General features: G+C 41.3%; 3 protein-coding genes across 5 annotated transcripts in view; 1 reads left to right on the plus strand and 2 right to left on the minus strand.

Annotated features, from left to right (window-relative positions):
• Positions 1–1,197: 1,197 nt before the first annotated feature.
• Positions 1,198–17,005, minus strand: LOC139911273 (uncharacterized). The gene is made up of 13 exons (XM_078287888.1): positions 16,976–17,005; positions 16,442–16,639; positions 14,112–14,360; positions 12,568–12,720; positions 11,705–11,795; positions 9,632–9,714; positions 9,226–9,337; positions 7,593–8,309; positions 5,721–5,907; positions 4,599–5,044; positions 4,188–4,273; positions 3,391–3,436; positions 1,198–2,491 (listed from the first exon to the last, which is right to left on the minus strand). Exons 1-12 carry the CDS (start codon positions 17,003–17,005, stop codon positions 3,401–3,403), a joined length of 2,388 nt encoding a protein of 795 aa, XP_078144014.1. The 3' UTR covers positions 1,198–2,491; positions 3,391–3,400.
• Positions 17,006–25,156: 8,151 nt separating this feature from the next.
• Positions 25,157–37,735, plus strand: LOC139915875 (arylsulfatase I-like). Its single transcript, XM_078287824.1, has 11 exons — positions 25,157–25,311; positions 26,702–26,873; positions 27,709–27,848; positions 29,552–29,701; positions 30,323–30,397; positions 30,526–30,700; positions 31,867–32,103; positions 33,087–33,233; positions 34,641–34,812; positions 35,776–36,365; positions 37,279–37,735. The coding sequence occupies exons 2-11, from the start codon at positions 26,718–26,720 to the stop codon at positions 37,699–37,701; spliced, it is 2,265 nt and encodes a 754-aa protein (XP_078143950.1). The 5' UTR covers positions 25,157–25,311; positions 26,702–26,717; the 3' UTR covers positions 37,702–37,735.
• Positions 37,736–55,138: 17,403 nt separating this feature from the next.
• The window catches only part of LOC139915882 (enhancer of polycomb homolog 1-like), a 36,357-nt gene continuing 19,406 nt past the window's right edge, over positions 55,139–72,089 (minus strand). For 2 of the 3 annotated variants that reach the window (XM_078287539.1, XM_071904656.2), the window contains 12 exons: positions 71,345–71,490; positions 69,398–69,604; positions 67,933–68,081; positions 67,415–67,562; positions 66,715–66,879; positions 65,698–65,787; positions 64,871–65,019; positions 63,806–64,236; positions 60,377–60,498; positions 59,972–60,113; positions 58,461–58,848; positions 55,139–56,900 (listed from right to left, as the gene is read on the minus strand). In XM_078287539.1, coding sequence (XP_078143665.1) covers positions 56,828–56,900; positions 58,461–58,848; positions 59,972–60,113; positions 60,377–60,498; positions 63,806–64,236; positions 64,871–65,019; positions 65,698–65,787; positions 66,715–66,879; positions 67,415–67,562; positions 67,933–68,081; positions 69,398–69,604; positions 71,345–71,490 — 2,210 coding nt within the window. In that variant the 3' untranslated portion in view covers positions 55,139–56,827. The remainder of the gene's footprint in view (positions 56,901–58,460; positions 58,849–59,971; positions 60,114–60,376; positions 60,499–63,805; positions 64,237–64,870; positions 65,020–65,697; positions 65,788–66,714; positions 66,880–67,414; positions 67,563–67,932; positions 68,082–69,397; positions 69,605–71,344; positions 71,491–72,089) is intronic. The other variant, XM_071904659.2, reaches the window with a different exon arrangement.

Consider the following 72,089-nt stretch of genomic DNA (forward strand, 5'->3'; position numbering starts at 1 on the left):
AGATGTGCTTTCAATCAATAAAAAAAGAGAATGGAAAAAAGTATTGCTTTGGAACCATAAAAAAATTCAATATCAAGTTCTAGGAACTAGTCTCTATTACACTGGTGTGGATTTGTGTTTCTATACTGTTTTTTTACGGTGAAATTCATGTGTTTTCATCATCTTATTTGTGCCGTTTCTGTGTATTTTAAATCCATGTAAATTCTGCTACTTTTTTCAGTGTAAACTGCCAGCATGAATTATTAGTCAGTGATGAAAATGTGCTTCATGTTACAACCAGTGAATTAATTTGACAGTGTGCTCACTCAAAACTAATTCCTCATTTTAAGGCTTGAAAAAACTGGTGCTGGAACCAAAAAAAACAACCTCAAAACGTATTTCATAAACCGAACTACTCAACCATCCAGTGCAACTTATTTCATCAAGATGGAGATTTCATTAGTGACATCAGAGCAAAACATCTAGCTCTATCACCAGTTACGCAACTTGATGGAATAAATTAAGCTTCATGTTTGATTTGCAGTGAGAGCGGCCCGGTGTTTGAAATAAGTTCCAAGTAAAGTTCGGTTCCTTGCACCTCCCTCCCCAACTCTTTCCTACAGTCGTGTGCATAGTTCATAACTGAGAATATCTGTGACATGCATAGTTCTTAGGTCAGTGATAAGTCGGATGCATAGTTCAGTTGTGGGACGAAGAAGTGAAATGTGCTCCGTCTTTATCATCACGTCCCGTTCTGAATGTTGAACTAAAGGGAAACACCAGTCACTGCTGAAGAAGAGCATGTGATGTGTGTTCAGCGAAACACTTTCCCTAAAAAGAAAGAAATGTATTCTCTAGCCCAGTGATTCTCAACCTTTTTCATATCAAGGACCCCTGATTTAGTCCACATTACAGCCACAGACCCCCATTTTGATGAGATTTTGTCTCTCTGACCCAAATCTGAGAATATTCTTTTTTTTGTCAGATATGATTTTGTCCAGAATTCCAGGACTATCTGTATTGTAGATAGAGAGATAACAGTGAAACTATGATAAAAATAGTCATTCTTCTACATTCTTGGAGACCCCCTGGAACCCCCTCCAAGGACCCCCGGTGGTCCCCGGACCCCACGTTGAGAACCACTGCTCTAGCCTAGTGTCACTACATCATGTTGGTCCTTGGGAACAGGGAGACAAATATCCAAGTAGTGAAACTCAGTGAAATTCCCCTCTGACCTCAGCAATAGGATTTTATTAGGTGCATAGTTAAAAGTTTGTGGGATGAGTAGGAAAAATACTGTCAACAACAAAAAAAAAAAACACTGTAAACATCACCGTTTCCCCAACAACAACAAAAAAAAAGAAACTTCACAGCTTTAAGACTCTGACAAGTAAAACTTAAAACACCTCATCACATGCAACATGAGCCTATGTTACTCACTAGGAAACTGAACAATCTAGTTTTATACCTTAAAGCTTAAGCACATTATAAAACCTAAACTATCAAGATCGATTTAGCCACGATTTACTGAGAGCCAGCTGTTCAAAATCCTGGATTATTGCTCATATGTGATTAATTTTGTATTTTTGTAGATTCTCACAGCTTGTTGTTCCCTTAAAGTGAACAGCAAAAATGAAAGTGGCATCAATCTTAAAAATGGTTGGATGCTTGACTGACTGATTGTCAAAGCAATTTCTATTAGTTTTACTCTATGGTTAAAGTTGCTCTTTGCTGTTTTGGGAAGGAAAGAAGATGAAGTCAAATATATTCGGTGTTAAATGAATTAAATGTCCAAAAAAAAAGAAACAGATTTTGAATTCGTTAAAGCTTCCCTTCATAGTTTCTTTAACCTTTGATTAGGTGCAGATTGGAGTTTTAGTTCTACAAGCGTTTCTCTGAAGCAGAAATAATCTGATTGGTTGAGTTAAACCTCAGTGGGCGGAGCCAAAGAACCGGAGTTTTTCTGACTAAGTAACATTAGACTGAAACCCAGTGGAAAAAAAACAAGAGGTAAGAGTCATTGCCATTTATATTTTGTCCAGAGCTCCTTCTTTCAGGTTTTTCAGGTTTTCCAGTTAGCTAACTTTCACTCTGGAAAAACTTGTAGTAGTTCTTTGGCTCCGCCCACTAAGGTTTAACTCGACCAATTAGATTAGTTCTGCATCTGAGAAACGTTTGTATAACTGAAAGTCCAATCTGCTGATGGGATTTGAGAGTTTGAACATTTACAAATTGCAGCTGTATGTGTGAGTCATTTTCTTTCCTTCCCAAACTGCACAGCACAGCTTTAGAGCAAAAAGACAAGAGGCGAAACAAAACTGAAACACTGGAGTTCCCACAGAAACGTCCGTCTGTTTGTGAGCGGACAGCAGGAGAAATAAAACCTTCATCCCAGCTGACAGAGCAGGAGAAAAGGCACTAACACTGTGGAGATGGTCCTGTTACTTTATGGCTTTCAGGTCCGAGAGACGATGTTCCTCTACCGACGTCCGCCACGAGATGAGAGAAGTCACTGGGGGAAAAAAATCCTCATTTAATTAAATTTCATAGGAAATGATGTAGCAGCTTATTCCTGAACGAGAACTTTGTATTTTGCACTGATGAGTAACTTTTTACTGCTCACTACAGGGCGATATGGTGTATGTTGTGGAGATTTGTTATGTGTTTTATTGTGCTTTTATTATGTTTTTACAGCAAATTTCCCTTAGGGGACAATAGAGTTTGAGTTGAATTGGATTGAAAAGATGCCCATCTCAGCAAGCGTTTTTTAACCATAGCTTAGATGATCTGTGAACAGCACTTCTCATGTGCTGGTAAAGCAGGAATAATAGTCCAAACGATGGAAACACTCCACCGCACACCGAAAAGCTTCAGATCCTTTTCATATTTTCATCTTTAATGCATCTAAACAGCAACAGCAAAACAGCCTCGAGCGATCGCATTTCATTACCAGGCTTCATGGAGTTTGTTGCTGCCGTTTAGATACATTAAAATATTTTTTAATCTTTTATTCAGACTTTAAAACTAGGGATGCACCGATGCCACTTTTTCAATACCGATACCGAGTATGAAAGTTTAAGTATCGGCCGACGCTGAGTACCGATCCGATCCGTTACTTTTACTGAACAGTGCAGACTTACTTCCTTAGTTTGGGGTCAATGGACAAAATTATTGAGATAAAATCCTTGTTTTTCCCACTGTTTGAGAAATACAGGCTTCTATGTGCCACAAATGCATAAAATCAAGACAGTTTGCTTTTATTTCTTACATGTTACTCATGGCTTTCGGTATCAGATTTTAGTCTTGGGTAAAATCTCCGATACCGATATTCCATTTTAGCCTGGTATCAGCTGCATCCCTATTTAAAACCTTGTTTTCCATATTGCAGAAAAGTAATGATTAAATACTTACCCGGATTTAATCATGAGAGGATTTTCTTTCTGGGGGACTTCTTTTTCTGGAAACATAAGAAAATTAATATGTTTTGTAGAAATTTACAGTAATGTCACCATAAGTAAAAAACATTCCACATGCAAATTTGTTTTGTGGCAAAGTTGCGGTTAAGTTTCGTGGCCAGCTGTTAAAATTAGCAAATTAGCACCATGTTTGACACAAAGAGATACGATGTGAGAAGAAGAAATGTAAGAAGGCCTTTACATTTCAACTTAAATAGCTGTGAGGAAACAAATGGAAATGAAACTTCCTATATTAGATGTTCCTAATGCAAGTAGGGGAATCTATAATGCAGCATGTGTTTGTCTGACTAGCTGTGTGTATGTGTGTGTTTTCTTTATGGGGACGAAATACTCCAGGACAGCACTCCAATTAATTAATTAATATTTATTGCTGCACAGACGTTTCGGGCAAGACGCCATTCTTCAGTGCGCTTTTTAGGCAAACAAACTGAATCGGTCACTCGCAGGTGACTCTTATTAATAATCAGGCTGACGCAGCAGCTTCCAAAAAAAATCACAAATTAGTTATATCATTTTTAGATGTACTAACAACAACACTCAGAGGACATAAGGTCCTCTGAGTGTTATATAATACTTATGGGGACCAAATGTCCTCACAAGGATCAAAAGATGAGGACATTTTTCCGCTCCTCACCTCTTCAGGGGGATAATTTAGGGTGAGGAACTTGAGTGTGTCCACTGTCTTAGGAGCAGCTGGTGGAGTTTGTGTATTTGTGTGTGTGTGTGTTGTACCTTAGCAGCAGCTGGTGGAGTGTGTGTGTCTGGAACAGATTCTACCGGTATCGTCTCTTCCAGCTTCTCCTTTAGTCTGTTCTTCTCTGCAAACGCCAAGCAGCATCACACATGAATATCAGCACATCACGAGGTGAAAACCCAAGAGATCATTAAAGCGTCATCTTGAAACAAGTGTAATAGCTTAGCTTGGAAAAAACTGAAAAGTTAAAATTACACTCAACAGGATCTGGTTCATTTCACCGCCAAACATGTTTGTTTAATTTTACCAGAAAATATGGGCAAAATTCGGAACGCAAGATCTAAAGCAACTTACTTTTTTCCTCTAATGAATGAGAAGCAAAAGTCAAATTAAGCTCAAAAGTAAAATAAAAATCACAAAATTGCTGCAATCCAAAAACAGTCTCTTACTCTTTTTCTTAGCAGGCGTCTCTTGGACTGCAGCAACGACAGCGGGAGTTGAGATTTCGATCTCCGCCTCGCCATCTTGTTCGATCGTCTCCTCGCCTTTACCAGCCTTCCCCTTCCCCTTCTTCTTTTTCTTCTTCTTCCCTTCGCTCGGAGGCGGAGACGGGACGGCCTCAGGAGGCTCGGGGCTCTGGTCGATCACCGCACCGTCTTCATCCCCCTCTCCCACCGCCAATCCCTTCTTCTTCTTCTTCCCTTTCCCTTTCTTCGTCTTGGGAGGCTGGTTTTCTTTCGCGGAGTTCTCTTCTTGTTCGGCGTTTATTTTCGCCTTCTTCTTCTTCTTCTTTGGTGCGTCGTCCTGCTGGACGGGCTCGGGCTCGGGGATGGCTCTCTTGGCCCGTTTGGCTCGAGGCGTCTCCTCCTCCTCCGCTTCCCGGATCTGCTTCTTCCTGGAAAATCAAAAGGCGATGTTTGTCTTTGGTAAAATGTTCTCACTTTTCACAGATCGGCTTCACCTCTGGCTTTCATGTACATTTTGTATATCAGTGTAAATCTTCTATATTTAAATTGATATATTTATGGCCTTCTGTAGACTTGTTAATACTTGTGAATTCATGTCTTCATGTATATTTGCTGTAAATTCACATGTTGTTTCTTCATATTCCCATATCTTTCTCACTGTTATATACTGCATATACATATTTTTAGACTGCTAACAAATATTGTATACTGCATACATGTCAGATTTTTTTGGTATATTTTCATATTGTGTATAGCATATACTTATATTTATTTTCATATCTCACATATTCAGCATTTAATAATGCTGTAATCCGTATTTTTTTCTACTAAACATGTTCACGTGTTGAAATTGTTGGTTTATGTTAATGTTTATATAACCCCCATTTGCTATATTCTATTTTTCTGTTTGTATTCTATTTTTCTTTGCTGTATCCTATTACTATTTGCTGCTGCTGCGACCCAATTTCCCCACGGCCATCATCAAAGTTTCATCTCATCTTCAATAAAATAGGCTACTAATAACTAATAATATAGTAATAACAGCATATATAAAGTATAGTTCTAAACATGAGGAATATCAATGAAATAAGCGACTCCACTGACTTCTTGCTCCCTCTCAGCTCCTTGGTATCTGCTGGAGTCTCCGTCTGGTTTGGAGAAACGCTGCCGCTGCTCTTCCTCTTCTCTCGCTTCAGCATCCTGAATCTCTTCTTGCGGCTCAGTTTCCTCCTCAGTCGGTGTTTCTTCACGGCCGAGGAGAGCTCGCCGCCGCTGGACTCCATGTTGCTGTCTGGAGGAGCCGAGACAGAAACAAACAAACAGGTGATTATCAACGTCAAGAATGAGTTGATATGAAGTTGTCTTGGAGAGAACGAACTTATCAAGAATGCAAAAACAGAGAACGCATCTTTAGGGCTTTCAGGTGACGTAACACACCCTCTGGCGGCCATATTGGAGGTCCCAAGCTCTGGAGCAGCAATAACTGCTCGTCTTTCTAAACTTACAACTTGGTCGTCTCAACAGAACTGAATATTCATGGATAATTTCTGTGTTCTTCACTGGGAACTGATAATTTCACCATTGATACGTCTGATTTAGCGTTTAGATAATGTCAGCTTGTTAACCATAGTATCTGTTCAGCTAACCATCAATGTCTTCTTGTTAACACGTCTGATTTGCACACTAGCTAGAAACAAATCCACCTCATCAGACTGTTCACTTTTACTTATAACATCACTACCAAGATGATCTTTTTCAGGTATCTGTCTTTTTCCAGCTCATTTGTTTTATATTTTGCCGTTATCTGTGAACAGCCTGTAGCTCTAACCCTCCATGACGGCACCAGAGAGGCTGCTAGGAGATTTGAGACGCAACTGAAAAGCCTCTATTGACTACAGCAGTGTTTGGACATGATGTGTCTAGCAGTGAATCGGGGGGTTTCCCATTCGATCTCGCCGGCCAAGTCGCCATCCGCTGCATCCTCAGCTGGCGAGTAAACTTCCGCCGTGTTTATCCATCCGCCATCTGCGTTTGTTTGTTCTGGGTTTGTACTTTGGACTTCAGATACCGCGGCAGACAGGAACACAAGAACGCAGACTGAGAAAGAGTCAGACAGGAGATTTGACTCTCTCTTCTCCCTTTTTCTCCCTCTCATCCCTCTCTACCTTCATACCTCTTACTCCTCCTTCTCTTCCCATCTTCCCCCTCCCTCTTTTGTTCTCCCTTCTGGCTACATCAGCTATATTCAGTTAATGATTTTTTTTTTATTATTTAATATTATACAGGCCATATAATAAAAATCATTAACTTTTCATTACTAAATGGTCAGTCTTGTTACTTTGGACAATGCTAGTGACCTACTATCACTCAACATAGTGTAGCATGGAGCCAGTGATCTACCGGGGACACATGGATTATTTTTTGTTGTCATCGCTTAACGGGTAAGCCGACCAACGAGCAAATTCCTCCCCCCCCCAAAAAAAACCCAACTCAAGTGTATTCCTTTAAATTCACCAATATTACAAGCAGGGTTGGGGTCAATTCATGAATGAACTCATCAATTTAAATTCAACTGAGGAATTGTGATTGGAATTTGGGAAAAAACTTCCAAGAAACAGAATTGGAATTGAATTGGAATTTCAGGAATTTGAATTTAATTGAATGAAATTCTGTGAAATTCCATATTTGTTTTTTCTTACCACATAAACTAAATTATTATTATTATTATTAATTAATGGATTAAACGTAGTGTTATATATTATCAATACTGAATATCATAAAATGCTAAAAGGTTCCGTTCAGGTGGTATTTGATGCAGAACATGTAATTGTAATCCATACATTATGACTGAATGTATTTGATCTGTTGAATTGTCTTTTATTTGATCCATAATGTTTGATTAGGAAATAAGAGTTGAAGAGAAGACGAAAGATTTTTCCCCTCCCTCCATCCATCCCTCCCCCTCTCTCTCTCTACCTGTGGCCTCCAGTTTCTCTTCTGTGTCTTCGTCGCCCTCTGCTGCTCCTCCATCAGACTGCACCTCCTCTTTCCCCTGTCCTCCCTCCTTCTTCTTCTTCGTCTTTTTCTTCTTCTCCTTTGTCGCTGGAGTCACAGGAGGCTCCGGCTCTTTCTCCTCCTCCTCCTCCTCCTCCTCCTCCTCCACCTCCTCTTTCTCCTCCTCTATATCTCGGCCCTTCTTCTTCCTCTTCTTGGTTTTCTTTTCCGAAAGAGTGACAGGAGTCTCCTCTTCTTTCTCCTCCGCTTCATCTCTCTCTCTTTTCCTCTTCTTGGCCTTCTTCTTCTCTGGAGTGACCTGAGGCACCTCCTCCTCCTCTTTCTCCTCCTCCTCTGCCGCCTCCTTCTCTGCCGCCGCCTCCTTCTGCTCCTCCTCCTCTGCCGCCTCCTCCTTCTGTCTCTTCTTGTCTCTCTTCTTCTTCTTGGCACTCCTGGTGGTAAGAGGAGTATCGGAGGGTGTATCTATGTTGGGTGTATCTATCGTGGGTGTATCTACAGTGGGTGTATCTGTAATGGGCGTCTCCACATCCATTTTTCTCTTCTTCTTCTTCTTCCCCTTGGGGGTTTTGGGGGCTTTGCAGGTCTCAGGAGCCTCTCCGGCGTCTTCGACTTCGATGTTGAGGATGATGGAGTCGTCCGGGTCGGGTCCGTCCTCTGCAGCCGCCGCCGTCTCCTCTGCTACAACAGAATAGAATAAAACAGAATAACATAACTCTTTCTTTTCTTTTATTTGACACATTTAAAAACACATAACATGAATCATGATACAGCCTGGCATCACATGTCACATCCTCGAGTGGCTTATTTGCTTTCATAAAAAACTGTGTTTTAGAACAAAAAAGAACAATATTGTTCAATTCACTCTTATTTGTAATCCGCAATAATTAAATAATCATTGAAAGTTATTTGCCTGACAAACAATATAGTTTCAGCACGATTCGAGTGGTGATTTCTGGTTATACATTCATATTTTTGTGGCAAACATTTGCACATCCAGTAGGTTTCAGCACAGGTGTGTAGGATTAGGATGAAGTCAATTAGAAGATGAGTCCTGCATACTGTTCCTGCTCAATCACAGTTTATTACAAAACTAATGTTTACTAAAGTTTCGGTTCAAACAAACCAAAATGTTAGTTTTGTAATAAGCTGTGGTTGAGCAAGAACAGTGTGTGGGACTCCTCTACACATTAATATTTAAATTAACACTTATGAACTGAGTAACCAAATCCACTTCATGAGACACATGGACCCTCAGAACTTTTGACTCAGAAGTCTACATAAATTAAGGATGGTTACATAAGTGTTGCATAAGTGAAGAATGTCACAAAATGTTTTCAGCTGGACAATAAGTCTTGGAGGCTTTTAACTTATTTTTCATATTTTTGTAATTTTTACCAGCCCTAAAAACTGGCTTCTCATAATAATCATGTGATGCTTGCGAAATGTTCTTTTCTCTTGCCTCCTCTCCACAGGGCGGTCAGAGGTCAGATAGAGAGACACGGGGGATTGAACCAGTTTTAAGGGCAGACTCCCTACTCACTAAGCCACCATGCTGCCTAATAAATCACTAGCTAACCCAAAACTCCTGTGTTACCGGTCTCAGTGGCGGGAGGGTCGGCAGCACCCCCCCGGTCCTCTGGGGTTGTTGACGTCACCATCTGGTCCTCAGGTTTCAGCGGGGGGGCGACGTCTCCGCTCTCTGTCCCCTGGAGACAGAATTTATAGACACAGGCTGATTTATTACCATTTTTATGTAAATTCCTTTGTTTATATTCCCAAGCATTACTCACAGCCCGCAAAATCAGTTTGGGTCCAAAAACTTCTTTTGAAAAAGTGAGTTCCCAAAGAAAACATACTTATGTGTTTTATATGTGTATTGTATTTCCTTATGTATTTATTGGCACTATTTTTGTCTTTTAATGTGAAGCACATTGAGCTTGCCTGTGTATGAAATGTGCTATACAAATAAAATTGACATGACTTATTTAGATGAAAGCTACCTGAGATTTCTCCTCCTCCTCTTCTTCCACCTCCTCCTTCTCTTCCTCCTTTGGACTTTCAGAGGCAGAGGCACCTTCAGGCTCTGAGACAAAAACAAAAAGTTATAATTAAACATTATAAATTTGATATCTCTTATTATAGCTGCCACACAAATAACTATTCACCCAACTTGACTTTTTACACATTTAGAGATATACTCTAAATGAGAAAGAAATTTGATTATGCTACAGAATTATTTCAGTGATTGAGTTTTTTGTCTACAAAATAGCCAATCTTCTTTACAAAAGTATTTATCCTCCTCCTCGTTTCATTTGGCCTCACTTAACCAAAATTGCTTTGGCTGGAGTATTGTGCAGAAAAATCCCATACTTACGCATTTAGAAATCTGTGCTACAAGTTCTAAGTTCATGAAATCAAAGTGGATTAATACCTTTTCTGGGACTGAATACAATCTCTGTCACAGTGAAACAGTCAGACGGCGTAGTTCAGACCTCCAGCTGACTTAAAGTTATCAGAAGCTCTGTTTGTATGAAGAAAGTTGGTTTCTTCCAGCATGTGAGTGAGAGCAGGGCAAGTTGTGCGTCAGCAAAATATGTCCTACCGGAAACACTTTGTAGTTTCTGTTCCCCCTTCCTCAAAGGCACTATCAACGGCTCTTTGATGGGAAAACAAACTATAACAAAGTTTATTTGTTCATTTATAGCACTTTAAATAATCTAAGTGTTATTTCTTATCATTATAGGCTATTATATTGTTTCAGTTATTTTCTGTGGTGTCATTTTAGATTGAGTATCCTGATACCTGAGCTGGTATCAGTATCTTAAAACTCAGATTTCAGTCAATAGGTACTGTGAAACTCTGAGTTGTCTCTGCACCAATGTCACAAAAGAATTTCCTGTGCCTTTATTGTACTTGTTGGATAAGGTGATTGTGTTCTGGATGATTGTAGTTCTCAGACTAGTCGCTGCTCCAGTTTGCTAAACAAGCTTTGACAGGCTTCACACACTCTTTAAAGGGGGTTATACAAGCGACTGCCAAACTGGAGAACGCCTCTCCACAGAGCTGCCAGAGCTTCACCGGCCTTGGCAGGGATCCTTCAAACGTCTTTACAGGTTTTGGCACTGAGTCCAACCGCCTCCAGGTAAAATGTTCAACCTCATGCCTTACTTTCTTTTCTGTATCCTTGTTGTTTAGAGAAAAAGTTTTAAAATGTCCAGTGTAAAGGGGGCAATCACCAGAGGACTTGTAACACGCTATTATTATGTTGATAATAGTCAACACTTAAAAGTACTGAATTTCAAATTTTGTTCCCTTTTCCTTGAATGCAGTAACGGCTAATTAAATACAAATATAATTAAATAAAAAAAATCTATAACAAACTCTACAGCAATAATATTTTTTCAGTGAGAGCAGCTCACACATGGAACAGTCTGCCAACACTTATCAGAGACTGTGACACATATCGTTCATTTAAAATTAATTTAAAATCATGGTTAAAAGACAATCAAGTGTGTGACCATACTCTGTAACTTATTCAAATAACCTGAAGCGTGCTTTGTTTTATGTATTGTTGTCCTTGTTTTAAAGTATTTTATGTGTTCTTATGAAGTGTGCTCTGCTATATGTACAGTATTGCTGTTCCTGATTTAATGTATTTTATGTGTCTTTTGTAGCCAAGATAGCTAAACTGGCACATTTACAGAAATGTCTATTAATGTGCACTGTCCCTGTAACTTTAAACTGTATAAATAAATAAATAAAAATATAACAGTAACAATTTTTAAGTTCTAATTGTGTGTGAAAAGACCTTTCTGACTGTCAAGCACTCTCTCATGGATCATTTAATTTTCATATGATTGGATAAGACATAATCATGTGGTTTATATTTATTATTTAATAGCTTTGAAATGTGAAAACACAAACTGTATTGATTTTCCCTCCCTCAGTAGAAGCCTCTGTTTCTTCACAACGCCTTGTGAGTCTCGTCAGTATAGTGTGAAAGAGACAGACAAGATGCCATACATAATATTTAAAGGACGACCTGGTATCGCACGTCGATTGGCTGTTCGTACCTTCGGGGGGCGGGTCTTCGCTCGCCGCTGGCTGGTCATTGGTCTCCTGAGCTGCCACTTCCGAGGTGGTGGGCGGGGCCTGGCTGGGTTTCTGTAGGGGGGAAGGAGGAGTCAACAGGTTAACAACAAGAGTCTCCAGCACCTACCAGGCTGAAGGATCTGTCCTCCAGGAGGTGGATGGGTGACTGGGATACTGTGGCTGCGTTCACACTGCAGCTGAAAGTGTCCCAGTTTGTTTTTTCCCCCTCACATACGACACAGATCTGATGTTTTCTAATCAGTGTTAAAGCTGCAATAAGTCCATTTTTTTTCAGTTCTGATCTGGACCTCATGGATATGTGGTAACACTGAATCATAATCCCAAGCCATGCGACCTACTCTGTATGTAATTCATATTTGACAGTAAGTAAATCCTCCATTATTGACTTGAGACAGTTGTCATGGAAGGGACCAAACACTGGAAGGAAAACCAGACGGCCGACTTAATGGTATTTGGGGAGACGCCTCAGTTCAGTCAAAACTTGAAGGCACATATGGAAACCAAAATGTGTTAGAAACAAAAACCCATGTGACGTCTTTTGTTGTTGTTACTCTGCACATGTATTTTTTTTGACATCACTGTCAGTTCATATTGGCATCAGATGTGGGTTACATCCTAGAATAGATATGAACACAGTCATCCAAAAAAAAAATAGACATGAGAAGCAATTTGGAACTGAGCATGAAGGCCTGCAGTGTGAACGCTACGCTACCTGTATGTACTTTCTTTTGCTTAAAAGTTAATAGAAACATTTACAAATTTCCCAATACGCTGTGCCTTAGACAAAAGTCCCAGCCAGGAGTGCTGAACAAAAATACTGCACCTCTGCTGGACTGTCCTCCTCATTTTCTGAGGAATCTCCTTTACTGGCCTCCTGACTGCAGGGAGGCGTGGCCTCTGTTTGATTGACAGCTGTCTGCTCTGATGCAGAGGTTTCAGCTGTGACCTCAGAAGCCTCCATGGCAGCTTCTGGCTCCTAGGGAAGGAAAGGGGGGGAACTGAAACTAATTAAGGCTGGACGGTATTGGAAACCAAACAATAAAAAAATAGATTCTCTTTTTTTTTTTTGCTCAGTTTTGTGATTATAATAGGAATTAAAATACATGCGGAAAGTGTTACTTAAGTGTTACGTAATTTCTGTTTCGACACAACTTTTTATTAATTCTGCAGCCCTATGACCAATTGAAGACGATGGCAACTTGCACAAAAAGGTTACAAATCTTGTCTAAAAAAATCAGAATACACAGTGGTTGGAATTAGTTTGATGTTTCTGTTCTTTACGTTTTGTTGGAGAGTCAACCAACTTTAACCAAAGATAACATCAGGTAGCTAGTGTTAGCTACTGGGAGACACATTTGATATTTTAGGGATTTAGTTCATATCAGAGCAGCTAGCAGGGCTTCACAGTCTTGGTCAAGGACACTTTGAGAGGACAAGTGGCTTGTTGCTAACGCTATTTAGCAGCTATATCAAACTGTTTTCCTGCCAACAACAGACATAGTGGCGTTTTTTTAAATCACAGAAATTTCACATATCAGAATGCTGTTACACACCATGAGGCAGCAAAGTGAAAAGGCTTGCAGTGCTGCTTGCTGGGAGCTGCAGAGCACAAACAACGCACCTCTGCCAGTCACAATCCTCGACAAAATAAGTTTCAGATGTGCAGAGGGGGGAGCTGAGGGTGGGGATGTTTCAGTTGCTACTCCTGTTTTAGGAGCAGCGGTTGAAATTGATTCCCACCGCTCGTTACTTCACCCCACAGTGGAAGAAGACGACGGAGCGGCAGGCAAACCGGTTATCAGAGCTGTGTGAGGTTTGTTGGAATAAGTGCTGCTCAGTGGATCGAATGCATGCCAAATTTACCAGTGGACACCGACAATTCAGAAAAGGTGTTGAATTTATGCTCAATGGGGAATGTGCGCTTGCCGATAAGCACAGCAACATCCAACTGTCAAGTTTCAGCATGGAGCTTAACATGATATTCTCAAAACGTTGTCTGTTAAATTCCCTGGACAGGTAAGTTTGCGGATGGAGTGAAAATTGTAAACTGCAAAATTTGTATAGTACATTTCATCAGCAAAGTTAACAAAGATATTCACAAACAATCAGCAGTGAGAAACAGAGGATGAACGGAGGTGGTGGGGTAGCCTAATGGTTAGAAAGACCGTCCCATCACTGGAGGGTCTCAGGTTCAATCCCAGTGGCAGCCATGTGTCCTGTCAAAGCGTCCTCGAGCAAGACACTGCTCATCTTCTTGGCGATGGTCTTGTTTGTTGGTGGTACGTCTGAAATTTTTCAAATTGGTGGCGAGTTCACCGAAAGAATTTAAATAACCGCATACTTCAGTCTAAGCCTTGGGTCACTAACCTGCTCCGGCTCGTCGTTGTCCTCTTTTTCCTCCTTGGTGCCCTCATTATCTGAGCTGGAGGCCTCAGCTGGACCAGGGGCCTGGAGTTGGGCCTCGGCCTGATCAGGGGTGGCCTGGCTGGGGTCGACCAGGCTGGAGGCCTCCTGGGCGGGATTCACGGCTGGAGCCTCTTCCTCTGAGTCGGAGGAGTCGGAGCTGGAGCTTTCAGCCTCGTTAGACGCCTCGGCAGGGGCATCGGCAGGAGCTGACTGTAAACATGTAGAAGTCTGCATTTAGTACAGCTAACAAGGCTAACTATTGGTATTTAGGGAATCCACAGGTTTCAGAAAGCCAAATTCAAGACTTCTTAACACCTTTTTACTGCTACCTGGATTTGGATTTAAGACCAATTTAACAACCAGAATAAAGAAACAAAAAGTTGGCAAAAACAGACTATTCCCAACTGAACACAAAAAAAGAACACCAGGAAATTAAATGTTTAGGGACATGATGTCCAATCCAATATGTTTGGCATATTGTATTGCTATTGTATTAATCTATGCATGTGAGCCAAAAAGAAAATAAAACCAACACTAATTGGTCCCATTCTTTTGGTGACACAACACAAGTAAGTAAGTCAGAGTGAGAGAAAGAGAAAGAGAGAGAAAGAGTGTAATGGTAATTTGTGTAAAAACTGCAACTCTTTAGCCATCAGATATAGTCACAGCACACTGAGGGTTTCGGATTTCAAATGGTTGTAGACTGAACCACAAAGAACCATTAACACATCGCCAGAAAGCTACACACACACACACACACACACACACACACACACACACACACACACACAGTTTGGCTCAGGAGATTAAGATTCTGCCAACACCCCTCTGTCACACAAACAGGTTCTGTCCAAACAGCATTAGAGCCGACTATCACTATCCATCGGATCACTGGGCCAGCATAAAAGAATAGAGACAAGACTCGGATACACACACACACACACACACACACACACACACACACATATACACGTCTTCCATACAATGACAACAGAACAGACTAACAGATACAGGGCAGACAGGCAGACATGCAATGTGTAGCGTGTCTGTGTGTGTTTCAGAAGTAGGCTATATAATAACACTGATGGTTCTGTCTATCTACCCACACATTATTACAGTGACTGGGCAACAGTTATGTGTGTGTGTATATGTGTGTGTGTGTGTGTGTGTGTGTGTGTTGGGGGGGATTCTATTACAGCATTCACCCTGAATCAAGCTCAGACTGAGGGGGCAAAACAGCTTGTAGCTCAAAGATTTTACTGCACAGTCTCAAGCTGTACGTGTCAGTCAAGTTTTAGAGGTCACAGCACAGAAACTGCCTCAGTTAAAGTTGCTAATTAATTATTTTAGATCTTAGCTCAAAGCATTTGACACTATTGATCATGCAATTTCACTTGAATGCCTTGAAAATTGGGCTGGCATCACTGATATTGCCCTTAAATGGCGGTAGGGAATGCTTCGTCTTTTTCTGCGGTGTCCCCCAGGGATCAATCCTGGGCCCCTTGCCGTTTTCACTCCTTGGTCATATTATTCACAAACATAACATTTCTTTCCATTGCTACGCAGATGATACCCAAAACTTCATTCTGATAAAAACCGAGTGACTCCGACAGCTTAACCTGCCTTAAGGTTTGCCTCTCAGATATTAAATGAAAACAATTCTGAGATGGTTTTGGTTGGCCCAAGTAATTTCATCACGATGCTTCATGGTTATCTCTGTAATCTGTCCACCCATGTAAAGCCTGCTGCTGGAAATCTGGGCATATTATTTGACTCCAACCTCTCTTTTGATGACCAAGTTAAGAGGGTGGTTCAGTCTTTCTTTCTCCAATTGAAAAATATTTCTAAAAATGAGGCCTTTTTTATCTTTTGCTGACATGAGAGGGTTATCCATGCATCTCTTCTCGTTTAGATTACTGTAACTCTCTCTAATCCGGGCAAAATTTCCTCTACCATCTGCAATTAGTGCAAAATTTAGCCGCTAGACTTTTAACGAAATCCAAGAGTCGGGATCATATTACACCCATTTTAGCCTCGCTGAAATTGATTTAAAGATATTTCTGACATTTTGAGCTTTAATACCTCTTAATACCTCTATCAGAACAATTAGTATATTTTTTTAAATGCCAGAACACAGTGCCAAAATGCATCTTCCCTCCAAGTTTCATCAAAATCAGACCAGTGGTACCTGAGATATCACTTGAGATATTTGACGGACAAAACAGCCTGAACCCCCCACCCCGATTTCATCACAAGGGGGGATGATTATGTATTCCTCCTTCTCTCCTCACCTCTATCTTTGCTTCTGTCTCCTCCTCCTCTTTCTCTTCTTTCTCTTCTTCACTGGCAGAGGAGTCTGAGCTCTCGCTGTCCGAGCCTGCTGCCTTGGTTTTGGTTTCGGCTCCAGGATCCAGGGTTTGGTCAGGGAGGCTCTCGGCATCTTTCCCCAGGGAGGGAAGCTCTGCGCTGGACGACTCGGCTCCGTCCGTCTGGGGCTCCGGAGCTGGAGGGAGAGAATCTGGATAAAGCAAAATAAAGACTTAATGGTTTAGTTGGAAATCACAGTCATCGGTGCCAAGGTTGTTATAGTAAACTAAAACTAAGACGGAAACTAGGTGTTCAGAAACATTGTCATAAACTGAAATAAAATTAAAAACGAGACTTTGTGAAAAAACTTGTCTACTTGTAAAACTAACTAAATAAGAATATACATCAAATGTGTTTAGCTTTCATCTTTTTGTTTATGTGCAGGGTAAAGAGTAAAATTTTGGGCTATTTTTACTGACAGGCAGACACAGATATTTAGAAAAACAGTGAAGACGTACCGACTGGAGGCTTGGCATCCACCTCTTCATCTTCGATCTTGGAGAGCTTGGAGTCCGTGCCCTCTTCTTCGCTGGTGCCAGGGTCTGGCTTGATGCTCTTCTTCTTCAGAGTGGTGGAATCCACTTCTGTTTCCTGCTTGGCATGCTGGGCAAGAGAGCATAGCCTAGGATACACACACAAACGCACATATTTAATTTTTACAGCAGTTGGAAATATATGATACTGTCTGATATTGTGGTGTATTTTTAGAGAAAATTGTGTAGAACCATTTAGAATCAGCAATAAAACTGCCATACTGTGGGAATTCAAATATAGAGTATTTTCCTATAAGCCAAGGTATTTGTTCAAGGCTGTTTAAGACTGGAAAAAAAATATTTTGTCTAAGTGGCTAGGTTCAGTTTAATTTTCATTTATTTTAGTTTAGTTACACAGTGATAAAACATAGAAGTCAGGTGATTTAAAAAAACACACAGTCATTCATTCTTTCATTTATTCCCTCTATCCGCTTAATCCTTTTCCGGGTGGCAGGGGGCTGAAGCCTATCCCAGCATGCATTGGGCAGAAGGCAGGGAAACACCCTGCTCAGGCTGCCAGTCTATCACAGAGCTAACAGACAGACGGATCTGTGTAGGTGAGATAAAAACCCTGATGGGCTTATAAAAATAGTTCCAGCTACAAGGTTCACATTCTGCATTTGGCCTCAGCCTGGTTTAAACCACCAAGCCTCCGCTCACCAACACCAAACAAAGCATGAACATTAATTGATCCGCCATTGCTTCACAGAATCTGTATCTTAATGAGTCCAATGGTCCAAACACTTTCCCCACAGGATCCCCACTCTACGCACTAATCAAAGGATCTGTGATCAAAAGGACAGTTTGGTCTGGTCTCAGCTCTGTGCTCCCCAGGGTGCCAGAGACCTGTCTGACCGCAGGGTGGCCTGATGTGAATGAGCAGGAGAACAAAGGAATATCTCCCGCTCTGTGCAAAACTCTCAAAATACACCACGTAACTGACTTAATTGAGCTTTCTGTCCGGCAGTCAATGGGGAAATGCATCAAGCGGAAACATACACGTGTTTGATGGTTATGTTCAATATCATCTACTAGGAACTAGTCTCTATTACGCTGGTGTGTATTTGTGTTTCTACACTGTTTATTACTGTGAAACTCATGTGTGTTTTCTTATGAAGCATGTCATTTGTGCCATTTTTGTGTATTCTATAAAAATCAATCTACTTTTTCCAGTGTAAACTGACAGAATTAATTATTAGTTAGTGATGTAAATGTGCCACATGTTATAACTGGTGAATTCAGTTGATGATGTGCTCACTCAAAACTAACTAAAAACTGCTGCCCCCAAAAACAAAAAAAAACTCCAAGCTTCCTTCATAAACCAAACCAAAGACTCTTGTTGAGACTTCTTGTTCTGCACAGTGTCATCTCACTTACTTGATCCAGCCGGTGTAGATATCATGTAGGTTGGAGCTCTCTTCTGGTGTCTCCACCTACACACACACACACACACACACACACATGAACATAAACACAGTAAAGCTACTACATGTGGTAGTCTGCAATATAGACCGGTGCATTTAAACTTTCCTCATCATACCTACATTTACCAAATTTGTCTCTAAACTTTAAACTCCAACATTCTGAAACTATTATTTAAACTTTTATCTAAACTTTCAACTCCAAAACTAATATTTTACCAATTTTAACTGATTCCCTCAACATTACATTTGACATTTTTTGGATTTATCTGAAGCTCTTATCCAGAGTGAGTCACACTGAGTGCAACAGTAGCAGAAGCTCAAATTCCTGACAATATTCCTGAGATCCAAGAATAATCACACAGGTAGGAAAAAAAACGACATATGAGGAAATATCAAATTTCCTACGGTTCAAGAATGCTACCGCTTTACTGGCATACGGTCCTGAAAATGAATTCATCCAACCTAGGAAATTGAAAATAATGAGAACATGTGACTTGGGATTTAAAGTTCAGATGGGAAATGATGTTCTTTTCCCTGTGCTCACAACTTTAGAAGAACATGTGCCTCGGTGGAGGAAATATCCCCCTTGGAGAGATAGGTTTGGATTTGGAGAGCATTTGCTGGAGGATATTGAAACGTCTTCAGGACATTTTAAAAGGCCATTTGTGTCCCTTGAAGAATTCCTACAACGCATTCCAGGGTGTTATTTTTAGGTTACAGCCTAAAACCTGGCAAAATAACTTCACTGTGCTGAACAAGCACATGCTTCTCCACGGCTGAAACCCCACAGCTACACATGCAAGAGCAAAACAGTAAGTAGGAAGAACTTGTATAGAGGCTTCATAGGAAATAATAGTTTATAGCTGAAAAGTAAGAGTGAGCATGATGAGCAGCAACTCACCATTTGATCATCTCACCATGCTGAGCAATTTAGAATTTTAATTGAGTTTTGATGAAGATAATAATGTGGAGGGCATGTATGTCAAATAGACCGAAAGCTTGGTTAAATAAAGAAACTGGCACGGATCTAAGTGTGAGGAAGTTTTGTTCCTCCACTTTTTGATTTATTTTGGTCTCCAGCACCTTAGCAAAGATAGTAGTTGAGTGTGCTGTGATGTTTCTACAGGTTAAGATAATAACATATAAACAAAACTTAATAAAATACAAAGGAAGAAATGAGGAAAGACTCACATTGAGCAACATGTGGTGAGTTTTACAGCCTCTCAGTGTGTGGTTACATCATGACCATGTGTACATCCCAGAAGTTACTACTTACATTTACTCAAGTTACTGTAATTGAGTAGCTTTTTTTGTGTACTTGTACTTTGATTATTTTTCAAAGTCACTCATTTTACTTTTACTTAAGTTGTTGTAGCCTATTTCACTACATTTTAAATCACATCCATTATAGAGGACAGATTTTGGGACATAAAAAAAAATACAAATTGTGAAGCCATTTGCAGTGAACAGTCAGTCAGAAAAGAACAGAAGAGTAATCTCGCTTTACTTTGTTTCTGCACTTTATTGTGTCATTTCCAAATTTTCCAATTAAAAGAATCTAGTTTGAACTCTGTCCTAAAGATCACATGTAACAACCCTCTTTTTTCTAAAAAGTAACTCAGTGAATTGTAATACATTTTCATTTAGCTACTATTTACTTTAAGTAGATTTTTACACCAGTACTTTTACTTCTACTTAAGTAAAATATCAGCAAAGTAACAGTACTTCTGCTTTAGTGGGGCATTCTAGTACTCTTTCTACCACTGTACACGTCCATACACAGATAAAATAAATACCTAATTAATCTGTGGGGGATTCATCTGTACTGTAATGCCACTTTGAGAGTGTAATGTGATTTTAAATGGTGTTTCCAGTGTACTGGTGTGTGTGTTCAGGCCTGCAGCACTGCTGTTTACGGCCATGCAGCCTCTGTAACACAATGTTCTTTTCCTCATGCACGCCTGCAGAACGAGCCATGTGCTTTAAACACACTTAAAAAACACACTTAAAAACACTGCCATTCATACAGGAGCAAAAAACACCTCTCACACCCCATAATTCAGCTTTATATTTAATTCATGTGTTTATATAACGAGGCATAGCACGCATGTCCGTGCAAGAACAATAAAATCACGTATAATGCCATTTTGAACGGTTTCTAGACGAGGTGGCGTGTTGTCAGGCCGGTTTAACGCTAAATCAGAGTGTAAATGTTGATAAAGTGAGGCAACTCTTACCTGAGCAACGTGTTTTTTCAGCACATTTGCAGCTTTTTGGTAGCCGCTCACCTTCAGATGCTGGTAGATTAGAAACAGCAGAGCGTCGTCTTCCGCCGAGGCCATGCTGGCTCAACACACCGAGCGACACGATGGAGGAACAAATTGGAAAAAATTGTGATTATTATTGACGAGTTATTTACAGTTCAGTTCATCCTCGCTATTCCACTTGCGCTCATGAGCACAGCGCTGACTGCTACGCCCCCCTCGAAATGCACCATGGGAAGTGGAGTTCTGTTTTTAGGGGCGGAGGGAGGAAGACGAGCGACTACAAAAGCATCTTCTGTTGTGGAAAGAAATCTGTTGAGTAAAACTTCGAAAAAATAATCTAATCCCTTATGAAAAACAACTGCAGTCGTCCTATAGTAACTTTTAGAAGGATACTATACAAATATTACAACAAAACTATATCAAATATATTATATGTAATATGCTATAGGAATATTATAGAAATATTATAGTGATATTATAGCCATTTTCAGGTATTTTTATGTATTGGTACATTCACTATTGAGTAAAACAGACACACTAAGTCCCTATAGGAATATTGGGTGTAAAACTCGGTATACATTTTTATATACATATATTATTATTAATACTATATTATTACATATTTTTCCTCTTTCCAGGAACACCTATTATTTACAGACCATTGAATGATTAATTATTTTTGGGTTAGGGTTAAAATTACTAAATAAAATAAAAAATTCTACAGCTGTGTTTTTCATTATTATTTATATTGGAAATTGTATTCCTATTTTTGAAACATCTGGCATAATAGGAACATTAGGCTATAGGAATATTTTAGTGATACTGTTGGAGATTAAAAAAAAATACCACAAAGCACATGGTATAAGATGTAAGATCACTATAAACTCACTATTGAGTATCACAGACACATTTTAAGTCCCTATAATAATAATAACACAGGAATATTATAGTGTTACTATTGGAGATAAAAAGTTAAATAAGAAAATATTGCGGTATTCAATATTATAGAATATCGGCCCAAGCCTACTACTGTGAACCCATACACATTATAAGTCTCAATAGGAATATTATAGTTTATTATTAGTGGGTCTTCATATATTACAATGTACTTTGTTATTTTCCAGGTAAATAATTAACAGGCCTTATTTTCTGCTTGCAAAAAACCTTTGTGAATTCAGTGAATATCTTAGTTACAATAAGACATATGTAACACAGCTGCCAATAAGCAGTTTGGTTAACTAAAACTTGAATCTTTATTTATTTATTTATTTGGCAAATGGTTATAGAGCAGGATAATAAGGCATTAGACTCAGCAAAAAAACCCAACTCAAAACCCAACAAAAATTCACTAGGCTATAATATTCCTATAATATTTCTATAGTGTATCAATGGTGATCACTGGTGAGTTTACAGTGACTTTATCATACTTTATGGTATTTTTATATCCTATAATAATCTTATAAGGATTTAAAATGTCTGTGGAAACCAAGAGTGAGTTTATGGTATGTTTTTTTTAATTTTTTATTCCTATGGTATCTCTATAATATTCCTCTAATATAGGATTTACAGTGTGTCTATGGTCAATAGTGAGTTATAGTGGCCTTATGGTATTTTAACCTAGAATATTCATAGGGACTTATAGTTTCCCTGTGATATTTGTATCTGTCTATAATTTATTATAGGAATACAATAGATCTTTTTCGTAAGGGAACCATTATAATCCCTGGCAAAATGATTCCATCTTCTGCCCCAGGCTCTGCTCATAAATCACGCCTCAATAAAGCACACACACCCACTGTTTCACTGTCTTGGTTGGTTGGAAACTTGGAGCGGGACACGCCGCCGGGGCGGCTCTCCAACAGGGACTGCGGGTATTTGGGCTATTGAAGCAGAGAAGATGTGGGGTGAGACAAATCTGAAGAAGACCTTTTGACTTCAGCAGGAACTGTAGGAGTTATAACACTAACACGCAGTGGCAGGAACGAGTTTTCCTTCATTCCGGTGTGCTTTTATATTTTCTGCCTAATTTGACTGCAGGTATTTTAAATAACCGCTGTCCATCCATGCGTCCATCCATCCGTCCATCCATCCGTCCATCCATCCATCCATCCATGCATCCATCCATCCATCCATCCGTCCATCCATCCGTCCATCCATCCATCCAAACTAGCCAGAATTAAAGACAAAAGGACTTCTGGTCATCGCTTTCAAAATAAAAGCCTTAAATGACGAAAGTGTTGCAACATTTCTTCTTGAGTTATACAAAATAGCCTACCAAAGTGAAAATAAAACACTTATTTAAGCAGGTATCTCTATGATAATATAGGATTTTTTTCCGTTTTTCACAACATACATTTATAGCCATGTAGGCCAATGCAGGATAGCACGGGGCTGCCAGAAATACACAGAGGAACTATAACAAAACTTATACCAGACCACTGAAGGATGTCTACTAGCTTGTAAAATCAGCAGGGAATATCAGGTATCATCAGCTAATCTATATAGCATCTATTTTACAGCTAGAGTTTTAATAAAAATGACCCCACCTGTTTTTGAGTCAATTTGTGTTGTTCTGTACACCCAATATCTAAATGTATAAATTGAATATATTTGATTGGATGAATAATTTCTTGCGTGTCTGTATGCCTAGACATGTTGGTCCTCTGTAGACCAGTCAATGTGAATACAACGCACATTTTGCACGTTGTAATTTCATATGTTTCTTAGAATTTTTCACCTTGCATATATTACAGATTTTGCGATATCCTAGGCTACATATTTTTCATTCGTCTTTTCTTTGACTCAGCAAGTTCCACTTCTGCTCACCCTCATAATGTTGTAATCCATACTTTTCCCCAGACTTTTCATTCATACATTTCAATTCAACATGTTCTAGTACTGAAATTATTGGTTGTGTATGATTAGCCTATACAACCCCTAGTTGCTCTAATTTATTCATATTCTATTTTTCTTTACTGTATCCTGTTACTATTTGCTGCTGCATTCATCCCGTCTCCCCGAAGGGATCATTACAGCCTCATCTTATCTTATCTGAATTATTCTTTTATTTTCCAAAAGTGACGAATTTTAGGCTTTTATTTTTAAGACAAACCCACCTGTTTCCGGTCTTATCCAGGTTATCTCTGGCTAACTTGACGCAGCTTTGTATCTCTACGTTGCGTAAAGACAGAAATTCCTGGTTTGCGCTGGAGAATGAGTGCCAGCTGGCTGCTGCTCATGAACAGTAACTCTGACTGTATTAATAACGGTTGGCTCATGTTATGTTCGCGGTCATATATTTTACCACCAGGAGCAGGAAAGTTTGTAATAATGCCAATGAGGAGAAAATGCAAGGACATATGAAAATAACGTATAGTCGCTAAACAAATGGTGTTATGGGGCTGGGGGCTTGGTAAAGTTGTTTTTGCTGCGTTAAGCTACCCAGAGATAACCACACTAGCGGAAGTTATGCGTTTTTGCCTTCAAAATAAAAGTAAAACTGTGAATGGGGGTGGGGGGTGGGGGGGATAATTAGCGTGTAGAAAACAACACAAAGCTTATTTAGATTAAATATGGAGGAAAACAGGGCCATTTCAGTGATTGCTTATTCTGGCTGAAGTGAAGTTAGACTGAAGCCCAGTGAAAAAGTCATGAGGTATGAGAGGAAGAAGCTAATATTATGAAACCTAGCGCTCTGCTAACTAATGCTATCTAGCCACACTAAGCTAGTTAGCTAGCTAGCTGCTGACAACATCACAAATGTCATGGTTGTAAATGAATGAAATAAAAGTGTGGGGCAGATTAATTTTTATTTCTTATTTAAAAACAGCCCGTTTCCAAATGTTTTTATTTAGCCTACATTATTAATACTTACTGTGTTTTCCTGTGTCCAGGTTACACTTTAGCTCACGGCTGGAAATTTGTTGATTGAGCAGAGGAAAAATATTGAAATTACTAAAACTGTAGGCCTACAGTTTGTTTTTCATTATTATCATTGTTATTAAAATTGTATAGGCCTGCCTACTTTTTTAAACACTTCGTATTTTTAGGTTGTTGGTTGTTTTTTTTTTTTGCCAGTTTGCTAACTTAAAATTGTGGTTATTTGGCTCCGCCCATCTGCATGGGCAAATATGGCTATGAATTGCTGTAAAAATGACATTTTGACAGCTGTAGTTTCATTTACAACAGATTAGCCTACACCTTAAATATATTCTGCATCTTCACTTTGGTACTTTGTGCTATACTCAAAAAAGTTGCAACACACGTTCGTTAATGAGGCTTTTATTTTGACAGGTACGACCGGTAGTCCCCTTGTGTTATTCTGTCCAGCTTGACTGCAGTATATAATATTTCTCGGGGAGTGTGGACACTCAGGCTGAAGGAGGAAGGATTTCTGGAAACTTGAGGACATGCGGCGTCTCCTGCAAACTTCCAGCAAACTAAACTTTCTCCAAGGTGAAGGAAGATCCCGAGAGTGAAGAATGAACTGAGGAACACCAGAGAGAAAGAGGAGAGGAGAGGGGAGGAGAGGAGGAGAGGACCCGTTCACTCCTATTGATCTTTTATCGAGGTATTGATTTAGGCCTGGAATGTGAAATAATACAGCTGTTATGAGGGATGTATTCACCTAGAAATGTATTGAATGTAAATATAATATGGAACTGCTGAGATGTCCGTAATCAACTATGCGGTGGTTTTGTTGTCAGAGTTAAAAACCAAACTATTGATACCATAGATATGTAGTGACAACTAATATATAAATCTATGATTGATACTAACAGCCGTTCCCAGTGGCGCTCAGTCAGATTGAACTTGATGTAATGAAGGCTTAATCAAACCAGATTCATTCAGGACCAGTCAGTACTTGTCAGTTTAATCTAACAAACTCTTGGCTATCACAGATATAGGCCTGCTATAGGCTAGAAAGTATGAAAAAATTATTGTGTGTGGTGTGTGCTTTAGGTGTGTGTGTGTGTGTGTGTGTGTGTGTGTGTGTGTATTAAGGCGTTCTTAAAGTTATTGTCATAAGTACATCGCATCAAGTATCTTATCTACATAACTATTCCTGTTATCATAGTTAACACAGTAGATCCCCTCCAGCCTCATATCTGTGTGTGTGTGTGTGTGTGTGTGTGTGTGTGTGTGTGTGTCATGATTTTAGTTCCTTCCAGAAGATAGCTGTATCTCAAATTGCAGCTGTCTCTAAGAAAATAGATTATTTCCTTTAAATAGACGTCTGAAGGAAAAAAGGTGTTTTGTTGACAGAGATTTTACATCATTGTATACATTTGACATAACTGGTTGTTTATGATGGTGACTCTATTCAATTATTACAGGGTGAAACAGCAATAAATGTGTAATTTAACATCATTTTGGATTTATTTTTGAGGCAAACTAGGCCAAATCCAAAAGCAACTGCAGGTAATAAGTAGATTAATAACAATCTGTCATGGGTAACTGTCTCAAAGTATCAACTCTGCACATTGTGTTTTAAGCACAGTAAACCTGTTCAGTGCCTCGTCATTTTATGATACAAAAGTCACCACAAACTCAACAAAAAGTGGTTTTAGTGGAAATGATGACAGAAAAATCAGAAACCTCATCATCCTGTGCAGCATCCTGTGAGTTCAAACTGAGATATTTGATATCTGCCATCTCTCAGGGATAAAATCAATATTTTTGTAATACTTAGTTGTGATGACTGTAAATGTGTCACAGGTCATACCATGGTTAAAAAAAACAAACTCCCCCTTCCTCCTGCTTCTAGTTTCTTCCACAAGACACCAGATAGCTGTATTTCAAACAGCAGCTGCTGCCAAGTTGGCAAGTCCGTCTCATCTGTGGTTTTATGATCTGACTTCTCCACTGGCTGCATGTTTGTGTGATTTTGTGCTGACTCTTAACGTTTGTGTGTGCTACAGCTCAGTTATTAGTAATCCTCGCTGTGTGTGTGTTTGTAGGGATCCCACACTGAAGATGCAGGCTGCTGTGAGTGTGTGTGTGCTGAGCGCTCTGCTCAGCCTGAGCTGCCTGTCTGCACACCGCTCCGCTCCCAACCAGATACAAGACCAGCAGCATGGAAACAAGGAGAAGAGTCAGCCACACATCATATTTATCCTCATAGACGACCAGGTGTGTGTGTGTGTGAGAGGGAGGGAGAGAGAGAGAGAGAGGGAGAGAGAGAGAGAGAGAGAAGATCAGAAGTTTGGATGATCTGCTGTTGTTCACTTGTTTGGCTGCAGGCATCTGTGAGTCATCTGACTACAGATATTGATAACTATTCAGTGTATATTATCAATAACCACGAGTTCTTGAGATATATAGTAATCAGATTACACATACTTAATAATAGAATATTTCCTTCAAATTGTTGACCGTGATTTTACATCATTTTATACATTTTAAAAAAGGGTTATTAGTTGTTGATAATGACACTATTCAAATGACAGGGTGCAAACAGGAATACGTTTGAAATTTAACTTATTTATTTATTTTTGGAGGCCAAATCCACATTAACTGAAGGTAATAAGTAGCAACTTATTAATAATCCGTCATGGATGAAATTCTGAGAGCAACTTTTTTTTTTGATGCAAAAGGCACCACAAAGGCAAAAAAGTAGTTTCGGTGGAAATAAACACACAGAAGAATAAAAAAACATTCTGTAAGGTTTGAGGTATAATAGTTTATTTAAGAGGAAAAAATAGATGCTAATAGATTGGGATAATTCTATTTGTTTCCATTCCTCTTCACTTAATTCAAGAGTCTGAGATAAAGTGAATAACCTTGTTTCATGATACTGAGACAATTGTAGAAACAGGTTACATGGCAATGAAGCAATTAAAACTCTTCTACGCAAACAGCAGAGTCCTTTCACTTGTATCAGGGAAGAAAATGTAAGAACTGATTGACTGATTGATTGATCAGGTAATAACAGCACTCCTTCATGCCCCCCCCCCCCCCCCCCCAGGGCTACAACGACATCGGCTACCACAACCCGTCCATCAAGACTCCCACGCTGGACAAGCTGGCGGCGGAGGGTGTGAAGCTGGAGAACTACTACGTCCAGCCCATCTGCACGCCGTCCCGCAGCCAGCTCATCACCGGCAGGTACCACACCTGTCCCGCCAGGACTTCATTATCTTCATCTTCGTTATCTATTCTTGGTACAGAAGTGGACGATACGTATTGTTTAGCAGAACCTGTGGGTCTAATGTTTGTTTCCAAAGTGGCACAGAAATAATCAAATCAGAAGGATTGGAAGCATCTTACATGTGCAACAAATATATGTTCACCTGCTCATTATGCGCTGCTGTTTACTGATGCGCTTCTGAAGCTTTAAAGGTCCCATATGGTGTAAAGCAGGACTCCCCTTGCCTCTGTGATGATAAAGGAGTTGGATGGTCTATCTAAACATGGTGAAAGCATCAAAACGCACGGTCGCCAACTAAATCCACACAATCCATATTAGAAAAGCGAGCCTCTAAACGAGCCGTTTGGACTTCCGTAACTTTGTGGCGTCACAAAGATTCGCTCATTATCATTTTTGTAAGAAATAATAGACTAACAAAGTGTTTTTTTCAAAGCGGTTGAGCAGTTGTCATTGTCTATTTACCGGAGAGTTTTCCCTACCTGTAGCTGCCGGGCCGCGGCGTCTCACGTTTCACTCTTGACACGGTTAGCCAATCAGAACAGAGGGGTCGTTAATATTAACGAGCCTTAAAGACACAGCGACAGAAACAGCCTGTTCTTGGTAAGGCTCAGAGAGATGCTGGAAAATGAACGTGTAAAAATGGATTGAGAGTGTTTTTGGTTCATGACACCACACACACAGCTTTGAATGGACCTCAAGAGAGAAAATAAAACACTGGAGAGTGGAGAATATGGGACCTTTAATAAATCGTTGATGTTGCACATGTAAGATGTTTCCAATCCTTCTATTCTGATTAGAGTCATGAGTCACTGAGTCATGACGTTTGATCTTTGATCAGCTGGAGTCTTCTGTTCTAAAAATTGAGTTGGCTGGTTAAATAGTGAAAGGGTCTGGTGAATTTCAGGATGTACCTGCCACTTTGGTTAGTGAACAGACAAGTCAGTTTCCTGTCCTGCCTGCACAACATCAAGACACATGAAGGAAATCTGTGTAAAACCCTCAACATTAAAGCATCCTTCACTGTTGCAAATACACTTATCTGCTCATTGATTAGCAGTCAAATGTTTTTCTCTACTTGAGCAACAGAATCATTGGTTTATTTGGAAACTCCCTGGCCATATTTTGGCACAAGGCTGAACAACAATGGGGTTCATGCTGCCTGAGGTCTTATTTTCAGTGTCAGCTTGTCACAGATGATCATGCAACATCTACATATTAAAAAGACATTTTGCAGCAAATGTATTTATCCAGCTACCTTTTTACAACATGTTGTGCTTGTCAAAAGGACTGAAATTGGGATATTAATTTGAGAACAGAAGATAAGAACAGTAGCTTTAGTCGTTCCTGTATTGGCCCATACTGTGAAACTTTACTGCAACAAAGTGTTAATATGGATCTCGATATGTTTGCTCCATTTCTCATCAAACAAATCGATAGACAAGAGGTGGATTTGTGCTGAATGTCTTTAATAGTTGTCTTTAGTTGTTTTTTGTGGGTATTTTCATGATATTTGCTAATCAAAACCTGACAGGAGAGCAGAACAGTTATCGAGTTTGACGCTCTGATGCAAACGAGTTAGCTGCTGTGAATAATCTGATTAATGATTAGACAATCTAGTTGCAGTGAGCGATCAGTCAGTCCCCTGGGTCTGTTTCCTCAGGTACCAGATCCACACCGGACTGCAGCACTCCATCATCCGGCCCAGCCAGCCCAGCTGTCTGCCTGCTCACATGGACACGCTGCCCCAGAGGCTGCAGCAGGCCGGCTACGCCACGCACATGGTGGGCAAGTGGCACCTGGGCTTCTACAGGTGCGTTTGATACATGGACCACCGTAGAGGCAATTCCAGGACTTTAAAAGCGAAAGTTTACACTACATCTTCTGGGGTATACGACAAAAATAAAGCATTATCTTGTTGCATGTTGCATATTTTTGATATTTACCGATGTTTATTGCATATGTAATAATGTATTTACTGCTTGGTCTAAAACTGGGAGATACATAGCCAAAAAAGATCCTTGGCTATATACTTTAAATCTTGCAAAATTTGACTGTAGTTGCATCTTTTACTGTTGTACTGTTTTACTTTGTGTTTTAGGGTCTTCCCTCAATGTGTCTCCGAGGTCCAAGTAAAGGCTAATCAAAGGAATATTGCAGGAATATATTATATCGTTTTTGTTGGTATGTTAGTATATTGGCAAGGTATCATAATTTTATTCCTAATCCAGGGTCTTTATCCTAACCAGGAGGTGTTATTCTTTTTTCCTCTTTAAATTTTTGTGCACATTTTTTTGTTTCTTCAAGTTTCACCTTTTAATTTATTTCTTGCAGTTTATCTTGTTATAAGTGCTGTATAAATAAAGGTTCTAATATTAGTAATAAATTCAGAAATCTGACGTTTAGTGTGTTCTCTCTCTAATCTTTCCTCCAGGAAAGCTTGCCTGCCTACCAGAAAAGGTTTTGACAGTTTCTTTGGTTCCTTGACAGGCAGCGTTGATTACTACAGGTAAAAGTGTAGAATTATTATTATCATAATTAATAAGTTGACTGATACATCGCTTTATCTATGCATAATTTGTCTGTTGGCTCAGTCTGTCTGTTTATCTATCCACCCGTCTCTCCATCCGTCTCCAGCTACGGGTCGTGTGACGGCCCGGGGTTGTGTGGGTACGATCTCCATGACGACGAGGGCGTGGCGTGGGGGCAGGAGGGGCGCTACTCCACCCTGCTCTACACACACAGGGTCCGCAAGATTCTGGAGGGTCACGACCCCACGGCCAGGCCGCTCTTCCTGCTGCTCTCCCTCCAGGTATCGCTCCGAAGTATCATCCACATCACAACCAGCTCTCATATCATCACTGTACTTAGAAAGTTTAGAAATACTTCATATTAATCATCATTACGGTAGTATGCTGGTGAAGTATGGAGTATGTTTTTGGCTAATGAAGTTAATAAGGGAATTATGAAACAAACTTGAAGTCATTATGCACCAGCTATGATGTTTAGAAATATGTATTAATGACTTAATGGTAAAATCCACACTTTAACTGTTAAAAAACAGCTATTTGCAATGTTGGGGTCCAGTTTGTTGTTTGGTGTATTTTTCTTATTCCTGCGGATAACTGGACAAACCTAGATGATGCGACGTCACATCATAACATTTCCAGCAGCTACAGTGGAGTTTGATAGCAGAAAATGTTTCAGCGATGTGAAACATCAGCGGTAAACGTCAGGTTTTGGTGTCAGTCCCTCAGAATCAAAGAGCGAGGGCTTCTTTCTAGAGCCGCCATTTTGCACCAAGAGACGTTCAACAATCATACAGGGAGAAATCCATCGTAGAAGAAGAAGAGAGACCAGTTTCTCCACCCACAGGAGCAGGAGAGAGACCAGAATGCAATGCAGCCATGACTTGGAGCGTTTTGCGGCGCGTGGGAAGCTTAGGAAATCACTAACTGAAGTAAAAGTAGATGAAGCTGGTTGAGGGAAAATGGGTTCACCAAAAAAGTAAATTAAAACACTCACACATCACAAAGTGACTCCTGAACTGCATTGAACATCAGATTGATGACATCTAACAGTGGAAGAGTATCTGAGGGTGGATTTTTCATTTTAAACAATTGTCATTCCATACTACTAATCAGTCCAAACAACACAGCTGCTGATACCCTCAAATTACAGCTGACAGACTGAACTTTAACCCCTCGCACCCTGAGTTCCCCCTTAAATTTCCTCTTAAGAAGCTATAGCTGCTTATACTGAGTGAAATATTCAAACCCAAGGCACCTTTTTTTTATGGCTGCACCATTACATCAAATGGAAGAAGTCTAGATGTTTGTGCGTCATTTTATACACATTTCCCTGTAATTCAGCCTGACATATTTGGTATCTTTGGAAACCTTGGGATCTTGACTAGAATTTAAAATAAAGTTCTGTGGAGATGAACACAGTGAAATAACTTCTCTGAGTGTGTTCCAGGCGGTCCACACCCCTCTGCAGCCCCCGAAGTCCTACATCTACCCGTACCGCGACATGGCCAACGTCGCCAGGCGGAAGTTTGCCGCCATGGTTTCCACGGTGGACGAGGCGGTCCGCAACGTCACCTACGCCCTCAGGAAGTACGGATACTACCGGAACAGCGTCATCATCTACTCCACCGACAACGGAGCCCAGCCGTTCACAGGCGGCAGCAACTGGCCGCTGCGGGGCCGCAAGGTACTGATGACTTCATGTGGTTTATATGTGTTTTTTATTTGTGCACCGTTTTCGTGCATTTTGTTCAAAAAATGTCCATCTCAACAAGTGTTTTTATCTTTTATTCAGACCTTGAAACCTTATCTTTCGGATTTCAGAACTTTATATTTGTAGTTTTCTTACTGCAGCAGCAGATATTTTCACGTTTTCCCAAAGATTTGACTTGGTGTAACACATTTTTTTCAATTCAAGAAGAATTTAGGAAATCCTGCTTGTGTGTAGCTACATATTTTGTGTTTCAAGTAAACTTCTTGAACCTTTATTTTATTTAGGTTTATTTTATTTTTTTTCAAATTAACTTAAAACAAGTACATTATCTGTAAGTACCTTTAGATATTTAGGCAAGCTTTACGTAGTTTGAGAACTTTAAGAACGTTGAAGCATTTTTGCAGTGTCTGGGAGTGTATAATACTTTTCCCCTGTGAGCTCCAGCGGTTCTGTCTTGGATATGAGAGCATGGACAAGGTTCTTCTAAAGATCTCCCAAAGGAACAAGATAACTAAGACTTAGCAATAAGAGAACCAAGACTTATTAATAAGAGAAACATGAGAAACCAGGCTTAACAATGAGAGAAATTTGAGAAACAAGACTCATCAAGACAAACAACTTTGCAAAAAATAGAACCAAGAAAGAACCAAGACATAGCAACAACAGAAACAGGAGAACCAAGACTTGGCAATAAAGGAACCAAGATGTATTAATAAGACAAACATGAGAAACCAGACGTAGCAATGAGAGAAACTTGACAAACAAGAATCATCAAAAAGAGAAACAACTTTGCCATAATAGAACCAATAAAGAACCAAGATTTAGCAATAAGAGAACCAATAGAAACGGGACTCATTAATAAGAGAACCACGACTTGTGCTGGACCCAGAGAGAACCCCACTGCCAGCTAACGGGGGTCCTGACAGACTCTAACCGGACCTGTTGGTGGTTCTCAGGGAACGTACTGGGAGGGTGGAATGCGTGGCGTGGCGTTCGTCCACAGCCCGCTGCTGAGGCGCAGGAGGCGGGTCTCCAGAGCGCTGCTGCACATCACCGACTGGTTCCCCACGCTGGTGGGCCTGGCCGGGGGCAACATCAGCCAGGTCAGTCGGACTCAGCACTTACAACTCATACAGTGAATCCTTATGGTACGTTCAGACCACCGGCAACAAAAGCTACAAAACGGACTGGTGTACCAAGCTACATTGTCGCCAAGCGGAAAAGTGTTGGTGGTCGTTGATAGTTCATATTGTCATGACGTTGTGTGCACCAACTAAATGACATAGCCTACTGTCATAGCTTTGTCTTTGTCTCGTTTTAAATTGATTTGGCAAATAATCGTTCTTGTTAATTGAAATAATTGAAGTAAATAGTAACGTACCCTACCTTCCCTCTACTCTGATTGGTTCAGGCTTCACCGCATCATCAGAGCATGGAAAAAGCTGAACTTCAGTTTGTAGCTGCGCTCGCCCGACACATTTGTAGCGTCATGTCGCTGGTTTCTGTTAAAAATGAATGACTTCCTGTTGCTTTGTAGCCCGTAATCTGAATATATCATTACTATTTGCTTCCCTGCTTTTGAATGTGTTTTTGCCTGTGTCCACTGTTGCATTTTATTTGTTTATAACTGTTATGTTTGTCATGGATGCTGCTCTCTTGGCCAGGTCTCTCTTGAAAAGAGACTTTTGACCCCATCGGGACAACCTGGTTAAATAAAGGCAAAATAAAATAAAGGACTACCATAGGGAAAGCATTATCACTGAGTCCATCGCTGAACAGTTTACTACACAGACTGGGGTTAAGGGTTCATTTTTCACAAGGGCCACCCAAGCTAACAATATAAACACTCATGGTACTGTAAGGTGCTTTAGAGAAGGGTCCACCGAATTCATGTGTGTTTTTCTAGCTGCCTCATGTAACATTTCACTCTGAGAGAACACACACTGCAGTACTCAAAGCGGAATACTGTGTTTCCCATTTATTCTTTATGTATGTGTTTTTTTTGTTGTTGCTGTTGTAGTTAGGGTTGAAAGTGGTTTTCCTTCTACATCTATCCCCGTTTTGGTCCTAAATTTTATTTTTGGGCAGGTTACAATGCTACTGTAAACCTGTCTTCATTTTATTATGTAAATATATAACTGCTCTTGACTTATTGCGATAAGAGCGTTGTGTCTAAATACTGGCCCCATAGAGGCTTTGTGTTTTGGTCCAAACACATAATTTATTTTTATTGGCAAGTTAATCCTTCCTGTCAACAGCTCCCAAAGAGCTTTATTGGCTTGACTTGCCAGTAACTTTAAATTGCCAAAGCAGATAAGCAAGCTACAATCAAGACACAGGGCCTGGACAGCCACCATGACCAAAGGAAAGGAGTTTTTAATGGTTTTATTCCAGTGTGACAAATGTAGAGGAACTTGCCTTGGCAACATTGGAGCAGAAACATAACAGAAACCCTACCTATCACTCTTTCCTATGCTTTGTGATATCTGTGTTCCTCTCCTCCCTCTCAGAGCCAGGGCCTGGACGGTTTTGATGTCTGGGCCACCATCAGCGAGGGGAAGGAGTCGCCCCGTCAGGAGATCCTTCACAACATCGACCCTCTGCACAAAGCTCCTGTTCCAGCCCCGGCCTGGGACGACGACGACGACGACACGCCCCCCGAGAGGAAGAAGGGAGCCGCGGGTAACGACCCAAGAGTCTAAATAGGACATTTGTCCCAGATGTTGTTATACTCGATCGCTGCTTGCCAACAAACAAAGTCAGAGTCTTTCCAAAGGCTGAGGATTGCGTAGAGCATGGAGCTTTTGTTGGCGCCCGCCATCGATTTACTATGCACACAACCACAAAACAAGTCATCTCCTGCTCTGTTTGAAAACAAGCTGTCACACTTCATCCAACCTTTACAAAAGGCAAAGACAGCACCGTGTGTTTTGAATGTTTTTTTTGTACCTAACTAAATGAATCATCCCCTGAAACTGTGATTCTCAACCTGGGGGTCAGGGCCACCCAGGGGATCGTGAGATGATTTGGCAGGAGGGTGCAGGTGGAATCTGAAAAAACATAAATGCCATTTTTACAGCATCAAAGCTTCTTTCAGTAATTAACTAAATGAACTAATAAAATGGCTTAAAAAGGGAAAATAAAAATGATTATATGGCGTCACACTTCACTATATTGTATGTGTAGGCTTGCAGCATTTTTGGGGGTTGCCAAAAAGCCAAAGAGTTTTGAAACGACTGCCTGAAAACACATACTGAGCCTCCTGTAGATCGAAAAAAAAAAATGTAGGAGGTAGAAAGAAGTTGGAGGGCCGAAGTGTGAGTTTAAGTTCAAAGTAAATCCCACTGAAACTTGGTCTCAGCCAGCAAAGCACTTGTTCGCCTCATTATTCCCATCTTTAGCGCTACTGTGGACCAGAAGCTAATGAGGAGCTGGGAGAGCGGCTCATTTTAGAGTTCATTTTTCTCACAAAGGCCCCTGGGAAGAAAAAGGGGGGCTGGGGCAGTAAGGGAAGGAAGGAAGGAATAGGGAAAGACATCACAACATCAACAAAGATTCCTCTCTAGTCTTAACAAACACACAGTAAACAGACTGTGTATACTTTGTATCCTGCATTTACTCAGATATTTCCCCTTGTCTCAGCAGTTTCCACAACAAGAGGCCCAGGTCCGGCCTCCAAGAAGCCCAAGAGGAAGGCCCAGAAGCAGAAACAGAAGCAGAAGAAGTTGGGCTCCAAGTCAAAGACCACCAAGAAACCCCGGGCCTTTCAGTACCTTCCCAAACCCAAGCCCAAATCCAGGTCCTTTACCAAACACAAGCTCAAACCCCTCCCGAAGTCAAGGCCCAAACCCACGTCCAAGTCCCAGGTCTACTCTCAGCGCCAGCCTCTGTCCCAGTACAAGCCACGTTTCAAGTCGCAGTCCAGTGGGAACCTGTCGCTGTCAGGACCGGCCCGGCCCGACACCCGAGCTCAGATCCAGTCAACTTTAAAGTCCAAGTCCAGGCGGAGCGTATCCCATTACCGGGACCTGTTACAGTCAGGAACGCCCCGGCCCAAATCCCGGCCCCACCCTAATGTCAGATCCCGGCCCACGCCCCAGATGAAGCTCCAGTCGTCCCAGCCCTCCCTGCCGTCCCAGCCGGTATGGGACACGTCGGTCCAGGCTGCCATCAGAGTTGGGGACTGGAAGCTGCTGACAGGAGACCCGGGACACGGAGACTGGGTTCCCCCACAGGTACTGTAGCACTAACAAATCTGATTTTATTTTTCAGGGATTTAGGTTCATATCCGTTAGCACCTCCATCAAATAAGACTCGCTTTAAAGGTTCACAAAAATCTATTCCGCTGTGCAAGATCACAGGAATAAATATGAATTCTGTTGTTTTCTGTTCATTTGATTCGGATTCTCTTAATGGGACGAATACACGGTACGCAACGTCAGAAGTGTGCTATTCATTTTCAACGAGAGGAGGGTGGTGAGTTGAGATCACCTCCACTTCTGAGTGTTCGTTGCGGTGTTGTCGCGTCGTCCATGTTGGGACATCTGGCACACGCGACACACGGTGACAGTGGGAGTATCTAGGTAACCCCCCGCTCACTGAAAGCAAACTTGGCTTCTCTCCTGTTGGAGAAGCGGATACATTTATTCCCATGCACACGGGAGGTGAAGCGATTCGCAGATATTGGCCGCTTATTCACCGGACGAATACAATAATACCGTGTGTTCGTCTCATGACTCTGATGACTCTCAGATGATTGCACCTGGTTCAAGAATATAGTTGAAACAAGGGAAGAGTCATGAGACTGTGTATTCGTCTCATGACTCTTCCCTTGTTTCACTTAGCTCAACTATATTCTTGAACCAGGTGCAATCATCTGCTAGGAGGGAAAGATCATTACACTGACCTGGTTTTAAGAAAAAGTTACACATAAACAAAAAGTAAAATAAAAACTCTTCATGAAATGGACATTTTTTGATTTGCAAGGACCATGATACACCAGGGAATGCCCTTTTCTACAGTAACAGTGTTCTTCTGTTGCTGGACTACTGTAAATTTACCATAACAATAAAACCATAGAATTGTACATTTAACGGAGTACAGTATAAGAACAAAACTCGCCAGCAACATCCGGTTCTGCCCCCCCAGGTTCTCACCACTCTCCCCGGCCGCTGGTGGAACCTGGAGCGCTCCTTCTCTTCCCCCCTCAAAGCCGCCGCCCACAAAAGCGTGTGGCTGTTCAACATCACGGCCGACCCGTACGAGCGCTGGGACCTGGCGGAGCGGCGGCCCGACGTGGTGCAGCGCCTGCTGGGCCGCCTGGCCTTCTACAACCGCACCGCCGTGCCGGTTTACTTCCCGCCCGACGACCCGAGAGCCGATCCCGACCGGCACGGAGGCGCCTGGGTGCCCTGGGTGGAGGAGGAGGACGAGGAGGAGGAGGAGAAGTACAAAGGAGTGTATAAGAACAGGAAGAACAGGAAGAAGAAGAAGAGGAAGAAGTGTACGCTGTGCAAGCTGAAGTCGTTCTTTATGAAACTGAACACCAAGATGATGTCCAATCGGATTTGAGACGGCAACGCAGCCGAGCGGAAGTTTTTTTCCACCATGAAAAATCAATGGTCTATATGCTTTTTATTTTATTTTAGTTTTTTGTGAAGCCCTTTGAGGCATGCTTTGGGCTATAAATAAATAAAACTTGACTTGACTTGTGATGGATGTGTCAGAGACGATAAAAACAATGTTCATTTTAAGTGTTTTTTTGTCACGGTTCCAGATTTTAAAATGGTATTTTTTCCTTTTCTTCCGTCTTTGCTTCCTGAAACTAGTGAAAAACGTGGTAACAGGATGAGTTAATTCCACTAGGTTCAACTGAAGTGAACGTGAATTTTCCTAAAACAATTTTAATATGCCACTTGTTTCTAGAAAATTCAGTCAAAACAGGTGAAATCTTTGCTCTGTATGAGGTGACAGAGACTTTTCTTTTTACATTCCTAGGTGTTTTTCTAACTCCTGTTCCTAGAGGTTATTACTGCTGTTACAGTCTTCACACCACCTGACTTACTAGGTGACATCAGGAAGTCTGTATCCACTGTGTTTCTCCATAATTATGTTTATTTTCACTCACAAATTGACAGAGTTCTTGATAGAAGGACTGACACCGTGTGACATCTAAATGTATTTTGACACTGTAAATGGTTTTAAGTTTGTTATCGTTTGTTAACATTTGAGCAAAATGGACCAATATGTTGAGCTGGGATTGAATCCGAAAGTTGCAAAGAGATCATTTTTCATCAGAAAGCCATAGTGTTCAAGAATGTATGTGTGAAGCGATATACAGACTTTTTTATCTATGTTTACACCTATAATTGATATACTTAAAAATCCCAATTTGGGGCCTTGAAATGGATGTTTACTTAATGCAATGACAGTGCATGCATCATATCTGCAACTGTCACTTGTTGAGAGATAATCCGCTTGGTTTGCTCTCCAATCTAAGTACAAACTCATTTTTTTCTGTTAATCTCTGTCGTTCACAAACAAGGAAACGAGACAAAAGAGACTGTAATGATTTAACGATTTACACTTCCACGTCTCCAGGACTTGTTTTGATACTGTGGTTGTTTGAATGTGTCTCCAGTACAAGTATCTTTTCTGTATGAATCTATGAACTTCATTCACTTCAACATCATTCCTACTACTGTGAACACTGCAGAAACCTTCATCTTAACAAGTCATTTCAACTTGTATTGTCCTAAAATCTTATTTTATTGAAATCTTATTTTCTGCTAGCGGAGTGAGATCATGTTGTTTTAATAACATTCAGCTTGTTTAAAATAATTGGATCTGCCCTACTTCAGTTTATTGCCACTTTTTTTGGGAAACTCATGAAACAAGCTGAATTGTATTAAAGTAACTGAAATCTTCTCACCCCACTTGCAGATATTTCCACGTTTTAAGAAAAATACGATTTTAAGACTCAACAGAAGATTAAATGAATGGTTATGATGGAGATTTTTTGCACTGAATGTGTAAAAGTTGTTATGTGTAGGATTTTCTCATTAATGTGTAGTTTGTTGTGATGACACAGGCTTAATGCTAGCAAAAAGGTGTTACTCTTGTTAGCTGGTTTGAGCTTGTACTTGGTAAGCATTTGTCTAGTTGGAGATGTTAAGCAGCTTTAAATGTAGCATTGATAGGCGTTGACATCATTTGACAGTGATAAGTTCAGGAAAACCCAAACAGGTTTCCTTTAAAGGAATGTTTCCTGCTGCTTCGAGTGTAACACGATATATCATAACATGTTTGAGTATTTCTTTATGAATCTTATGAAAGCATGCCCAGAATGAACCAGTTTATATAGCTGGCTTTTCCACTTACTGTACATAGACACTCCACTGCAGTTAAGCTCCAAACCATTTAGCATGAATGTTTCTGGAAGAAAGAAATAACTTGTGAACAGTTTTCCAGCATTAGCAACGTCTTTTAAATACTATGGTGGCACACGGACTAGCTATGTAGTCCATAAATAACTTTTTTACTGACCCACATTTTCCTTAATATTCATGAATTTGCAGGCTAACACGTGCCATCACATGCTCATGTCTGGTGTTTAGTTAGCACCAATTTCTAATGATGAATATGAATGAAAACTGCCAGGTAATTTCTTTTTAACCAGCTAGTTTGTCTGCCACTACAGTATCCAAACAGTGTAGCTGTTTCATAGTGTTATCAGTGTAAATTCAAATGTTTTCAGCTGAATTTCAGCTGGAGTGTTTATAAAGTGGAACAGATAGCTAGTACAAATCAGTTTTTGTCATGCACAGTTTGAGGCTATGTTGTTGAAACTGTTCTCCAGTGGTTAATGTTGCAAACTGGAAAATCTTCAGTGTTTCTCCCTCCAAAACCACAGCTTACGTTCCCCTGAGCGAGGCACTTAACCCCCAGATGTTCCAGTGTGTTTGTTCAGTGACCAACAGACCAGACTGTGGCTCTACAGTTACTAATGTGTGTTATTGTGTGTGTGGAGCAGAGTGTTACTGAGAGAGAGTGGATGGGTAAATAAAGCTTAAATAAAATAAACCGACAGTGACTTTCCTTTCATTTTTACTGGAAACAACATCCAGTCCTTCCGTTGATAAGCCTCTGATTCATGTGTTTTTTTACATATTGCAATCAAATATTTTCAGTATGTGAACATAAAATTGATACTTAGCCATGTCCACTTTTACAGCTCTTTTCCAGGTCCACCTTCGAAAACAAATACAGATGACAACAATTAAACAACAATGCAGAAATTCACCAACATTGCATCAGGACTGTGGCCAGAATTGTTTTTGTACATGAATTGTTATCTCTTGACATTATAAAGAGTCTTTGAGAAAAACATACTTCTTACAAAACATTATTCATCCAAACCTGCTGGTCTGCTATTGGACTATTGCCTTTTTCATATAGTGAAATTTAACTTTGCACTTACCATAAATGTTATTTTGATTTTATTTTGTCTTTCTTGTTTTCTTGTTTTTTGTGCAACTGTCATGGTTGTCTTGATGCTGCTTTCTTGGCCAGGTCTCTCTTGAAAAATAATGACATATAAATAGAGGTTAAAGATTAAATTAAAAAAATATCCTAATACGTTGAAAGTAAAACTGCTATTAAACAGTTAAACATGCATATTGGCCTATCAGCAAAACTTCCTCTATGATAACAAGCAAGAACAAGAGAGACCTTTCTCTTGGTGCGTCTGCAGCTGTTAATGTCTTTATGGGTTTGTAGTGTGAATCAGGTGTATTAGTATTAGTATTAGTATTAGTATTAGTATTAAGTAATCAAACAATTTTTTTAATGAGTGGGTCATTACAACATAGAGTATAATTATTGTACTTGACGAATAAAGTGATTCACTACAGAATAAAACATTCATTCCATATTTCATCTTGAAAACTGAAAGCACATAATCCATTGGGCCACTAGATGGCGCCATATATCAAGGATCCTAGTAAAGTGGCAGTCTAGGCTCTTATTGTGAGTTTCTCTAAATTTGTAAACCTCAGCACACACACACATCCACATACAGACAAACAGTCACACACACACACACACACACACACACACACACACAAACAGTTGGGCTAAAATGGATTTTGCACGCCTTCCTACTTCCTACTGTTCCCACACAGAGAATAATTGAATTGTGTGCCTCCTTTATCCCTGAATACATGTGGGATTATGTAATCTTGTGGGATTAGGATCGCCTGATTCAGGAAGCAGGTGGGCTAGTGAAGCCGCCCAGAAGTTGCCGGTTTGACGCCTGGTGCCGACGTGCCCCTGAGCCGTGACATCCAACCAGGACACACAGCATGTGTTTACCAGCTGGCTCCGAGGATGGAGATGAAACAACTAGCTGACATTAGCTGAATCCTGTGATAAAACACACTGAGCAATAAAAACCTTTTCACACGCATGGCTGTAGATCGGTTCTCATCACTGCCAGCAATGTTAAGAAGCCAGATTTCTGTCTCCTCCAACTGTCTGTGTTCACTTAACTTGTGTTTCAACATAGTGTGTAATACAATACAGGTGTTGTTATTGACATAATCTGTCTGTTCTGTTGTCAGACGACTGCAAGACTATAATTCATTTTGTGACACAAAGTAAGTGATCACAGACAGAGTTAGAGACGACAGAAAGTTGGCTTCTTAACATCGCTTGCAATGTTGAGAACCGATCTATAGCCATGTTTGTGGAAAGGGTCTACTGCTTTCAAAATGTCATAATTTTACAACATGCATCACACATGGAAGCGTTGGATAAGCAGCTTGCTACCAGGAGAAGATACAGTTTTAGCTTGACTCGCTCCAGGGGGATTCAAACCCTCAACCCTGGCAGTGTTGAAGCCATGTTCTGAGTTTTGAGCCATACAGGACTGATGAAATGCAAGTTGCATCTGTGCTTGTAAAAATCCACCGTAACATCTACTGTAGTGAGGAGGCAGACGGCCCTTCAGCTGCCCGGCTGAAGTGCCCCACCAAACACTGACTCTCTACCAGCTCCAGGCCTGCTGTTCTGTAGCTGAGCCTGACCTCTGACCTCTGACCTCTGACCTCTCTGTGGAGCGGGGGGAAATGAAATGAGAAAATCCCTACAGGGATCAATAAAATATCGTCATTATTAGTGGTATCATTACCTGGTAAGGGATGCTTCAGATCTGGTTTGGAGACAGTGAGGAATGAGGGAGAAGTGTGTGTGTGTGTGTGTGTGTGTGTGTGTGTGTGTGTGTGTGTTTGAGGTGTGAGGTGTGTGTGTGTGTGTGTGTCTGGATGTGAGGACAAACAGGGACAGGATAACAGAACCTGTTAAAAGCTCCCATGATGCCTCTGTAACGAACAGTTAATGCCAAATGCCAAACACACACACACACACACACACACTCTCTCATACCTCACACTTTGAATAAACAAGCTCATACATAAATAATTCTAAATCTCTCTCACACACTCACATGTTCTCTCATATCTCACACCTTGAATGAACAAGCTTACACATAAATATCTCCCTTCTTTCTCTCTCACTCACACTCTCTCTCTCTCTCGTACACACACACACACACACACACACATTCACAGCAGACATAATGCAATCGTGTAACCAATAATCCTGTCTTCATTCTGCTCCCCTCCAGGGAAACGGGGGGGAATATGAGATGTGAACCTGCTCAGAGCGTGTGGGCGGCTGTGAAATGAGGATTCCCTCAGACGGTTCACCCCAGCGCTGCCTCTGGGACGCTTTCAATCCAAAACCCATAATTGAGTTCTGTTCTGCGGTCGCAATGATACCGAGCCTCGCTTTTTTTTTTTTATTCTGTTGGTGGTTTTAAGAACAAAACAAAACAACAAACACAAAAAAAAATGGCAAAATGTTGTGTGTGTCGGTCGTGTCCTGAATCAGGATGCAGTTAAACGGTTACAGCCTGACTCAGTCTGTGGGAGTGTGACGCGCTCACAACATGCAAATGGTAAAAGTGTCATTTCTCAGCACATCTGTGTGTCTAGACAACATCAGTGGTAGACAGAGCACTGGAACGTAGGGATGGAGAGTCGACTCCGAAAGACTCGATTCCCGATTCCATCACGTCAATTCTGAGAATCGATTCTACTGAACTGGAGTCGACTCCTGTTGCAATCTTGACTCCAAACTCTGGAATCAAAAGAAATTGTTTCAGTTAAATGAATTTGCAGTTAATTCTGATTTAGTCCTATCTATACTAATCTGTGTTTGATTGCCTTGGTCTGATCCATTGGTAACACTTTACAATAAAGGTCACTAAGTTAAGGGTTAGTTAATGCTTAATAAGCATTAACTAACCCTTAATTAACAGTTAACTAATGTGTCTGGTAATCATTTACTAATGGTGTTCATGTTAACTAAGGTATTAATTTATACATTATTTAATAGTCATCTTTATAAACTATTAAATAATGTATAAATTAATACCTTAGTTAACTGTTAATTAAGGGTTAGTTAATGCTTATTAAGCATTAACTAACCCTTATTAAGCATTAACTAACCCTTAACTTAGTGACCCTTACTGTAAAGTGTTACCGATCCATTTCACAGTAAGTGAGGAAGGGGAGAAGGAGAAATTGAAGCCTCATTGGTTGAATGCCAACCGACGCAAAACAGTTTTTGTGTTGATTTTCATTTGGAATCTGAATTGATTTAGAATCGATTCTATCAGTTCCGTTATAAAGACTCGGAGTCAGAATCGACTTCATCGACTATCACTTTGCTGATATTTTACTTAAGTACAAGTAAAAGTACACCGGTGTAAAAATCTATATTAGTAAAAGTAAACAGTAGCTCATTTAAAATGTACTCAAGAGTAAAAGTTACTGAGTTACTTTATAGAAGAGAACGTTGTTAGATGTGATTCTTTTAACTGGAAAATCAGAAATTACAAGATAAAGTGCACAAAGTAAGTAAAGCCAGATTACTCGTCACTGTGAATGACTCCACAATTTGTTAATTTATGATTGTCCAGTTTCTGTTGCTTACAAAATGTGTACTCTGTAATAGATGTGATTTAAAATAAGAAATGTACAATCCATTAGCAAAAATGTACTTGAGTAAAAGTAAAATGACTGACTTTAAAAAAATACTCAAAAAAGCTACTCAATTACTGTAACATGAGTAAATGTAATTAGTTACTTCCATCCTCGGACAACACACAGGTTAATGTTACTTTCCAACACGACATGTATTTAGCAGCAGCTCATATTGCCTGAGGCTCTTTCTGCCCGGCTCCACTTTAGTTACCAATTCAGTAATTTCCCAGCTCGACCAGTCTGACTGTCTGACTGTCAGCTGCAGAAAAATGAAGAGTGATGCTGGTGCCTCCCCCCCTCCTTCCCTCCCTCCCTCCCTCCCTCCCTCCCTCCCTCCCTCCCCCCCTCCCTCCCTCCCTCCCTCCCTCCCTCCAGGCTAAACCTTTTTTTTAACCTGTCACCTCTTTTCACAATCCTCCTTCCTCGTCTTTCACCTTAAATGTTGTTCCTCTCTGGCCTCCAGCTTCTTGTCTTCAGTTTCCTCTCTTTGTTATTTTCTTCCCTCACCTTTACATTCAGAGTTGCACTAGCTGGTAGAGCTGGGCGATATGGTTGAAATCAATATCACGATAATCAATAATAAGGATTTTTTTCAATATTGATACATGATATGGCTCACGTTTGCAAAATCACATGTTAAATAATCAAATTAATGTTCATCCCATTAAACTGAATAGTAATGTTAGGTGTGAAAACTGAAATTTTCAAATAATATTCCTAAAAATAAGAATAGCAAAGATGGGAAACCATGTAATGCACAAAACAAGTAGGTTGTTAAACCAAGCCTATATTTATGTTCATTTATTGCTTTGAAGTGCTTGTATTTGTTAGCACTATTTGTAGCAAATAAACTCCTTTTTTTGTGCATTATACGGTTTCTATGTTTATGTTCTCTAACCAATTTTTCCACTGCCTTTTTATGTGGATTCCAAATTATATTCCTACCACACCTCATTTTGTCAAAGTTTTTAAACAAAATTAGCTTGTTATCATCAGTTTAGACAGCAGGATTGTGTGTCACGACTCACAATATCCCAAAATCACCATATTATCACCATATGATTCCACTGAAAGGCGATAAACGATAATATTGAATTATCGCCCAGCCCTACAAGCTAAACATTTACTTTACACATTTTAAAGGGGCTTTTAGCTGCTGGCTACTTCGCAAGTTCTGCTGTTGAAATGATCATTTGAGGATGTTTCTATAACCCCCGTTTACTCCATTCTTCTTCTTCTTCTACTTTTCTTTGCTGTATCCTCTTACTCTCTGCTGCTGCAGCGACCCAGTTTCCCCACCAGGATCATTACAGTTTCATCTCATCTTCTTAAGGGGTTCGGTGTCTTGCTTCAGGACGTTTTGACAGAACACACGGCTGTTGATGGACACACTTTGTCTGTTGCTGGGATCAAACCTGTGATCTTTTAGTTGCAGGACGGTCTCTCTAACCACTCTTCCACTATGAGTTTTGGAAGCCGAGTGAGGGAGCGAACGGCAGACAGACGCAGACCTGAGGAAGATAACTCCCTTTTTCACAGGCCCGCAGAATAGACACACACACACACACACACACACACACACACACTGGAGAGATGAGTGCTCCCTCAGAGGGGAAGAGGGGGTTCTAGAGACGAGGCAGCCCGCTTTTTATCTCAGAGAAGAAGAAGAAGAAGAAGAGCCTCTTTGTGCTGCTGTCCGCTCACAAATGCAAAGAGAGTCCTGCTGTAGCTAGACATACTCACACACACACACACACACACACACACACACACAAACCATCAGCCAGCTGTGGTTCAGTAATACAGTCTGTGTGTGTGTGTGTGTGTGTGTGTGTGTCCACCTTGGCCCCAGTGTTGTGAAGGGAGAGGCAGACGAGGCCGCCTGCTTTTCATCTCAGAGAAAGCCTCTGTTGTGCGGTAAACAGGAGGGCAGTGTCTGTCTCTGCTCGGCATGCTGGGAGTTTTTCGCAGGGTTCCTGGTCTCTCTCTGTGGACTTGGAACAGTCGGGGTCAGGTGTGTAAAGACAGTCCGCTTCAGACTGGCTTTGCAACCGCCGTTCAGTCAGCTTCTGTTGGCTGACGTTAAAGGAAAAATCCACCTTAAAACACTCTGGTAGAAAAAACAACAGCTACTGGCGATGGACCTTGCATTTCTGGGTCCATTTTGTTGTTTGGCGGTTTATTTTTCTTATTCCTGCAGATAACTGGCCAAACAACGTCATGTCAAGATATTTCCAGTGGAGTTTGATAGCAGGAAATTGTTCAATTATCTAAAACATCAACAGTAAATGTCAGGTTCAGTCCCTCAGAATCAAAGAGCGAGGGCTTCTTTCTAGAGCCGCCATTTTGCACCGAGAGACTTTCAACAATCACACAGGGAGAAATCCATCGTAGAAGAAGAGAGAGATTCATTATGAATAGTGACATGCAACAAAAATATCTGGGAGATGTCAAATCAAATATCTGTAAGTCCTACTGGATGCTAACATGTCAATATTGACTCAATCTGTAGGCTTTTCCAGAACTGAGAAGGTAAAGGCAACTATCGAACATCTTGAAAATATAAATCAATAGAGAAGTCGTTCCTCCATATGCAAATAGAAAGTTCTAATGAAACAAGATGGCAAACTTCTGTAACATGTTGCAGCTTCTTCATGACTACATGACATAGTTGGAAAACAAACTATCTGTGATGCATTTGTTGCTGCAAACTATTTGCAGAGTACAGAAGGATTCCCTGGAACAAACCTACTGATCAGGCATGGTTATTGATTATATTACAACATAAATTGTCGTAGATGCTTTGATTTACTGACTAAATATTTTATTGTAATGACGAACGTACCAGAGAACTAGTAAAAACACAATTTATTTCACGCTTGCATAATCAGTGCAAAAAGTAGAACAAATCCAAAGCCCACAAGAGCTGCATAGCAACGCAATGCATCATTATTGGAGTGAAGCAGCGGTGATGGACCCTCTCATTACAAATGAATGAACAGAGACAAACGCATTCGACACATTAAGTGGGGTTAGAAAGCAGGCTGGCGTGCGATGAAAGCGATCAGGGCTTCGCAGACAACCTTGATCATCCCTAGCTGCCCTCTGACTCATCAGCCTTAATGAGCTCTCCGGTCCAGAGCGGCTCCGCTGTGCGTCTGCTCTTCATTAGGACGCTCCCCGCTAATTGAAAGCAGCGATTGTAGACGGAGATGTGATGGCAGGAGCTGGGAGAGATAAAGTAAGCATGCAGGCGAGCCACGGAGGAAGATAATGATGCCTGGGTGTGAAGCCACGGCGGTGCCCGACTCTCTTTGGCTTTCATTGTGCTTTATAGGACTCTATAGGAAATGACCTTGCCCAAAGCATGTGCCGGTGTCGCCAACTCCCCGCTCACTACAGCAGCTGGTGGCCAGAGAGAAGCATCATGTTGTCGACGAAAACCACCTATCTGCAAAAAGTTTTCAAGAAATGAAAACAAAAAAAAAAGGATTCCTATTGTCTCATTAATGTCTACGCATTTTTTAATTACACATTGGGGTTTTTTAACAGGTTTCAAAGGCTCAAGGGTCACTGAACACACCAATAACCATGAAAAACTTTAAGTTCAAGCAATGAACATGAAGTTGCAGTTACAGGGGTTTCGTGCAACAGCAGTGATATTAGCTTTGACTCATTCTAGAGCAGTGTATAGTTGAGCCTATATACAGGTACATGGTGAACTGACCTTATTCACATAGTGGCCATTTTGAACACTCAGGGTGGGAAACTACCTGGAAGATTGGCAAATATATAAAACTAGCCTTACTTCGACAGATAAGCGAGGACTTCAGGCAGACCAAACAGTTATCAAATTAGCTGCAATCTCAGAAGAAGAACTGCTTCAATTTATCAGGGAAGTTAGCTAGCTAGCTTACAAATTAAGTTACAAATCAAGTTAGCTACTAGCTAGCTACCTAGGCTCGACTCTGGTAGTGATAATGGACCAAATATATGAAAATGTGAGCCTATATCCATCAATCTGGATTCTGAATTTTGTCTCTAAATATTTTTCAGTGGGGAATCTGTGAAATGCTATATGTTTGTGTGATGCATCTTGGTCCACAGCAGCAGGACAGATCTTGCTCTTCCAGGTAGAGTTTCCCACCCTGAGTGTTCAAAATGGCCGCTGTGTGAATAAGGTCAAATAAAATATATGTATGAAAAGGGCCGGGGGAGTCAAAGCATACCCGCTCAGCACTACGCCCACCTCAGGTACAACTGGTCAAATGCATCTTGTAAAGTCTTGCAGTCATATGAATAGTTTGAATCCTGGTCCATCTGGGACAATCCGGCCGGGGGCAATGAATAAGAAACTCACACCATGGTGCCCTTAAGCAAGGCACTAAACCCCCAGCTGCTCAGTGGAGCCAGCAGTAGAGGACTGGTTGTACTGGGCAGCTCCCAGGTGTGAATGCATGTGTTAGGTTTGAGTGTATAGCTGGAAAAACAGCATGCAGGCTTGGACACTCTTCTATGAGTGAGATTTAAAGAAGAAAAACTCCATCTGTGCCAAGCAATTTGGTTAAATGCAAACCACGCATGAGGTGTTACAGTCGAGTTTACCACTTTGACACAAGCTGACTTTTCTTTTCACAGGCATTCGAAAAAGTGGCTTTTGAGCAAAAAAAAACAGTAGGAATGACGCACGAGAAAGCTATTTTATTTTTTGTGGTGATGTATTTAAACTTCAGTAGAAAGAACGCACACCCAGAGAGGTGCGGACATGAGGCTTTTGTAATGCTTCAGAGAAAAATCTGCAGGTATAAGAAAAATAAACCACCAAGAAAAGTCACGCTCTTCTCTTTTCTTTTAGTTTTCTGCTTTATTTATCCCACCAAACGTTTTCAGCTACCCGACCTTCATCAGAGTAATGTATTTATTCCCCATATCCATCTCTACTGTTGAGTGTGTCAGTAAGTTTCTGTCTGTCTGCCAGCCAAACAAGTCCAAGAGCACAACCTCCTCATCCTTGCTTGTCGGTGTATTTCACTTCATCAAATAACGACAGTCGATACAAAACTGCTCAAAAAAAACCTCATCAAATGTGTCTGGGAATTTAACGCCGGCTGCATGAAACACACAATGAAAAAAATCCCTCACATGAATTTCACAACATTCCACGAACCCTTCACCATCCGAGCAAACAAAAAAGTTGAACCGGTCCAACCTCTCGGCAGCGTCTGAGTCCATGAAAAGAATGAATGTTTCATAAACTTTTATAACAGATGAGTGTACAGCTTGCAAGGTCACGCTGCCATAGCAACGCAAATCTAGAGCTTTCTACATCTTTTGTCTGAGCGAGGTCCTTTGTGTTGGCAGTCTCTCTCTCTCTCTCTGCTCTCACCAAGGTTTCATAAGCATCAGACTTCCTTGTCAATATCTCACCAGCGTTCTCAAAACTAATCTCTCGAACTTCAACTCGGGGTTTGGTTCCTCGCTTTTTTGATTTCGGCGACATTTGGCGACATCGCTGTGGTGTTTCTGCACTGCCCTTCCCAGAGATCACCTGTCAATCAAACAGTGTGGGCGGGACTGTGACTTTGTCTTTTTCCTTGGATTTTCTGTTGATGCGGTTTGAGTTTCTCTTTTCTCTGTCTGTTCGGCCATGGTGGCTATCGCTGCTCATGCTAACTACCCAGTTCTTCTTCTACGTATTCCGAAAACGCATCACTTCCTGTGAGTTTTCCCAGGAAAGAGCTACCAGACACCGGGTGTTTAGAGCAGCAAATGGAAAAGCTTTCATGAACTGGGTATAGGTTGAATCACTATTATGTTATATAAATAAGCGATAGAGAGTAACAAAACAGACATTTACTTATATGAAAATGTCTTATTATTATTATTACTTGAAAGCTGTGGAAATGCCTTGAGACTGGGATGCTATGTGAATGACAGAACTTTGTGGCAAGCGGAGGCGAAGTCGAGGATTTGGTTGGGAAGTGGAGAAAGACGAGTGGAGTCTGAACGCTTTTAACCCCGTTTTATACAGATGGAGGAGTAAAGAACATGCTTGATCTGGTGAAATAATCTGAGCATGTACAGTGTATTGCTCTTCCTTTGTTACTGCAAAAAAAGACAAGCTGTCAAGTGATTTTATCTTGTTTACCGACCTATCAAAGCTTATTTCATGATATTTTTAGTCAAATTATCTCACTGCACTGGCAGATAATCCTGCTGATTTCCATAAATTCCACTTGATAAATGCCAATATGATTTCTTTCAAGAAATCATCACAAAACAATGAAACAAGAATCTTTCTCCAAGACAGTTTCACATTTACCGAGTAAATGTCCTGAAAAAACAAGTCACAAAAAATGATCTGCCAGGTGCAGTAAGATGATTTCACTAAAAAAAATAAGCTTGATAAGTCTGAATACAAGATAAAATGACTTAACAAGTTTGTCTCTGGCAGAAACTTTGCCAAAAAGTCCTTCAAGTTGGCTGTGGTTACAGAAAGGGAGAATAGACTGTTCTCTCTTTATGTAATCTCTAAACAATCCCAGTCCCTGCGTTTACAGTGGAAGAGAAATTGCTAAAAACTGACATAAAGAACCTAGCATAGATAATGATGGCAGTTGACAATCCGACCGGCTATTGTCCTTCCTTCACTCCTCTCCGGTTAGAGTTTTATTTGTGTATTTCTGGGCTCCTGGCTGGCCGAGCCGTGCGTTTACATCTCGCTGCATCGCGGCTCTGGAAACAGGATGAGCCTCCTGACAGATTTATTGCTTGCAGACTCTTACACAGCTCTTACACTAGCCTCAGTGCCTGGAGATGCATACATTTCCCAAGAAGCGATATCAGTTTCTCTCACATCTCTAAAAACTTTTGGAGCATTTACACTTTCTCCCCCCTCCCTCTCTCTCTCTCTCTCTCTCTTTCTCTCTCTCTCTCTGGATTTCAACACCATTTTTTTCAGGACAAGCAATTACAGAGAAAGATCCAAATATGATCAAGTCAGAAGCAGAGCGCAGGCAATCTCTCTCTGTGAGTCAGACTCTGCTCTAGTCATTTATTTTCCGGCTCTTATCAACTTTCCTCTTTTGGGTGCTAAGAAGTAAAATTTACATTTAAATGCCGTCCCTTATCCAACCCAATTTGTGTTTACTTGGGTGAATAAGAAGCACAGGTAAACAACTATTCCTGCCCGGCCTTTTCTCAGAGCCAGCGGCGGGAGGCTGAAAGGAAACATTATATTTTCAGAGAATAAAATGACTTGTTGCTCGACGCCCATCTGTGATAAAGTCAAGGTCATGTTGCAATACAGCAATCTGCTGTAAAAGGACAAGTTCCTCGGTTGCCAGGTCCTTTTCTCTAAAGTCCGTGTCCCCATTTAGACCTGAAAGACCGACAGGTTGGACCACCTTGACCTCTTGTACTTTGGGATATGGGATAGATGAGTTATGACAGCAATATGACATCACATATGAAAGTACTTTTGATAGCATATGTATATTTTTTCTGCATATTTTATGTAATTTCTATATATTCTATGTATTTTTTGAGTATACCTATTTACACTACCAGTCAAAAGTTTGGACACACCACATTTTTCTTTATTTTTTACTATTTTTGCACATTTTAGAATAATAGTAAAGGCAAAGGCTTTGGAAAGAAATTCATACAAAGGCATCAACTTCACTATTTATATTTGTCTAAGAAATACATTTCAAGCATTTAAGCATAAGCCTTTAGATCAAAATGGCTTTAAGATCATGAAAAACATAGAACATTCAGTTAGGTGTGTCCAAACTTTTGACTGGTAGTGTATTCCTATTTAGTGCAATGAAAAAGTTGAGTTTCACCTGTCCTGTATACCCGTGGTGACGTCACATACCAGGTGACAGTGAAGCCTATAGGATGAACAGGTGGTTCTAATTTTGCCATAGAGTTAAATCATACTTAAGTGTTAGGTTCTAGTTTTTAATGAATGCTGAAACTGTCGGCATCATCATACCAAGTCTGCTTGAACTGAAGCGAAATAACAGTGATGGGATCATGACAACACAAAAAAGCAGAAAACAATAGCAGGAAAATTAGAATATGAAGCGTTGTATTAAAATGTATTATTAGATCTTTTAAATCCCCTCTAAAAACACACTTTTATAGACAGGCTTTTGTGTGAATCACTCCTTCTAGTTGTATCTCCATTTTATTTTTCATTTTGTAATTGTGTTTCTCATTTTATTACTTGTTTTTTTTTATACTTATTTAGTTATGTATTACTGTCTCTTCTGGGGACAACTTGTATTGTCTGGGCATTCATGTGGTTCGGCTCACACTTTCATGTAAAATTCTGTAAAATCTGTTTTTAGTTGTATCTCGTTTGTTTTCTAGTTGTATCCGTCTATCTCTTGTATTACCTTTTATTCCTATTTTTTATTCAACTTTATTTTATTTAATTGTGGCACTTTTACATCACTGTCTCTTTGTGTTTCACTGCATGTAAACATTTGTTTTTAGAAAAGTGCTATACAAATAAAGTTATTATTATTAAAACGCTCCAATTCACATAATAGTATAACACCTCAAGGGTTGATTTTACAGCTGTACAGGATATAACCAATCTCTTATCTCCTCATGTGGAAACGGGGCTTGGCTGTGAGTGGATGAGAGAGGGAATTGAGGTTATCAAGAGGTCAGGACGCCTCATCACAGATGTTTGATTGAATCGGTCCACAACACTTCCAGGAGGCTCAACAGTAAATTAAGCCTCCTGGAAAAACCCCGTTCCCCTCCTCTCTCTCCACCTGATCGGACCGACCCTCACTACACCTACACCGTCACTGATGAAGCTATAAGTGTGTCTACACAGGCAGAACGCCTCCAACACAGGAACACAAGTTTATTATTTCAAAATGGCCAAGTTCTGCTTCTGAACACATTTTACTCGGAGGTCAAATGGAAAAACTGGGCTCCGATGACGGGCTGGAACATGAAGGATAGATGGGGGCACAATGCTAGGAACATTACACAACTATTTACATTATATACCAAAAGTACAAAACATAAGGAAAACCTGCTCTTCCTATTAAACTGACTGACCAGGGGGGTCCAGGTGAAAGTTAAGCATCACCTGTCGAATCCATTTCACTCATAAAGATGCTGATTAAGGGAAAGAGACAGTTTTAAAGAGTTTTATGCCGTGAGACTAATAGAGCCATGAATTGTGCACAAAGGGAGGTAAGTCCCTGTTATGAAGCTGTTCTCATCCCTATACATCTCTTCTTTAGGAGGGTGGTGAAGCCTGGGTAAGAAAACTAGAGCCGGAAGAGACAGAAGGACAAGTTGCAGACTGTGGTTTTAGTCATTTTGCATTTAACAATAAAATTTGCTCTGGTTAACCTCTCCTTGTGTTTCTGAACATGTACACAGAACTGCTGTGTACTGCTGCACCCCATGTTCTCTAGATGCTGTGGGGTCAAATCTCGACCTTAGTTAACCCCACATCATCCTCGTGAGATCCTGTGTGTGTGTGTGTGTGTTTGTCAACACGTTCACAACTCCAGCGTCTGGTTCCTGATCGGAGTCGGAGTCATGTCTCAATGTCAGTGTCAAACTCCACACAGCAGTCCTCATTCCTCAATATTTTCACGTGTAAACCATTGAGATGACATGGAGCATGCACAGCCTGCCGGATGTTTTCCAGTTTGCTGCTCACAAGCTTTCCATTACAATTACAAATCCTTTTCTCTCAGGGTCAAAGACTGAACCGAGGAACTGTAAAGGGCATCTGTTCACTTACCTGTTCAGTCAAGGACTGAAGAGAGGGAATGAAATGAGTTTTGTTCCAAAACAAATCTTCACAATTTAGAAAATAGTCACTTCTACTCGTACCAAATTACTGATAGCACAAAATGTAAACAACATATGAGAGGATAGCAGGTAACTTGAGTCTTTGGTTGACAAAATTAAAACTGTAATTGGATATCTGTAAGTTAGAGAGACTGAATGATGAATGCAAATCAGCTTATGACTTTATTTCTTTAGAATGAATGTTCCTTTTGGAATAGATCCTGTCATGCATTTATGACTTATCTTAATTTTATTTTATCCTATCCTTACCATTTATTTTGGTTATAATCTTAGTTATCCTAGTATTTACATGAATGTTGCCCTTTTCCACCTCTGTCCTCTTCTCTTAATTTAATTCCTTTTTTCACACTAGTCAAATAGTCAAAATTCATTTTGACTATTATTTTATTCTGACTGTCAAAGCACTTTGTAAACTGTTTTTAAAAGGTCCCATATAAATAAAGTTATTATCTGGAGTCTAGTCTATGGCACCATGCAGTGCTTTCCCTCCTCTTACAATGATGAATATCCTTGAACAGACACAAACTAGCTGATGCTTCATGGAAAAAACTGTTTTAGTGGGAGAGAAGCGGCAACAGCAAGAACGCCGCAGACAGCATCACCACAGGACACCGACCTCCGACCTCTGACCTCCGACCACAGCGGCTGCTTCACCCGTTTCACTACCAAGCTACTTTTTGGTATAAAGCAGGACTTCCAAATGATAGATGGTTGGTTTTCTTGCAAAGTGGCTGGTAGAGAAACCAGGCAAAGTCACTGGCTTTTGTCTGGTGGCTGATAATATTTTGCCCACCATCAATATCCAACATTCATGTCTGTCCTTCAAAGACAAAAACACATTTTTTAGAACAGTACCTCCAAATGATAGTTGTCTGATCACCTGCCTAAGAGACTGGTAGAGCAGACAAACTAAACAAGTCACAGCCAAAATATAAACAGCCATTTGTCCGGTGTCCGCTGGTCACTTCCCTCCCTGGACACCTTCCTGCCTTCATGGACACATTAAAGACGAAGACAACAACAAAAAAAATGAGACATGCCGGTCAAAACACATAATGCCCTGGATTTTTATTTCATTTTGTGAGAATTCAAGAGGATTCTTTGTCTTTCCCATGTTTCATGTGGAAGGGGGGGAGATCTACAAAAACAAACAAACAAAACTCATGAATCAACTCGGCCATTGGAATGGGCATTGGGATTGTGGTACAGACAAAGAGAAACTACAAGTAGCCTTGTTCAGTACCAAACTCTTCACAGAAGAGAGCTCATATTTTTTTAATATTTTTTTTTCCAAAGGAAGGCACCCGATAACTTGTGGTTCATGGCCTCGCAGCCTTCTGGAGTATTCTAAAAGCAGAGAAAACGGTCTTTGTTTTATTTTTTTTTTTCACTTAATACATATTTTCCTTCTTGTATTACGTAGAAACTGGAATGATGATAAATGTCCAAAAGTTACTGCATTTTTCTCCCTTATAGATTTTTTTTTCTTTTAGATCAACAAGTAACAAAAGAATGAAGTCTTTTGATGAGGAACATACAATTTAAAAAAAAAAAAAAAAAAAGTGGGAGATACAAAAATAATTCTTTCACAAAATGAGTGGGAAGTGTGTGTTGGGGGGGATTATCTTTTAGAAAAAAAAACAGAAGTTAATTAGGCCCGCTGGCGCAAACCAGAGACCGAAATCATACAAAAAGCAGCATCAATCAATGAAACAGAACAAAAATTATATAGTGCTTAGATAAGTCAGAAGCAGCAAGGTCTTCTGGGAAAGAGTCTTCATCCCCATTTTTTTGTTACTTGTCTCAGGAATAATTTATGTATGGAAGAGCTTTGCGGAAACTGATTAACCCACTGACAAACTGATGCCTAGAACAAATTCACACCTTTCTCCTCCTGCCCTGCGCCTGAATCCGGATGAATGCATGTCACCCATGGGTTCAACACAGGAACACCCAGGAGGAACACCCAGGAGGAACGCCCCCCTCCCCCCCCCCCCCCGCCATGTTCACAACATACAAAAAAATACAGAGAGAGAAGTTTATATCTAAGCTAAACATTGACTACAGCACGGGGAACCAGTGAGGGGGTACAGTGTACAAAGAACCAAAAAACAGAAAACGAACAGAAAACGGATGAAACGAAACAAAACAAAAAAAACCTTTGTAAACACGGCACAATAAATAGATCAAACAGCAGGTTCCGCACCATGCACGTGATGACAGACATTTTTCTGTGGTACAACTCTCACACCTCACGCTCGCACCAGTTGCAGTTTGTCGTTTTCTCTTTTTAATTTGATTTTTTTTTTTAATATCCCGAGTGCAAAACATCACAAATGAACAATTCTGTATTCAAGTAATGTTATATACAAGAAGAAGGGTGGGGAGGGGAGGGGCTGGGGGGGGGGCGGGGGGTATTACAAATATGCAGTACTGTACATATAATTGCCATATTCATAATTTACAGACGTTGATCTCTTATTAACAGTAACAAATAGGGAAATGGGGGAGAAAAAATAAAACAAAACAAAAACAATTGTACGAGACGAGCATTGCAATTAAGTCCCAAAACAGTTGCCATGGAAACACAGCTTTGCCGTGCGCATTCCGCCGCCGCTTGCATTAACGACTCTTACAGACGATGCATAGCACCTAAAAAAAAAAAATAAAACATAAAAAAATAATAATAATAATAAAGGAGTTAGGCTTCCCCCCGTGCCGCATGCAGGAGGCTACGTAACTTCCATGGCCACTGTGTTCTCTGATAGACTGTTCAGTGCTGGCTTGTCTTGATCGTGATTCTCCCTGAGGACAAGAGGACAAGAGGCGGTAAGACACACCGCACAGCACGCCATCAGCAGCCACAGCAGCTTCACCAACGCACAAATGATCACTCGCTACTAGGGCTGGGTATCGTTTAAAAAAAATGACGATACCAGTACCAATACCAGTACCCTTAAAGTGATACCGATACCAATAGAGTACTTCATTCGATGCCTTTTTTTTAACGTTTTGGTGGCATCTCGGCACGCTGAACTGCCAACTCCGTCACATACACACCGCGCTCGACTTCACCACCACAGACTGTATGGGTTGTAGCTGCTGCGGTAGTGGGCCAATCACACGTCGCATTAAATCGAAGAACGCTTGTGGTGATTGGCTGCGAGCAAAACCATACAAATAGTCATTTTTTTCTAGATCTGTGTACAAAAAGTATCGAATGCAGGTATCGTTTGACTGGAGAAGTTTCGATACTACTTGGTACTGGGTTATTTCGGTCGATACCTTAAAAAGGTATCGAGTACCGATACCCAGCCCTACTCGCTACACTTCCCTACGGAAGAGGGTTAGGGCCACATGTGAAAAATGTATCTGAGTTCTGACTTTTTTCCTCACAATTCTTTAAACTCAGAATTCTGAATCTCAGAACTCAAATACATTTTTCACATGTGGCCATAATCCTCCTCCCTGTACTTCCCTCTACAGCATCAGCCAAGGTAAAAAAACGTTATTTTTAAAATCAGTACAGGGCCACATCGGCTGAAGAATCCCCAAAGTCACCATTCTGCCTTCCAAGTACAGTATGGTACCTGTAAATCTGGGTTCTCCGGTGTTTTAATTTCACCGACCCCCAAATAGATGTAATCGCATCTAAAATTAACTTTTTGGTTCACCCGCCAAGGTTTTTACCAGCTAAATTAATTGATACTGAATTGATTTTTCATTGAAGTGTGTCACCCTACTCATTTTCATTACATTATGTCATTTACATTGTCATTCAGCATATGCTTTTGTCCAAAGCGACTTACAATAAGTACATTTTGTTCAATTTTACTTCAGTCTTCATCAGTTTTCACTGCCATTTTGTGTAGAGAATCAGGTACTGTGTGAGTAGATTTAGAGTTTAATTTTAAACTTTCTCACTTATACAGTGCATGTTTTGTGTCTTGGTCTTCATTTTGTATTTTTAGTGGCTTCACACCTGCCATGTGTCACCACGAGAATAATGTTAACTTTCTAACAACATTAGGCTAGTTAACCATCCAGATAGTGGAGAAACAAGTTTAGATGCTAACACTTTATGTAGGAAATTTTTGAATATTTTTTTTTGGAAACCACCAGCGATTGTGGAACACATGCACCGGGATCTGAACTGCTTTCATTCACCAAGTACGACAGGTGCACAAGGAATGTGACTTGGGTTCATTGGTGTTGACACATTACAAGACAGCTACACACTACAGGATTTCCTTCCATGTACAAGACAACTGTGCTATGGTCCTGATTTTTGTTTCCTACTGAGATCATGAACGTTTCATTATAAGCATGTGAACAACAGCCACCCGCTCCTCCCTCCCCTCTCACCTGGGCACTATGTCCAGCGGCGAGGCCGAGGCTGCGGTGACCTTGGGTTTCTGACAGTTGGCGGTAGCAGCGGCCGCGGCGGCGAGCTTTAAGGCGGACGTCGACACGGCGGCGCTAAGCGTCCGGGGGGCGTGGGCGCGCTTGGCGGTGGGAACGCCCAGACGGAGGCTGTTGTTGTTTCCCAGCAGGACCTGAGTGGTGGCGGTGTTAGTGGTAGTGCTGTTGGTGGAGGTGTTGGCGGGGTGGGCGGTGCCGTTGTTGTTACTGGTGGCGGAGGTGGTGGTGGTGCCGGGGTGGAGGAAGGCGGGGCTTGGGATAGTGGCGGGCGGGGCCGGGGCGGCGGGGGACGGGGACGCTGTGCTCGGGAGGTGCAAGCCCTTGTAGACACCTGGAGGGAGGGGTCAAGTAGAGTATGGGCGGTAGTGGGGGGAGGGGTGGGGTGGGGGGGATGATGGGAAGGGTTGGTGACGGGGTTGGGATTTGGAGATGGAAGGTTCTAGATTATCAACCATTCTTTGAAGAAAAATCCTGCCGCTTCAATTTGTAACTTAAAGAAAAGCACTTTAAAAAGCAGTAATAGAATTATAATAACGATTCAAGTAGAAATGCAACTTTATTTTCATCTTTATTCTACCATTGTTGGCAATGTTGCACAGACTACATCAAACAGCTCGACAAATACCTAAACTGATGAAGATTTACAACGGGCACAAGATTCTCTGTCGTTTGTGAGACAAAAGCTCATTTATGACTTTTATTCTCCCTCAGAGGGTTTTTTCAAGAAGAAAAATGACTCACTAGAAATCAAAGAACCAAAACACGGGTTTCATTTCCCAAATTATCTCAGACAGAAATTACATATTGTCACTTTTCAGAGTTATCTACGCAACGCCACTGCCTGAAATGATTATTTGTTGTTTGCGGGGTTGCTGTTGCTTGTTTTGTTCAGTCAGCTTTGTACTGTGCCTGTATTTGTTCTTTTTGTGCGCTCCATTGTTGGTTTAGAACTGTAATTGCTTTATCCTCTTTGTTTGCTGCGATTGTTCAATGTCGGTGTGCACTGTCATTTCTGTGTAAAATGCACTTTGAATTCGATGTGCTATGAGTTGAAGTGATTTCAGTTGCTTGCTTGAAATATTTTTGAAAAGAAATTATATACACTAGTTAGGGCTGTACAAGTAATGATGAATAACTTGTATATCGCGATTTTAGGTCCCACAATTGATGATTGTAGAATGGCATATTAACAGGAATGAAACATTTAATTTAGGATGTCCACTGTGGTTGACAATAGTTGAAACCAGATGCCAAAAGGACAGTAAAATAAATTATGTTCCTCAAAGTCAAAGACTAGTAATTGTGCTGACTAATAGTGACCAAAATATCAAGCAAAATAATCAGCATTTCAGCCATAACTGTGCTGCCCGATTGCTCCTTCTTCACAGTTGCAGACACCTGACTGCCTGGGTGGGGGTGGGGGTGGGGTGAGGTGGCAGATGTGGGAGTCGTACCTGAGGGGGAGAGGACGCCGTTGACTCCGCCTCCCAGGACCAGCTCCTCCTTGGTCTTGAGGGCCAGCAGCTGGTCGGTGGTGACCAGGGCCGAGGCGGCAAACTGAGCGCTGGCCTGGTCTAACGTCTTCGACACCAGACCCTGGAGAAAGAGAGTGAGTGTGTGAGTGAATGAGAGAGAGAGAGCGAGAGAGAGAGACACAGGTGGTAAAAAGTGGAGAGGGAGGGAGTTGGAGCAAAAGAGAGAGACAAAAAAACACAAGCCAGACCAGCCAGTTTGTCACTGAAGCCAGACCAGCCAGTTTATCACTGACAGAAGGACAGACAGTCAGACTGACCTGTCTGCTGCTGGCTTGACTGACTGACTGGCTGGTTGACTGACTGACTGTCTGGCTGACTACTGACCTGTGTGCTGTTGGCAGTGGCGGTGCTGTTGGCTTGCTGTTGCTGCTGGATTTGCTCCAGCTGCTGTTTCTGCATCAGGGCCAGCTGCTCCTGATGCTGCTGGTACTGTTCGGCCGTGAAAGCTGAGAGGGACAAACGGGGGTTATAAATCTGGAAGTAGACGCTCACACCTTCATACATGTGTGTTTTTAATGCTGTGTTTTTTAATCACATGGCTTCTGCATTTTATAACTTTAAACAAAAAGCAGGACGAGAGTAGGCTCTCGCTGGAAATAAAGTCCAAATATACCTGAAATTGAGGCTAAACAATACTGGCCTAAAAACCTCCAAAAAAAACATTCAAGTGTTTTTGCTCAATATTGAGATTGCAGTGTGAACTGAGATGCACCTAGACAGTTTTATCTAAATAATATATTCCCGAGTTATAAAATGTAGAAAAAAGCGTGGGTGGGGTGTGTGTGTGTGTATGAGATGCTCTTGCCCAGGATCTGCTCAGTTTTAATAAAATAAACCCATTTCCCTGACATGCACACTGATCTGTAGGCCAGGGATTCTTCAGTACCAGAATACTTTGTTTAGGAAGCAGTCTGAAACACTTTTTTCTGCTAAGAAACACTGCAGCCTCTTGCGATTTGGAAATTGTGGTCGTTAATAATACAATTTCGACATTTCAGCTCCACATGAAATCCTGGGAAACAAAACTTCACAAAAAAACAAAAACACATCCCTGATTCATGAAGCTGTTTGAAACCAGTTTTCTTTCCTCCGTCTTTCTCTCTCTCTCTCACACACACACACACACACACACACACACACACACACACACACACACACACACACACACCCACACACACACACCACCCAAGGATCCTGAGACAATACTGACTACTCTCTTTGTTAAATAAAAGCACATTACATTACGCGACAGAATCAATTATTTTTCTGATATTCTCCTGCCTGCGTTTTCCAGCAGTGCCTTAAAAAAAAAATCGAGACGCCGACAGGCATCGTTTTTCAATGCCCAATATCTTTCAGGGCTCTTGGTGTTTTTTTGGCAGCGTGCCCATTTGGTAATTCATGCACTAACACAGGCATAAAGCCACCCATACCAACCCACACCCACCCAATACTGCCTCGTTTGAGTCAAGAAAAGACTGGGAAACTAAAACTGAGGCCTCATCCTCAGTGGAGCACAGCAGAACCTTACAGCTCAGACTGATCCAGACTGGAGGTCAGAGCTGTTCGATGTCCAACATTTACACATCGTCACATCGCTGAACCACACATATCCGAAGGCAGAGTTTCATTCTCCATTGGGTTCACATTTTTGGGGAGAACATCATTTTCATATAAACATTTTAAAAGTTAAAAGTGAGAGGAAAGGGCTTTGCTTGCTGCCTCTTGGGAACGATGTGTGTGTGTGTGTGAGCTGTAGGGCCGTCACTTAAGTCTCTTTTCCACCGCTGAGGATTGTTCTCCACACTTCTTACTCAATGATTTTGTTGCTTTGGCTAATGGTTGCATTGCAAAAGTGAAACGCTATTTTCAAAATATTAGGTTGATGGAAAAAATACCTCAACACGCCACATGAAAAAGTCACATTGACACCGACATCGATGTCCGGCACAACGCTACTGGAGGTGTTGGTGTGGAGTGTGCCAACCACTGACACACATGAGAAATAGATGCAGCCTCTGTTCTTACAGTGCAGCCTGAAGCCAATTTTCATCACAACTTGCATGCTCTCATAGCTGTTCTACTAGCTCATTCCTACCAAATCAGTGGCATTTTGGGAATGAGGGTCAAGAGCCAGTAATTAGCTCGTCTAATCAGAAGTAACGTAACACTAGCATCAAGCCTATGGTCAGCTCTGACGTGCTTTTAATCATGTTTTTAATACAATGGAGTTCTATGGCTGCTGGGACATGGCTTCATTGGGCACCAGCTACATGGACGAGATTTGCTGGCAAAACAAAACCATTGCTGATTTTGTTATTTTCATAGGATTTGTTGACAGTAAGCAATGCATTAAAAAGCACCGGCCTTATCCTTTAAGCGCTTGCCAGTGAATAATGACAAAACACCCAAGTTCTTCCAGCCAATCGTCCAGCCTCTAACCAACCTGGTCTTAAGTCTTTCTTCACTGGCTCTCTATTGATTATGAAGTCTAAGGCATTTTCAAAGCATTGTGTGGCCTTGCGCCTCAAAGTATCATTGATTTACTTGTACCCTACAAGCCTCCCCGTTCTCTGCTCACAGCATGCAGGACTCCTCGTCATTCCATGCATTTGAAAAACAGCAGCAGCGGCAGAGCCTTCTCCTGTAGCTTACTACCCATGTCATGCAATCAGACACTAGCATTATTTAAATCCAGACTTAATCCCCATTTATTCAGCACCACCTAAAACCTACCTTAACTCTCAGCTGCAGTCTGTCCTCTTACTGCTGCAGACTTTGCCGCTACTCTTACTCACACAGTCACACACACACACACACGCTGTATTTCTTGGAAAAGGTGTTTCTTTTGTCTCTTGTTTATTATACTTGTTTTTATCAGTTTTTGTGTCCTTTGTTGTCCGTAAAGCACTTCGCAACAAACCTGTCTTAAAATTGCTGTGCTAATAGACTTGAGCAGATCAGTTGTTCCAGAGGAAATCAATAATCTGGTGTTTTGCATGCACATCAAAGTGAAAAAACTGAACATGTAAAGTGCTTAAGGGGACACTAAGACAACAACTGTCTGACCGGCTTGAGCGGGAGTACCGTCGGGACCTGTGGCCTTTACTTTGCATTCAGCGCCCCACGCCTCTGTGTCCACACACCCTGACAAATCCCGTGCATCTCATGAATTTATTTATCAAACCCATTTTTTAATTGACTCCTTGCGGACCGGAGAGGGTGGGAGGCGACGCGGCGTGAATGCCAAACAACGGTTGTACCTGCCGAACAATACGGCCTTTCAAAATGCCACCGGTGGACAGAGGATAGACACCGGTCACGCTATTAAACGCTCCCGGCAAACAAAAGAGGCGAGTCGATCACCGCCGCAGTCCAGTGAAAACACCAGAAAAAAAGAAACTGAACAAAATAAAAAAGGAAGCGATCTGTGGCACAGTGGCATCCTGAATAATTTCATGGATGGGTACTTGGCAATTACCTCTCTCAACTAGCTTCGGTCTGTTAACGCCAGCAAGCCAAAAGGTAGGACAGATGTGGTGCTAGTGTGTGTGTGTCGCTTCTAAAAATCCAGTTGGCTGGTGAAATAGTGAAAGTGGTAAATGAGCAAAGAAAATCCGGTTTTCGTGAACTCAAAGGAATCAGCAAGAACACAACCACTACTGCTTTTGTATGCTTGTTTATGTGTGTGACTAAAGTATGCCTGGCACACAGTGTTTAGTGTGCGTAGTTGAGTGCAGCCGGGCCACTCACCAGCGACGGGTGCGGGCGCGGGGGCCACCCTGCCCGGGGGGTGGGTGCCGCCGGGCTGGCCCCCAAATGCGGAGGCGGAGACTGGGCGCTTCAGGCCCCGGCTCAGCCTCCTGAAAAGCGGGTGGGCATTGTCCAGCTCATGTAGTGGTAGTGTCCGCGGCCTAAAGTGCCTCCATCGGCACGCCTTTATATTCAACAGTATCTGACTGAGGTCCGTGGAGGAGGGAGAGGAACAGGAAGGAGAGGAGTTGAAGGAGGAGGAGCTTCTGTCCGAGGTATTTGTTTCTGAGGTACTGGCAAACTTGTCGGCGGCGGGCGAGCACAAAGTAGTTGTAGGAGGAAGAGAGGGAGGAAGAGGCAGGTCGAGCATTTCTGGATCCAGTCCGTGGAAAACGTTGTCGTAGTCCGTGTGCGCCCTGTCCAGCAGCACCCTGGGAGAGGAGGAGAGGGTGAGACACACCGATACAGTCAACAAGAAGAACTTGTGCTATATCCAAAGCACTTCAACAAATAAAAGCAACCACCAAGAAAACACCACAAGATAAAAAGATAAGTTAAGATGGTAAAAATACAATATATATATTTTTTTTAATATGTCTTTGCATGAATATCACCAAGACTGGTTGCCACATTTTTGTTGCACTTGCTGAATAAAGTGAAGTCGATTAATTTCCTTATTCAACACAAAAAAAGTGTAAAACCTCCAAATCCCAACAGCCATCCCACTCCAGCACTAAAATGACTTCATTTTAAATCCCAACTCTCACTGCATTTTCACACTTGAGCAACCAGTCTTTAGAGTCCATTTATTCTCTACAACCAAAGAAATGTCAGCCGATGTTGACCACAGTCACCTTACTTCCTTGTCTGCAAAGAAAAGTTGCCTGCAGCTGAACTTTTGGGCATCATTACCCGTCACCCGTTACGTACTAGTGCTGCCACATGTCCAGCCTATCACTGCACAAGCTAGTAATAAAGTGGCATAAACAAACGCAGAGTAAGGGATATAACTGAGAATAACTGAAAAACTTAACCAACAGGAGAGAAAAAAAAAGAGCAACTGACCTGCCCCCTCGTCCCACGCGTCGCCGGGCCATGCCCAGGCAGCGCCGCGGCACGGTGAGCGTGGTGAGGCTGTAGCGGTAGCGGGCGTCTGCCAAACCGCCCTCCCGGGGTCCGCACCACGGCCAGCTACCCACACGCTCCTGACGCGTCTGCAAACACAAAGAAAACTGAAACTCACTGAATTCACTCCTGTTGTCTGGGTGTTTTGCTTCTGCCTCTTGCACTCTTTACGATTGGCAGCTTGTAATGTTATCAATCTAGGAGTTAAAGCTGTTGCACTTGCAAGTTGCTCTGGATTAGAGCGTCAGCTAAGTGCCCAAAATTTTAACATCTAAACTGCTATTAAAATACAATTCATTGGCTTTTACCACAATCAATATAGACATTAGACATAAATCCTGCATGCAAGCTGGAACAAACTGTATGCTCTGCTATAAAAACTGAGTTCTGAAAATTGCTGATACAAAGATGAGTCTCTTGAACTGGACACTGGCCTGCTGGCTCCTACATTACTCCAGACCAGTTCTATTACTTTGATGTGAAATAAAATGGGTCTGGAGCCTTTCAGAGTGTGATATAACACATTCATCTCAACGTGGATAATTATTCCTACTCCAGCCAGCGCCTGAGATGAGCATTACAAGGCATCTACAACATGCGATTTCTACAAATTGCTATTCAAATACCTTTTGTTTTTAAACACAATCAATCTAATACAAGATATTTTGGACAGATTTTAATCATGACTTACTGCCAAAGTGAAGTCCTAATGTGTTTTGTTTTAAGTGTGTGAGGATGGCCGAGCTGTCAGATATCGAGTTACTTACAGCGTAGTATTGGCAGCCTGCCTTCCTGCGGAAAGCGTAGGCACCGTCTGGGTCGTTCTCCTCCTCTGCTTCTGATGAGCCCGAGTGCAGCTGGGGACACACAGATCAGACCGAGGTCAACAGCAAGGCAGGATTTACAACACAGAAGCCAGAAGTGCTGGTTTAAATACACTTCCCACCCATCATCCCCATGTGCTTTTGCCATTTTGCGTGGATTTATCAGGGCAAAGGGCAGAGAGCAGGACAGCTCATGGCCTGCAAGCATCTAAAAAACACCGTAACAGTTGGAGGTATGGAGAGGGACTGGTGAGGCTAAAGTGCAGCAGGGCAGCCAAGTGGTTAGAGAGACTGTTCCTGAAGAGAAGTTTGCAATTTAATTTCCCTGCAACAGGCAACGTGTCCACAAACTTCTGTGTGCTCTGTCCTGTCACACTTGTCAAGACACTGAATCCCTATGTAGGGGCGTTCAAGGGTTGTCAAAAAAAGATGTGGCGATGCAAACAAGGCCCGCAATGAGATGAGGGGTAAAAAAAAAGATTATGCAAATAAGTGGCACTGGCACGCGAACCACCTGCATTTGGGCAAAAAAAAAAGTTGAGAAGAAAAATGTGTCAGGATTTCCTGAATTCTATGACACCATCTCTGTCAGCTTATAAAAGATCTTCACAGACAAAATAAAGCATGGAGGAGAGTGGCAGAGATCATTGGTCATCCTGGTGTTTAGAGTTACCTCAAGTAGCCTCAAATATTTTAGCTATATGATTATAGATTTTATTTGGGCAAAATAAAGAAAAATAAAGAAAAGCATAAAATACGAAATAGATCTAAAACAAATAATGTTAAATAAGCAGAGAATTCACTCCAATGCTTGACCCCAGAACACACCCAGTGAAATGCCCACAAGCAATGACTTTTGATAGAGTGAAGCAAGTGGTCATGCTTGGTCTGCATGTACCGAGGTGAGTGTGTCAATGTCTGTGTGTGTGTGTGTGTGTGTGTGTGTGTGTGTGTGTGTACCTGGGAGAAGGGCTCGTCGTCGGAGCTGGGGAAGTCGTACTGGTTGAGGTCCTTGGCATTGAAGACGACGGGACCCGGGTGGTGGGGGGCGCCCGACGACAGAGGCAGCACCTTCTGCTTCTTCTCGTACTTCCTCTTCTGCCGGGGGACTTCCGTCTTCTCGGGCTGCAGGAGGAAGAGGAGGAGGACGAGGAAGAAGAGACCAGTGATTGGCATTTCATAATACTGTAGAACACTTTAGAAGAAAGCCTTTAGATTATTAGATGAAACTTAAATGATCCCTGCGGGGAAACTGGGTAATGGCTTGTGATGCAAAACATTAAGATAAACTTAATTATTATTGATCCCTGAAGGGAAAACGGGTCATTGCAGTAGCCAAGAATTGGACACCGATAAAAATACATTAAAACAAATTAGAGATTCAAGATACAATGCCCTCATAATGCCAATACAGGGTTACTATTGGGTACAAAGAACTTTAGCTGTGTACTAGTGGCAGATTTTAAGATTTACAGATGTTTGCAGTTAACAGATTATTTTTTTGCAGTTATAATGCATCAAGTGCTCAAGTACTACAACCAAAAAGTGAGAGGATAATGCTGTTTCAAGTTTACACCTGGTCCCAACACTTTTTAAGACCTGGACCAAATTCATTTTCTATACATTTCCAGATTTCCCAGACTTCTTGATCGGGTCTCACCTTGGACTTGTAGTCCTTGAGGTCCATGTGGTCCTGGTGTCGGTACTGGTTGGTGAGGGGGACCAGGGGAATGATCTGTGGCCTCACAAGCGCCCGCTGGGCCAGCACCTCCGCCATTACCTCACCGCCGAAGTCTGACATGACGTTTCTGGAAAAGAGGACGGGAGGAGGGTCAGACCAAACAGCTCTTTGCAAAATGCATTGCCTCATCAGACTGGACAAAAGCACTGATGGCAGTGATCAATCATGTACAGGTTTCAAACCATTTAATTTGGCACAGTGGTGCGTTTCTCCCCTCACGATAAATCACTGAAAATTAAAATTGGAAACGGTGCCAACTAACATAGTACCCTACGAAGCAAAAAAGTTGCTTCAACTGTTCCTTTTTCCTCAGTTTCAACCTCTGAGCAGTTACTGCAGTTTATCAGGCAGCCCTGCTTTCTCCACCCTGCTGAGAGACTGTTTTTTGTTTTCCTTCTGTAGTAACGGAGTGTGTGTGCAGCCCGAGGCGAGCTCACCTCTTCTCGAAGATCTCCAGTGTGAGGTGCAGCAGCTCTCTCTTGCTCTTCTCCCTCCTCTTGATCATTTCCAGGATGGTGACGGCTCGGCTCAGATCCCTGCGCAGCTTCAGCATCTTCTCATACGACGCCTCGTCATTCTTACGGTTCTGGTCGGGGAACAAAGGAATAGATATGAGCAATACTAAAAGCAAGACTGAGCAATATATGATATACAGTATATTAGCAATAATAATTAAATGTAAACTGTATATTTAGCACTTCAACAATGTTATGAACTTTACACTTCAGACAATAAATAAAAGCCAGTTAGAGAAACAAAACTGCCAGGCATTAATTAAAATCGGAGTTGCACAATAAAAAGCAAATATGAAAATAAAATACATAATTATGTGACTTATAAGTTCATGTTGGGTTACGTTAATTAAATGTGGGAATCAACATCGCCAGACAGGTTTTGATGAATTATCACACTGATGATGGTTTATGACTTTTACAAAAGAAAACCGGTTCGGGCCGCAGTCAGACAGTGAACACCACCAAGGCCAAATTCTTTATATGACCACTTGGTGGCACATACGTCCTTTAGAATAGAGTTGAAAGAACTACAAAGAGTCTTCCCACGGGGTCACACACTGTTTCCACTGTATTCATTCAGCTGTGGTACACCACTACAGCAATTAAATTACCCACCTGAGTAAAGAAAATGTGAAATTAAAATTATTTCCTCTAAAAACACACAGAGCTGCAGTGTTTCCCACAGCTTGGCAGGTTACTCCGGCGGGTTGGGGTGTGTGTGTGTGTGTGTAAATTATCTCTCTCATCTGCTCAGTCTATTCAAATAACGGACTTGATGTTTTCTTTTTTTTCCCCACGGTGTGTGTGTGTGTCCAAGTAGACTAGCCTATATTTTGTCTACATTTAGTAAGCTCAGTATCTCTGGTCATTAACTATAAGCTAATGAGGCTAGCATTGGCTAACTACTGCAACATTATCTGACAATTAAACACCATTCAAACATTTCCTCTGTTTTCAGTTTGTCATGACAACTGACTGTTTGACCAAAAGCTACATAACTCCACCATACTGTGTCAACGATGCCATGAATTATGGTCAGTGCTGTTCACTAACACGCTTTCAGTGCTCGACAGCATTAAATCTTTGTTTGTTGTAAACTATAAACAAGAAACAACAAGCTTAGTGTGCCACAGCACCCGAAACACATGTAAACCAAAACTATACATCGGAGGCAATTAATATACAATATAATCAATACATGGGAACCCCTGAAGTGTAGTCCGGATGCTCAGAATTCATATAACCCAACGTAAAAAATGTTTTAGCACTTGAACTTGCACCAGAACCAGGACCAACACAAGGATGGGTCTGGTAGGAAAAAACATATTAGCCGCCACAATCCCTGCTGAATAAAAACACTGTAGAGGACACTCTGGGGGCGACCAACCTTCCTGGTCTGCATCTTCTCGGTGCGTCGTCGGAAGGCCACGTAAGGGTCGCTGGTGCTGGAGCCGTCCCGCTTCTCCTGCTTGACGTTGGGGATGAGCGAGCTGCCCTTGCAGCATTTCCTCTTGCGGCTCCAGTAGTCGAAGACCTCCTTGATGAGCTCGTCGTCCTCCTTCAGGAGCAGTTTGGCCTCCGGGAGGCTCACCAGCTGAGAGGTAAGGACGGGGATTACACTTGAATGAATAAGATAATGCGTATTTACGTGGTGAGAATGAGAAATCTGTTGTCGGGGCATTCACGCCTCTGCACAGTCTGTGTGTGTCAGTCTATTTGATGGACTTAGAGTTAGAGTTAATTTCCAAAATGCTGTACAGTGTTTCCTCTAGGATTTTTTTTAGCAGCAGGGGGAAAGGGTTTTGTTGTACCTGGGTGGTGCGCGTGTAGTACGCCGGCGGTCGGAGTGAATATCAATAGGTAATTAAAAAATATGAAATAAAGTGACACTTGACTGCAAAACAAACTTTAGAACATACTCCACTCTCCTCACTTTCTGCCCTTTCTCCTGCTTCACTCACCTCCACTACTCCTGCCTGTCTACTTTTGAGAAAGGTTACATTCGAGAAATGAGTAACGTTAGATAATTCTCTCACATCACAAATATTTGATCACGCAACCAGTAAGAACATTAAAATATTGTAGTAGCCACCACTAACGTTACATATTTTAGAACCAGAAGGCATTTCTTTCCCTTCAAAACTTCGGGGCATACCTAAGAACCTTGAGCCCTCCCTAGCTAAAGTAACGTTACCTGACTATCTTCCTCATCGACATCAGGCATCTTTCTCTTCTCGGAGAAATATTTTAACAAACTCATCTGAAAATGCAATCAGGAATATTTTAATACATAGCTTATATAAACATCGTTGGCAATTATTTTACCAACGTTTATGGCTGCGTTCACACATAGCGTATTTTTCCCAATTGCCAGCGCCCTTTTCTCATTAAAAGCAATGGGAAGCGGCCGCAAGGCGCACAAAAGCGCTGCAGCGTTTCTTTCGTCAGAGTGGAGCTGTTTCAAAAGTTGAGAAATATTCAACTTTTCAGAAAAGCGCCGGGTGACGTGAACCGCTTTTTTCCAGCCGACCAATCGCGGTGACAGAGACGCTGGCCGTTTCCCATAGCAACAACAAATATGGAGAAAGTGAAAGTGCCGGTGGAGAAATTGGACGTTGTAATAAGTGAATTTCCGTTACCGCAACAGCGATCTTAAAGGCAGTATGGATTATACTGGACATGTATTGGAAATATCTGGTAAGCCTTTGCTTGTTGCACAACACTGTTCTGTCTGCTAGAAGTGCTAACCAGCTGGTTAGTGAGCTAGCAGCCGCTCAGCTAACCAGCTGGTTAGTGAGCTAGCAGCTGCTCAGCTAACGTCAGGTGACGTTGCCGTGATCCGCTTTTTATTTCTCCTCACAAAAACTGCTCCAGGCAGCGCTTTTTCCACATCAAAAAACGCTATGTGTGAACGCAGCCTTAATCTACCTTTCTCTCTCTTCTCTTTCTTTTTCTCTTCTTTCTCTCTCGCCCTCTCGCCTCGGCCAGGTGTCGCCACTTCCTGTATCCGTCGTTTCAAATTGAAAGCCCTCTGTAGAGTCGTGTAATTGCGACTTCATGACATTTCATAAAATTCTGAAGCAATAATTTGTATGTATATAACGGAAACTCTGCTGTATATTCCCTTTGGACAAACAAGCCTACTATCTTGCCTACTATCCTTTACCAAAGAACCATAATTTGTTAAAATTTTGTGTTACCAATCGTTTTGCAAATCAAGGCATCGCTTTTTTCAAATGGTGGATATCTAATTTTTGGGGAAAAAAACATTCTTAATTTGTATGTGTTTGGTAGGCCTTTCTTTACAGTTTCTTTACAGACACACAGGGCCCACCTGCTGTCCGCTGCCTTTCTCCAGCCGGTCGATCATCTCCTCAAACTGCAGGAAGCTGATCTCCATCTTCTTCTTCAGCTTGATGACGAAGGCCTCGTCGTCCGAGTCCAGGTCGTAGTCGGGCTGCTCTGTGTCCAGGCTGAAAGCTGCAGGGAGGCGGAAGGAGAGGAAAGGGACTTTAGACGTGGATAGATGAATCCATACGCTAATGAATGGTTGCAAGTTGTCATGAAACTTCGGGGGAAAAAAGCTGTAGAGAAAGAAAGTCTAAGAGGTGGAGAGATGATTCTGCTCATACGGGTGTAATTAGGAATGGGAAAAAAGTAAAAACATTTTTTTTTTAAAAGAAGCCTTCCCCCAAGCATCAGATCAGCCAAATTCATCTAAAATTTTCAAACTCGTCTTAAAACTTATTTTTTTATTCACTGGCCTTTCACTGTGTTTGACGTTCTTTTATGCTCTGTTGCTCTTATTTTGTACTTTTAACCATGCTCTCATTTCCCTTAACGTCTTAATTTTTTCTCCTTCCTTTGTAATCATTCCCTTATGTTGTTAAATACTTTGGTGCAAACTGGTTTTGTGTGTTAAAGCGCTCTATGAAGTACGCCGACTTGACTTTATGGCATTTAGCTGACAAACTTATCCAGAGTGACTTGGAATGAGTGACTGATTGTGAAATGTAGGGGAAAATATATGTATGAGTCTACATTTTTAGACTCATGGATCCATTCACAGGGTTGTGATC

Source organism: Centroberyx gerrardi, chromosome 13 (genome assembly GCF_048128805.1).
Source record: "Centroberyx gerrardi isolate f3 chromosome 13, fCenGer3.hap1.cur.20231027, whole genome shotgun sequence".
Lineage (NCBI taxonomy): Eukaryota > Metazoa > Chordata > Actinopteri > Beryciformes > Berycidae > Centroberyx > Centroberyx gerrardi.

Bases quoted from the DNA above. Each gene is read 5' to 3' on its own strand.
- LOC139911273 (XM_078287888.1), bottom strand. From the start codon at position 17,005: ATGAAGAGGTGGATGCCAAGCCTCCAGTCG. The intron at 12,721-14,111 runs GTTAGTGACCCA...TTCCTTCCCTAG, and splicing joins ACAACGACGAGCCGGAGCAG to GAGCCAGAAGCTGCCATGGA. The intron at 4,274-4,598 runs GTAAGAGACTGT...TGGCGTTTGCAG, and splicing joins GACGCCTGCTAAGAAAAAGA to AGAAGAACAGACTAAAGGAG.
- LOC139915875 (XM_078287824.1), top strand. From the start codon at position 26,718: ATGCAGGCTGCTGTGAGTGTGTGTGTGCTGAGCGCTCTGCTCAGCCTG. The intron at 30,701-31,866 runs GTATCGCTCCGA...AGTGTGTTCCAG, and splicing joins TCCTGCTGCTCTCCCTCCAG to GCGGTCCACACCCCTCTGCA. The intron at 33,234-34,640 runs GTCAGTCGGACT...CCTCCCTCTCAG, and splicing joins CCGGGGGCAACATCAGCCAG to AGCCAGGGCCTGGACGGTTT.